Source organism: Passer domesticus, chromosome 5 (genome assembly GCF_036417665.1).
Source record: "Passer domesticus isolate bPasDom1 chromosome 5, bPasDom1.hap1, whole genome shotgun sequence".
Lineage (NCBI taxonomy): Eukaryota > Metazoa > Chordata > Aves > Passeriformes > Passeridae > Passer > Passer domesticus.
Genome location: NC_087478.1, coordinates 24,978,969 through 25,039,916, shown reverse-complemented (window position 1 = coordinate 25,039,916; position 60,948 = coordinate 24,978,969). Strand labels below are relative to the sequence as shown.

Genomic DNA, 60,948 nt, shown 5'->3' with positions numbered 1-60,948 from the left:
ACAGAAAAATCAGGAAACACAATTGTAGAATGCCTCAATTTAAAATTAGGATTTGGGTGTTTGAAACACAGGAAATGCTTATGGAAATGAGCGAGAACAAACAGTGATACATATCAGCATAATCAGTGCAAAGCTACAAATACATTGTACTATTTGATTTGTATTTTAAAGAATATACAGACTTGATTAAGCATGACATCAAAAGTTCAGCTCAAAAAGGCAGTGGGTGGGATGGAACAGAGCAAGTGAGATAACACGCATTTTCAAAACAAACAAACAAAACAAAAACAAAGGCAAGAACGAAACAGGTCTTCTCAGTGACCTCTGAGGGGGCCAAGAGAGCATGAAATCCCAAGCAGCTTATAATAAGCATTTCTTTCTTGGCCTCTGTTTATTCTGTGACTTCTGTTTTGAGGAGACAAGCAACTATCATTTTTCTGTAGCCTATAAACATTGTCTAGGAATTTCTGACATCTGCTAATGCTGAATTTCTCCCATCAGTACTCAGAGTATGTGCAACCAAAGTCCAGCTTAAACTCAACATGGGCAGGTTGCAGGCCTGTGGTGGGCCAGTTCCACAGAAGATGGTCTCACTACAGGACACAAACAGCAGGATTTTAAACGGCTCCTAAACAGGGATGAATACATTTTGCATTCTTCCACCTTCTGCCTAAAGTCATTGAATATCTGTGCCACCCTTTTACACTATCTCAAGAATCTGACTCATCAAGATTATTATAGGGCAAAACTTCCTATTTCTAGAAATTTCTTCAATTTGCATAAGGATGTGAGCATGCCTGAACTTGAGGGTTATAGAATAAAAATAAATACACGTTTAACCAGACTGCTCTTTAACAAAGGCGAAGTAGAATTCTTGTGAAGTAGCACAGAACAGTTTTGAATAATCTCTGGAGACAGTAATATGCTGACCATTTGGAGAAGTTCTGTACCTAATGCAGAGTTTGAAGTTGATATCAGATAAATTCTGGTTTTATATCTCTTGTGCTTATTACAGACAAAGCATAGTACAAAACCTGTGATACAAAGAAGTCTCTCATTGGGCTGCAAAAGCCAACTCACTATCTAAAGACATTATTCTTTAAGTACATGAATCAGTAAGTATAGAAAATGTAAATAATTATTTTGTTACCTAAATTTTATAAAACATGTAGATTACTGTAATTACTTAATTTCAAATGTCTGAAGATTGTTGTTACTTATTTCCTTTCTAGACTACTAAAAAATCTAACTTATTTACTATGACACTTCTTTGATCATCATAGAGTTATATAATTACACAGTTCAGCTGAACAAAAACACCACCGAAACTGTTTACTATTTATAATGAGCAATTTTTAAAGTTCCTCTTCTTTTTCCACACTGGATAGTTAAAGGCTTTATCCATTTCAACAAATAGCTTCATCATACTTTTTTTCTAAAAGAAGAATATGAACTATTTTCAGCCCACTCACAGAAATTCTCGGTGTATAATATCAAACTCTGATTTGTTGCATATGCATTGCAAAATGTCATCTTGTCTTGTTTTTAATGGCCATGGCCAGAGTACATTTATGATCATGGCTGATTTAAGTCACTGATTTCTTCACACTCAAAATCACTGAAGTATACAAAAGCAGAGAAGTTCTATTGAATTTTAATTTTGAAGAGCAGTATCTCAGACTGAGCCTTCTCTTTTCTCTGAAAAGTCAATCAGATTAGTAGTGTGCACTCATAGAGCTCTCAATGAATATAAACTAGGAGGAAGTTGCCTATGTGCTATGCAGAATTGTACAGGCAACTCTCAGTTGTATGTGGGTGTGTAACCCAGGTTGCAGATTAGCAGTGCTATGCTAAAACAAAGCAGAAAAAAAAGGAAAAACACCCACCATTCTTCTTCAGATTTCTGATCTCACTTTTGCTTGAGTTTAACTCCATTCCTTGATAAATGTAATACACATAGGAAGTTCTTATCTAATGTGGACATGCTTTGTATTATCTGTGTGTTAGCTTTATGTGGGTTAGTCTATTCCATTGCCAGTTTCAATAATTAAGAACTGACTGTGCAACTGTGCAACTATGGAAGAGCCCAGCAGCCTGCAGGTTTATTTAACATTTGCTAAAAACCAATTACTTGCCAAAATACCTCCCTAACTCACCACAAAAATCATCAGAGTTTGCTTTAATATTATTTCTTTAAACCCATGAGTGATAAAAACCTGCTGCATTACTGGATTCCTATTAATATGAAATAAAATGTTGAGATTGAAAGTCAAAGCAAAACAGGTGAACAAACACAATGCACTTAAAAGCAGACAGACAGAGTGGACTGCCCTGCCCCCGAAGGCTTACAGACTGACAAAAAGCCATTTCCTAATAAGACTTTTTAGTTGTACCAAAAACCTTAATTTAATTGGCTAACTGTATATTTTATTCATTTAGAGGATAATTAACACCGATTATGCTTTTAAAATACAATGCGCTCTTGGGCAACGCAACAAAAACAGCGGTTTCCTTGTGAAAAATTTGTGAGAGAGAAAGTTGTTTCCTGCTGCCCCCTCCCCATTCTCATTTTTCTTTGCATGATACAAACAGCACCTACTTGACGAGCAAAGGCAGAAGGCAGAGATGCCCAGTGTGCTAGCCAAGTGCCCTGAGATCCATGAACTACAAAGGCAGCTGGAAGGAACTGGCAGCGCCTCTCCATCCTCAGGGAGGGAACCCAGACACTGACAAACCCTGGAAAGCTGCTGCAGGATCTTATCTGCTGGGGAGGAGAAATGGCTGAGACACTTCTCAAGGAGCAGGAGAAATACAATACTCAGTTATGAAACATTTGCTCTTGTAGAAGGATTCAGGAAGAGGCTGCTGAAGGGCCATGAGGCAACAGAGGGCAGGAAAGGAACAGGGGTAGAAAGCCTTTTTTCAGGGAATCTTTTTCTTTTCCCTCTCTCACCAGAAAATTAAAACTATTAACATTACCCGTGAACATTAAAGATCAATGCAGACATAAAATACTATGATATTCCTTGCTATTCTGAAAAGAAAGAACTAATCTACCAGCCCTGTATTCTAGCTTTGGCAATAGCTTAACTCCTGTACTGAAATGAAAGCAAAAGGCTCTTCATACTGTGACACAACAGTGAACTGAATTGGAATGAACCTTCTTGCTCCTTTGAATTTATACCTTAATACATAGTTTTGATATGCTGACTAGGATCAAAATGACACTGATGGCAAAAAGTGCAAGCACTGCTTTAATTCATGTATGCATTCAGTTCTTTAGGAATCTCTCTAAACTACTTGACATCCTGTATCAGTGTGTTCCACTGAGTAATAACACTGCATAAAATACTACTTTATATGTTGGCTTTTAATTTCACTGAACATCCCCTTGTCCTTTTAACACTGGAGAAAAATTAAACTAAATACTTCTGTCACAAGATTTCTTACTGGCAATATTCCTAAAAATCCACTTAATAAAAACTACCTGCCCTTTCTTAGGTAGCAATACAGTATAGTCATATAGCCAAAGGAATTATATTCATATCAAAAGAAAAACATTTATCAAAATATTTGCTTTCAGATTTGTTTACTGTTTATTATTTTATTTACATCAGTTGCTCCTTGCAAAACTTCCAGGGAAATAATTTAATTTTTTTTTTCTTCCCCACTGCATAGTAAACACAGCCTTCTTAGTATTTCAGAAGTATAGCACTATAGAAATGCTAGGGCCTGCTTCTGCTCCAAATGAAGTTAATGGGAAAACACCAACTGACTTTATTAGGAGTTAGGTCAGGCCCCAGATTTGCAGCTTTTGAAATTTCATAGTTGAAAATTTTCTGGCTAATCCTCAGAACTGACTACTACAGCTATATACTATTTACAACTTTATTTATATGTACTTCTTTATTACAATATGTAATATCAATGTTCCTTGTAAAGGTTACTATTTTAAAGAAATTAGACTGAAGTTATTGCCAATCAACCTTTTAATAAACTTAAGTGGGATGACTTTCAGAATTTTTCTCAACATATGATTCAGTTTTTGTTCACTATCTTTGACAATTGCTTAACTACCTTAATTTCAAAGCCTTTTTCAGTGTAATAAAAACGTCCTTTTGGTAGAAGTTTATTGGTCCCATTTCAAAATCGTTCTGAAACATTCCTATACTGATGAGGACTCATTATTTCAGCAATTTTTCTGTTTCAACACAGTATATAAAGCCATGCCTCTCACCAATCAACCTCAGTATAAAAGTGTAAGTGAGGTCAAACAGATTGCTCACCAAATCTTTGATCAAGTTGTCTGATCACATATAGACACAACTGTCTGAATTGTTGCATATGTTATATAATGTTATCACACAAATTTAAACATTTCCATTATTGACTGCTACTTGTGTATGCATACATTAACTTGCTGGTCATAAAACTACAACAAAGGACAAGATATACCAGTACTGAATTCAGACCTCTAGTCTTGTCTCTCCCAAAATTAAGAAAAATCTGTGTTCTTTATGACTGATCAACTCATGATTTTGTGCTTCAGTTATTCACATTTTCCAAAATTAAACTGTGAAGTTAATGTCAAATACTGTGTTGTAACTTTAAATATAACTGACATATTAGAACAGATAGATGGGTAATTATGATAAACTACACAATAGTGCTACTGCAGATAATATCATTTATCAATCCTGTGGTCCCCATCATTCATGCATTTACAGTTTGGGAATACAGTGACTGCAAAGGATAATAATTCATAATGGCTACATTCTCAGTACTTCATGCTAGCTCACTAGACAAAATAAAAAAGGTTAATTGTATAACTGGAAAAATGTAAAATTTTATTCCAAGAAAATTAACAAGCTACACAGGTAAATTTTGGCAAATGCAACTTTATATTGAAATCCACACATCTGTATCTTAAAGAAGGAAAGACTCACAGACTCTAATGTATTTCTAAAATACTAAGAAATCATATTATATGCTTTCACAAGTTAAAACTGAAATAATTTAAAACAACCAATACACCAAAATGTGCAGAAAATATAAACAAGACTGTGCCTTCAGTAGAATAAATGCTTCACAAATTGTGCAAGATATCATACTAAGGCTGCGGTCTCCCCATGACAGCTGTCTTAAAATATAAACATACATCAACTGCCTGTGTTTCTCAGAACAAACTAGAAAGGGCGGCACACCTAGAAAAAAATCATATAATCCCAGTGATGTGCATATTGATTTTGGGAACCATTGGAGTAAAAAGGAAAAAAGAGGACTAAGTGATCTTTCATGCACTCCCAAATGACTGACCAGAGTTATTGATTTAATTTTCCTTGCTTATTTGCTTCAATGCTAAACAAAATGGAAGATACTAGATAACCCTTTAAGGCAACATGTGTTTATTCTGTATAATTATAACTGTTCAATTATGACTGGATATTATCATTAACGTTGCCTAACAGACTGATATCTAGCTTTTTAAAAAATATAAATAAGAGTCTATTAAACTTTATACCAAATCAGCAAAAAACACAGAATACAGTTAAATGTTAGTAATTTCACTGTTAAGGAAAATGGTAATTAGAAAGAGTAATATATTTGGAGAAAAAAAAATTAAAGTCAAAATCTGAACAAAAAAATACCGCTTTGGAATGCTCCCCAAAACTTACTCACAAGGCAAACAGATTTGTAAGTGTGATAATCCAATAATGCATGGCACATCTTTAATCAGTTACAGTACTTGAGTCCCCAGTTTTCAGTCTTTGCAAAATAATAATTGTATGAAATGTTTTAAAGGTCTTCAGATGTCTAAAATTAGTTTTATCAACACATTAACCTCATATCAACTTAATTTATTAAGATGTCCAATGCTAATCTTTTTGATGTTCTTATTTTACGTAGTGATATACACAGCATTTAGCACTGATACTTAGCACCTGCTACTTTCATAATCTAGATTTCAACCACATAAAGGAATTCAGGGCAGTAGTTCAGTCCTTTGTTCTTAATTACAAACCTTCAGCAGTGGTCAGCAGGAACATGTTTAGGTTTAAAACAGGATTAGAGGTGAGCTATTGCAGAGACTGCAGAATGTTGCCCAAATCCTTACAGCTGCTGACGTCCCATTCTTGATTTTCTCCTCAAGACATGGCTACAGGCCACAATTGCTTAGCAGAGAATGGTAGTGTTTCACAAGGCTAAAGATTTACAGATGCTCCCTCATATAACACAGTAAGGTTCCCTTGGTAACCTGGATTTTCTGCAGTAAAGAAGGGTTGTGCTGAAACAGCGCCTCAGCTCCCTGTTGGAGAAAATGCAGACAAAAGGATTGATTCCAGCTTGGGCAAAACTCATCCAGACAGCGGCCGTTAGAAATCCCCCAGGTACTACAGGCCCTCTCGCAAAAACTCTCCAGTAGCAGGCTACCAAATAGGGACCCCACAAGGTCAGAAAGAGGAATGTCATGATGTAGAACATTCTGCTGATTCTCTTCTCCATTTTGAATTCATCTAAAACCAGTAGCCTCCTCCTGCCTGTGGTGTTGGCGTTTTGCCTGATTCCCAGCAAGGTTGGAGGTGTGGGACCCCTTCCGAATCCAGCCAGCCAATTAGCAGCTGCTTGACCACTCGCTCCAGGACCATGAAAAGTCCAGTTCTGGCTCACTGCTGCAACAAACTGGACTGGCTTCATTTTCCTGCGATCGTGAACAAAAAATATCAGCTTGAGGTAGACAAGCTGTGTGGCTAGGAGGATAAGGGCAAGAAGAAGCATAAATCCCAATGAATCATTAGCCCTGAAGGAACGATGCTGGAAAGTGCATTGGTCTTCCTCCCTAATGAATGAGTAGGTGCCCACATCTAAAACTGGGGGGAAAGCCATGGCTACAGAGAGAGTCCACACCATACAGATAACAGCCAAGCAAGTCCAGAAGGTCAGTCTTTTTGTATAAAAACGGTGGTGGGCAATAGCTAAGTATCTCGTGACGCTTATGCAGAATAACATGAAAGCAGTGTGAAAGCAGGACAAAACCCCCAAAAAGGCAATCACTTTGCAAGTAAGAGTCCCATACGTCCACGTAGAGCCATTTTTTACCGAGGTGAAAACAAAAGGGAAACAAATTGCAGATCTGAGGATATCTGAGCAGCAAAGATCCAACAGGAAGTAGTAAGGAGCTCTATGCAAGGTCTTATCTTTGACTAGCAAAATGGAGATCAGAAGGTTACCCACCACACTGACTCCTATTATGAAACCCAGTGAAGTCAGTTTCAGAAAAGCTGTTAAAGGAGAGAGATTTTGCAAAATGTTGTCAGCTGCATGGCTGTAGTTCGCCATAGATGGATGGATGATATGTATATTGCCTCAGTCAAGTCTCATGATCTATATTTAAGAACAAGGAAAAAATAGATCCATACATCTTACTGAAAATGTAATCCACAAACAGAACTGATCTTGTGTCTAGTCATACAGTACATCCTCTTCTTTCTGATTTGTCATGCCATCAAAATATCTGAAAAAAAATCGAGCTATCAGTTCTTAAGTTAACACAAAATGATATCAGAAAGTGCTAGCAAAGATGTTAATTTATGGAGAACCAAATGAAGTTGTAAATTTGAGTACTATTGTTTGTTTTTAAAAAACATGAGGCTTTTTTTTTTGTACTGACTATTTAGCATAATTGACTATTGGCAGATTTGGCTTGTTACAGTTTCATGACTGACCAGTGCCCCTTATATTTGGTAGCACATATAATTTCACAGTTAAAGCCTAAGAGATTTTATGAATCAAAAGATTCCCAGTTTGCAAGCCCAAGAGTTAATCACTGACATATTTTTTAAAGAATCCCCAAAGACTGCTGATATTTTGACATTACCTACATTTATTTTATGGCTACAGTATTTGTCAATGTTTTAAGAGGCAACTGCTGTGTTGATATGGATCACACCCAAAGAAACCCTGCAGAATTTATGTTTTTTAACCCAAGTCACCAAAGCACATTAATCACACAGTGTTAGTTTATGCATTTTGTAACAGAAACAGTATTCACTATCCCCCTCCTTCCTGCTATAAACAATAATTTTATCATTTAGCCTTTTAGATAAACAGGTATCTAGACAGTCGATAGCAGTATGCTTTAGGGTGTCGTCCCCCCCGGCCTCCCCCCCTTCCCCCGTGCTTTAATGCAAATCGTTAAAGCCCCGACATAATTCATAATAAGCAACGGTCACTGTAAATACTGAGCAAAAATAGGCAGCACAGCCGAGATATAATGCCCACCCTTTCGGGAGAGCTAGTTTTGGTTATGCTTAAATAAACATATAAATTGTTGGTTTGTTGTTTTTTTTTTTTTAATTGGTGGCTGTTTTTCTTTTTTTTTTTTTTTTTGGCTAATTAGGGCTCCGTGATTCCCGTTAATCCTCCCAGTGAATCGTACCGGATTTCATGCAATAAAATAAAATAAAGAGCTGTCTTGCTGCTTTTATTTTTTTTTGGTTTTGTTTTGTTTTTCTTTTTTCTCCCTCCAGAGCCAGGGACAGGAGCCACAGCAGGCATGTCAAGGCTCCTTCGTTATTCACACGAAGTGTTTCCTATGCCACCTCGGGTGTACAAAGGATATTCCCACTGAATCCCAGCAAAATCCTTCCATTCTTACCGTCCACAAAAGAGCCTGATTGCTGCTGTGTAAACAGAGGCTGATCAGATCATGGCATCGTTTTAAAACCATGAAATCAGGCTCCCCCTCCCCCCTGCCGCCAGCCCCGCCGCTCCCCCTCCTCCGTGGAGCTGTCCCCGCGGCGGCCGGCCCTGCCTCCGCACACACAGCCCGCACGCTCCACGCACCGCCACCGCTGGCACACTCACGGCGCCGCTGACACACGCACCCACGGCCACAGCCGCTCCCCCACGCCCGGCCATGCAGGGCTGGACTGCGCCGCGCTGGAGGCAGCCCGGCTGCGCTGCCTGCCATCAGCCGCATCTGCCGGAGCCGTGCGAGAGCCCCCCGCGGCGGGGAGCTGGGCAGAGCGGAAGAGGCATTGTCTCTGAGGGCTTCCATCATGCCCCTTCTTTGGAAATGAGCCCCGCAGCCCCGAGCGGGAGAGCCCTCTCGGCACGCACCTGCAGCCGCGGCAGCCCTCGGCGCCCCCAGCCCCTCTCCTCCTACCTGTTGGTGCCGGAGATCCCCACATGCCAGAGCTGCTCCTTCCCGCCGACCGGGGGCTGCTTTACCCTGGCGGTCTTTTCTATTCTCCTCTACCGTCATTCATTCTTCTTTCTCTCAATCCTTTTCCTTTCTCCTTTTTTTTTTTAATTTCCCTTTTTTTTTTTTTTTTTTTTTTTTTTTGCCTCGGTGCCTTGGCTGAGGATCCAGTCAGCGGCTCGGGCGGCGCATGCTCGCCGCGCCTCCCCCCTGCGCGCCGAGCCCCGTCCTCCCCTGTCGCAGCGCCACAATCTCTCCCTGTAACGCAGCGGCTCGGCCGCCTCAATGAGGGCACGGCAGGCTCGGCGGCAGCAGCTGCTGCTGTCTCAGAGAGGGCACGGCAACCTCGGCGGCAGCAGCAGCGTCCTCAGTGGTGCGCAGGCAGCCCCGGCGGCAGCAGCCTCCTCAGTGAGGGGAAGGCAGCGTCCTCAGCGACGGGAAGGCAGCCTCCTTGGCAGCTCGTTCCCATCGCGATGTATAGCCGAGCTGGATTTATTGGCGAGCCTGGGCAAGCCAGTGAGGAAAGGGAGGGGAAGGAATTAGGTCCTGCGCTCCTTGTTTATGCCTCTGGGCTCCCCCTCCCGCCCCATTCGCTTACGACGGGGGTCTGGAAGCGCCCGCCGCGCTGCGCGTCGCAGCCTGTCAGGAGAGGCACCGGGCGGTTTCTTCAGCTGCCGCTGCTCGGTCCTACCGCTCGTGGCTCGTTTTCCTTCCTCCCGATTCCCACCCGGTGAATTCCTTCTTCCTGACCCCCGAGCCAGGGAGGGCTCCTTAACAAGTGCCGTTGTTCGCGGAGGGCGCATTCGCCGCGGGGCCGTGAGGACAGCGCACCTTTCCCCCGGCAGCCCGTGGAGCAGCTTCCCGACGCGCAGCCCGAAGCCGGCGCAGAGCTGTCAGCGCGCTCGCTGCATGGCGGCGGCGATGAACCGGGTGTCAGCCTGCTCCGAGCGCGGCGGGGCCCGCGTTCCCCCTGGGCGCGCAGGGCGGCAGCGGCGGCCGCCGCGGAGGAGCGCCGCCCGAGCCGGCGGCCGGCGGGGATCGATCCCGAGCCGTCCCGATGATGTCATGCGGGCCGGTGGGCCGGGGCGGCGGCGCCGGGAGGCGGCGGGCTGTGGCCGGGGCCGCCGCAGGGGCCTCCCGCCGGCCCCCGCACCCGCCGGCACTGACCCGCGCTGGTGCCACCGCCGCAAAACCAGGGGGAAGCGGGGAGGACTGGGATCCCTCCGCCCTCCCGCCTCTTCGGTTTGCGTGGAAGTTTATCCGGGAGAAGTGGGAACATGAAGGCCGTGCCCCAAGTGTAATTCGCTTTGGCTGCAAGGCAGTTGAGGAACAGCCTCTTTTGGGTCGAGAGATTTGGATCCTGAGGAACTTCTTCGCTTGGAGCTCCCGTTCAAGCCAGAATAAATCCTTCTGTGGGACAGATTTATAGGGTTGATTCATAATGTGTGTCACATCCGTGAGACCGTTAGTAGACTACAGGCATTTTTTAAGGCTGTTGTCAGGTTTGGGTTCTTTTTTTGACACTCACTAAAAGGCATTGGAATTGGTTGCCAAACCACAAAATTAGCTTCAGTAGCAGCCTGACCAAGCCTAGAGGTCTGCAGCCGCTGGAAAAGACACGTATTTAAAACCAACATCACACTACTTCAGCCATGTGATTTGCTTCAGATAAAATTTATTCTTAGGCAGAAAACTAACACAAACTCAGGTGCCACACAATTTTTAATTTTTTTCTGCAAACATAATTATTAGGACATGGTGGTGCTCATCTTTGGGGCGGCGTGGCAGGGGTTAGCTTCACTTTTAAAAATTGAGTGGTTGTTAAAGTTACTACTTCAAGTTGCACCTCTCATGTTGCAATCACCTAAGCTGTGCAGACCCTCTTCATTTCTTTGTTGTTAAATACATGTACCCGCAGTGACATGAACAATGACCTTTGAAGTCATTCTTAAAATGTGAAGGGCAAGGAAATAGCTTTAATGGTCTCTCTAATACAGAGTTCTCCAAATGCCATGCATGGAAATGAAACATTTGCAATACAGGATTAGCAAGATTTATAATATGTGGTACTGAATGACTGTAGTATGGTTATGGTCAGGGCCTATTTTTACACTCTGGTATGTGTAAGAATGATGATTTTTTTGTTAGGAGTAATGCAACACAATCATCATTGTCATAAAATAGTTCCAGTCCCACAGGTTTTAACTTTTTTTTCTGTCTGGGCTTTCTTTTAGAGCTGTTACGAAATTATATTGCTATGTAACATTTTAAAACTTGCTCTCCTTTTAGACCTGCAAAAAACTGCTTAGAAGTAACCTGTGAACTTCAGAATTCATTCAGTGTTCAACCACCAGTTCAGCAAATCAATTTGTCGTCACAGGCGTAACCTGAGAACAAGCGTTCTAATTTTGTTCAGAAAAATGTAGACATCTAGGTTGAAGCGCCACATAACAAAGCTAGTTTCCTATCACAGAAATCACTGAGAAAGATATGCATTAGGGAGCAGATTGTCTCATTTTGAGTCACAAATCTAAAGTCCATCATATGGCTTGAACTCCATTCTGTTTGTTGTAGAGTCAGTCAAGAGAAACCTTTGCTGCAAAGTGAGAAGAGTGGAGTGACACGGTGCTGTTGCATGTTGCTGTTAAACTGTTGCATAGGAAGCAGGTCATGTCCTCCACGTAGGGGGAAAAATATCCAAGAGTCACGGGGCTGAAAATCTGGAAGTTGAAGGCAGATGTCAGAAAAAGATGGCTCCAGAAAGCAAGAACAGTTGGAAGGCAGGGAGAAGAGATATGAAAGGACAGATGATGAGGTCTGTGCCAACTAGTTCTTCAAAACAGCTGGACTAGAGATATGAAAGGTTCAGAAAAAAAAAGTGTGAGGCAGCCCAAGTTGCATAGTGAGTGGATTGGGGGTAGCCAAGAAGAATTTCTTGGGGTTTTGGCACAAGGAAGGACCCTGAATCTTGAATAAATTGTCCACCACACAGTATAAGGGGGTGGGGGAGGTGGGGGTAACACTAAGGGCAACAAAAAGGAAGCTTCAAAACACAGGCACCCATGGTCCCAAACAAGCATTCCAGAAGAAGTGATTACTCTTAGGGAAATAAATATCTTTCCTTGACTTTTTTTCTTTTCATAATTATATACTGCTGTGCTCCATGAAGGAAGGGTAGAAAGAAGAGAGTGTAAGTGAAGTACAAGCACAATCAAAAGAAGGTTCATGTACCTTGTTAGAGTTAGCAGCAGACTGACTAGAACTTTCACTAGAAAAAGAGAGAGGCGAGATGATTTCACTGATTTTCTGATTTAGATCAAAGATGAGAACCATCTTCAGTTTTGGACAACTCTGCTCTAAAGTTCTTGAGAGTTATGGCACAGAGCTCTTTCATTTTCTCCTGTTTGAGTTATTTAAGTATCATGGCCATGAAAATAACTGGTGAAATACTCAGCTTTGTTGGTGGTGACTGAGGATTCTGAATTCCAAGTCTTTAGGTTTTTCTCCAAATTAGGTACTCTTCAAGAATGACCAAGGAACACTGTTTAGTGAATTGGATCCACTAAGTCCATTCCCAGATCAAGATCATCTTTTTGGAGAATCCTACTTTGATATTCTCAGTCTTTGATATCATCTGCAGGTCTGGGCAGCTCTTTCCCATGAGGTGATGCTTGGGTGCACGTGGCCAAGGAGCCAGGAACTTGAGTGCAGACATGGGGCACAGTTAAATACTATTGCAGAGGAATTTGTTGGTATGTAAGCAGCATTTGGGGTAGCTGCCATCCATTTCTTTTGAGGATATGTGCCTTGAAATTCCCAGTTGTGAACCAGGTGAGGATGCTGGGTAATTCCCATGGTTTTGAACCTTTTCCTCTAAATGGGAGAGGGTTTTAAGAAGTCTGACACTGAGAAATCTCACTAATGGAGTCTGAGGTAGAGATTGGGTTAGAAGAAAGGCTAATGATTACAGTTGAAAAGATGGGTTGACATATTGTCCTCACTAAGGTCAGTAATGTCTCTCAATTATTTCAGTGGAATGAGGATTTCAGCATGGGGCCAGAAGCTGTCAATAGTTAAAACCTTTCAGTAATTAATGTGTTTACAGACTGTCTTGAAATTTATATATACGCAATTTCAACCCATCCTGCATAATGTGAATTTAAGCTCTGTAGGATTTTCCAATATTTCTACAACACAGGAGAAATAATCTACAAGGTGTGCCTACCCCTGTGCAGAGGCCAGCACAAGATTTATGTATTGCTTGAGAAACTGTGATAGATGCTACTAAAGTGCATCCTTTTCAAAGGGCTCAAGGAATTTTTTCAAGGGAACTTTCTTGCCCGTGCAGTAGATTTGTGCAAGTTTGGAACAGTATTTAAGTAGGACTTGTATAATACAGAGACCTGTGTAGGACCCCTGCACAATAGAGAATGTCACCTGCAATATATTTGGTTCTTATCCTTAGTAAAGTGTTTTCAGAGTAAAGACATTTGTTGGCAGTGTCTGGTTCCTGGGTTGGCTCTCAACACAAACATAAATTTCACCCCACACTGAAAATCTCTTCAGTGGTCTCTGCCTCAGTGATGCATGTTTTTGCCTACAACACAATTGCATTCATGTGACTATAACAATTCTTATGGATAATAAATATATTTTTAATGTTATCATTTAGCCAGACCCTCTGATGTTTTATAGATATTTCTCAAAAACTTTTAATTCAGTATTTTAAAAAAATATTTCATAGTTGGCTTTGAAAATTAATTTTCATTCTTAAAAGTAGATCTATGCTGCACTTTTACACAGGAATAAATGAAGGTTTAAATACAAAAAAACGTATCTGCCAAACATCTGGAAAATGCTTTGTCCTGCAAAGAAAAACCTATATGCTTCTAAAAATCCCTTTAGATACTTACCTGTATCCTTAGACTTCTGAATACCTTTTGCCAGTTTGTTCACTAGGACTGAATTTGAAAGACTGGACACATCTTCTGCATTTAGGTTTTGTAGATAAACTGCTACATCAGTGTAGCAATGTTAAGTTCAGTTATTGTGCAATTTAGGTAGTGTGGACATGGAATTACTTGACTTGCACATCAGGTAGTTAAAAATGTAAATTAACAGTGGCTGTGGGTAATTAGCAATGTTAAATTGCACTCGTGCCTGCAAAAAGATAAGGTACATTTTTAAGATGCTGGACTTCAGAAATGGTGGTTTTACATCTATGATTAGAGGGAAAAAGAGAAAAGAGAGTGTTAGTGAGTCAAAGGAAGGTTCATATGTTATTTCTGTTGTTTGTGCACCATATATGTATTGTACTGTGCTGAAGAATTACTGAATTGCTGAAGAATTACTGAATTACTGAAGAATTACTGTGCTTGTTTTCATGGCCAAGGATGAGTGGTAACAAGTGACTTAAAAAAGATAAAGCCAGTCACATCCACAGTGATGCAGATCGATGATGAAGCTCCATAGAAGGGGAAAAAAAGGAATTTCACAGTATCTAAAGTAGTTTCAAGATGATACATTTGTTGCAATAGTATTTTTGAACTGTTAAGAATACTCGAGAGTATTTTTCTAATACTTTCATTTTGGATCTCTCCATGCAAATATATAAATAATGTAATATTCAAAATGTAATCTTTATGCAATTTGCTTAGTTCAAGTTTTAGGTTGTTTGGTTAGATTTTTTTCATAGTGGAGGGTAGGCACTGTCTTATGTGTCTGTATAACAAGTCTTTTAATGTGAATTATTCTGAACTTGCAGTTTTGTTAGTGGGAAGCATTGAAATTCTTATTCCATCAACAGTTTTTAATTAATATGGGCAGCACTGTAAAGATGCCTCAGGAGCTGTGCCTACAGCAGGACTCTCAGCTGCAGACCTCAGGAAGACTATTTTTACCTGCACACCTAGGTAGGGGAAAGAACCTCTTGCCAGAACATCAAGAGAATGTGAACCAAACTTAGTAAAGTTCCTGCTAAATCCAGTCTCTCCACTCTCTTTCTATGCCACAAAACCTGTTGGTGTTTTGGTAAATGAATGTGGAACAAGAGGGAGAATACTTTCTTCTTTCTCTATACAAAAAATAAAATACTATTCCTTAAAAATCTTGTAGATGGGATTTGTTGAAGCATATGCACAGACACACGGAATGGTCTTACAGAAATAGTGATTCATTTATTTAATGTATTTTCATCTGCTGTTTAATTAATCCAATTAATTGTAGATCTTTGAGTATTATCTACAATAAAATATGTCTTTCAACCACTGTAAATACATTCCATTCACTATTTGTTTTTCTCTGCATGACATACGGTAATGCGAATACATCACAGTGGTAAAATTCAACAACCAAAATATTTGAAAGCAGCTGAACACATTAGGAATTCATTACTAAATCACCATGGGTGAAAAACATAATTTTTGCATGAGGCTTATCTAACAAATGATATGAAAACAATCTGGTAAAAAACAGGTAGAAAGCATTCCCGAATTTAGAAGTTGAATTGGGAGCACTGACCCAGGGCCACGCTAATGATGTTTTGTTTCTGATGCAGGGCTAAGCAACCTTGGCCTCTTCAGTGACTGTTCCCCTGTCTTACCTTATGGCACTGTATCAATGACTTTTGGGTAGAAGGGGAGCATGCCATACAAGAAAAGGTTTCCTGTCAATGCAAGCCAGCAGCTCAGGACCACTAACATGGCAAGCTTTGTTAATTTACTACAGTGTTACAGTGATTTTAGAAATGTTGTCTGTTAGCTCTAGAAAGCTTGTAGATTTTGTTTTTTAAACAAAGTGTTTGGTTTGTGTTTTTTGTGCACCTCACCCCTTCTCAGGTATTATGTTTTATAGTCCTTTTGTCTATGCAATTTTAACATTTGATTTTCAGTAAAATGCTTTCCCACAGCTATACAATACTTCTGGTTTACCTTGCTAAATGGAAATTCAGGTCTTGAAATCAGCTAACCCTGCTGAAGCACAGAGCAGCTCTGCAGTGTCATGGTCATTAACAGTGCCAATCACAGCATTCAGGAACACATTTTTCCTATCACCATTATAGGCACCAGTGGAACACTGTGGAGCAAAATGAATGGGGTTAGTGACATTACAGAGCAGAATGCTTGCCTTGAGAGACAAACTTGAAAATGCTTGAGAGACAGGGGAAAGATGCCTTCTTCCAGCTGAGCTGTGTCCATATTTGTGCATCCAATATCAAGCACAGAGAGACTCATGTGAGATGCACATAACTTTGCCTGTTATGTAAACCTAGTCTATCCCAAGCTCTGTCATAGTTTTCCAGCATATATGGATATGTGCTGAATATTCTTTGGCTGGGGGGACTGCTGGGTTAGCAGGTTTTTCTCCCATCCCTTTTAGTGCTGTTGGTTCACTAGAGATTATTAGCATGTAGTTGGGGCCTAATGAAAGGAGTGATTATGGTTCATTATTTTTCATATACCTTCTGTCATAAAGCTATATAATGGCTAAGTGAATTTACACATATTTCTTTCCTTCCTTCTCTTTTAAACCTGAAGGCTGATTCTAGTGAATCATGAGCAGAGAGGTCTCAGAAGCAGGTGAGGTTCCTATAAATTTTGTGAATGTAGGTGTTGGCTGCTTGTCCTAGAGTTTACCTTTTTCCCTTGGCTGGCCTCCAGTTTCAGACTGGCCACACCTCCCTAGGGATCCTGGTCTGTAACTGAGGCTTCAGTATACAGTGATTCATCTGCTAGTCAAAACTGGCCGTGGCTTGGAATTCTAGTCCCTTTCCTGTTTGGTGTCATGGTGACCAGGCTTGGCTATGCTCAGCTGTGCAGCTGAACAGGACCCTGGATATGTCACTGTGGTTTCTGTGTCTGGGGCAGAATGGCAGGTAGCAAAGGCCATGCTGGTTTTGTGACAGGCTGCACATCCCATTGAGCAGTGCAGTACCAAACCGATCCACAGCCACACTGCTGAGCTCCTCGTGCCTCTGCTGCACTTACTGCACCATTTCTTCCTGTGCTCATGGAATTATTTGCATGACTATTATCAGTGCATAGGGATATATGTCAAATCAATCATTTTTGTAGAGCTGAGATACACAAATACTTCCATTTTCTACTATCTTTAAGGTAGGTTAGAGGTGAACCATGGACAGTATGTTGTAGGATTAGAGAGACTATTTGACAATAGAATTTTCTATTTCTAGCAATATACTGAGGGGGGATTTAAAAATAATAGGATAAAATAGGATAACTGTCACTGACATCTTTCAAAGCTGTCTTTTAGGCTGTGCTTAGGAACAAAAATTAACAGTGTCAAGGCAAGTAATATTTATTTTTTGCTGATATGACCAGTTCACATCTAGGCATAGCCTTCCTAAAAATCAGTTGTTCAAGTTTTAAGATAACACATACAGTGTACACATTTTATATATTTAAGTATAGATATGATGTATATGTATATATGTGTGTATTATATAGTATTGTGTAATGACTCTGGATTGCTGTAAAGCTCTGTAAATAAAATATAAATTGTTTTAAAGGGTATAATGCACAAGATTGAGACAATGGAGAGTCAAATCTGTAAGGTCTGAGTTGGAGGGTGAATATTGATTTTGCAAGCAGTTACCATGAATATATATTGTACTACCAAGCTTTAGGTCTTATGATGTAGAAAGTGAAAATAGTTTTGGATATTCTTGTCAGATCACCTGTTAACTGTTCACTGCAAATAATTTGATGTCTAGAACCATGGTCCCATTTTGTCAGTTTGTTGGATATTAAGCACGAAATATTCCCATTTATATGTAGAATAAGGAGAAATAATTTTAAGTTTTTACACTTGTGAGGATGCAAGGAACAGCCTCTCAGTAAAGGTAGGTGATCTTTTTAAGAAACACAACAGTTTGAATTCTGCAGATACTATCAGAACAGCACTGTGAAGGCATGGTAGGAGGAACTGCATGAATGCATCTTGGTCGTAACTCTAAAACTGTAAATATTCATTTCCTACTGCATTGCCTGTTTCATGGAGGTATGAAAGAAGGAGTGTTTTCTTTAAAATGCCACCTGCAAAACTAATCAAGCTTAACTGTAGCAAATGGCAGTATCTTTTGCTAAATTGGACTAGTATTTGCATGTGGTCAGGCAGTATTTGAGTGTGATATTTAAAGAAAAGAGTGAGACATTGAGCAGAATCAGGATGTTGCCCTGTACTACACAAGACAGTCTGCTGGCAGGAGAAATGCATGGGATCTGGTCCCAGCTACACAGAGGGTTTAGTGCTGGTTTTTCTTTGTTTTCTCATTATTACATAATATCAGGCTATGGAGCTGAGACCAGGACCTAAATCTTGCCGTAAGGGGCAAGTATCCTAAGCAGCAAACAAGGAAGTCAGTCTTTTTTTGCCCACATCCCACTCTCCCTCTCTCATTGCTGTTGCATTTTAATAGCTGGAGAATCCAGGATAAACAGGAGACCATGCTTTCCAGGACTCTACTGTCTAGTACTTCAGAGAACTTTTTTTGAAGCTGGGAGACTGGGCTTGAATTCCAGCTCTTCTGTTTTGTGCAATGTCATTAAGTACTAGGTGTAAAAAAAGCTGGATTTCCTGCAGCATTGGGGCATTCACTACTGCTGCTGTACCTTACCTGAACACAGCACTCAGGTCAGACTCTGGTAGGGACATTGCTGGGAGCAAGACATCTAGGTTATGCTCTGTGTCACATCTGGACCACTGGGATTCTGCACTGCACGCTCTAGTCAGTTCTGTATGTGTAAGGAAAGTTTTCATCCTAAAGTCTAAAGGGCAAATATCAAATGTCAATTGAAAAGTTAGCACTGAAAAGTATTTCTGTTGCTGTAGTGAAGGATTTCTTTGTCCTTTTTTGAAGGATTCTGCTGAAGTCATATTTTAGATAATTAAACTACCTCTTAAGCTCTTACAATTCCTGACTGCATAATTTTATTAAGTCTCCCTGTACTTATTTGTTCTCCATTATTAAAACAAAATATGGAAATAAGAGATCCAAATAATATTAATCTGTTTTTCCTAATCTGAGATATGTATGTAGACAAAAAAGTGCTCTTTTAATGAGTCAACACACCAGTTCCTCTCAGTACAGTACCAGCAGTAACCAAGTAAATCACATCTGTTGCGTAATTCTGTGCTGCATTTTAAATTTGGTATTAATGCAATGCTTCAAAAGCTAACAGAACATTTAGTTGATATACTGTATCTCTCTATTATAATATATATATTAAATATATATAAAATATCTCTTCATAGGTATGCATGCATAACAAAGCTATGGCAATTTCAAGAGTTTATGTAAAACTTATGAATTCTCTTTGAATTTACGGGTCCTCAAGATGTACCTGTTTCAACATGCATGCTCTGTATTGATAAAAAGAATATTCTTTCTTTTTTCCTAGCCTTTTTAGTGCACTGAATTTTCAAAGGACACTGCCACAAGGCCAACCATGGAACATAATGAAATGCTGGCAAGCTGAAATCAGATGGAAGACCTTCAGACTTAAAGATCTGACAATTGCTCTTTATGTCTGAATGATTTATATTCCCATATAGGTTAGTTACCAAAACATGGATCACATCTTGGGAAGAGAAGCAAAAGTTAAAAAAGGGAAAGTAACTTAATGGCCATTCTGGAGTAAGACATAAGAAATCAGAAGAAAAACTTGTAGCAGGAATGTAAGAAGTTATTTTCTGCTGTCACAGCCAGACAGAGACAGTTGAAAACATAAAATTAGTGGAATAACAAGGCTACATTCAAATTAATTTTTGGCCAATTTAGGCAAACCTAGTTAGACAATAAATGGAGATAGGATAACCTTTGGTGGATACAGTGAGAAGTTGGAGAGAACGAAAGTAAAAGCCTTAATTGTGAAACTTCCAGAGTTCTGGTATATTTGGCATTCTTGAAATACAATTATGAACAGACTTAAACCAAAACTATTTTAAGGTGAGGTAGGTTTTCCACCCTTAAACTCTTTAACCTTTACTTAAAAGTCTGTAAATTTGGGGTATGGCTATTTAAGTATAGTTCTTAATAAACAGATACACTTTCAAACAGAAAGCAAAATTATTTTCTTTAATGTAAAAATCCTACATGTTAATTCATGCCTGAGGGCTTCTGAAATTGAAAAATACAAGAAAAGTAAGAGGATGAATAATTACTTGTAGTAAGAATAAGTTGAGACTTTAACATTGAACTTCCAAGTGCTAAAAATGAAGGATGAGATTCAAGTCTAGTAGGCTTTGGCATTATGGTTTAAGGCTTAGGTATGCTGTGATGTGAAAAAAAGTGCATTATATAGCAGTTTTGAAAAAGGATTTCTTAAGCCTCTCTACCAAGGGATGGTGAGAGATTTGTTCTGGTCTGTTCTGTGTTAGCATCCTAGAAGGAACTTTTGGAACCAGTGTAGTTTATGGGTTTCTATTACTTTGGTAGTAAGTTTAAAGAAACATATATACTTATAATACTCTTTACAAATGTCCCAGTTTCATAAAAGTCACATCTTTCTCTGCCTTTGAAATAAGACCAGAAATAGTTCCTGTAAGCAGGTGGCAGGGATTAACTGTTTAAAAAATGAAAACCACATTTTTTCACTCATAAGGTTTATTTACTAAGAATGTATTTCTTGTGAGACCAGGTTGTAGCTTTTGAAGTCCAGGACAAAAGGAAAGTGGGGATGCAACACCAGATAATGAAAAACCAAAACCCGGTGCTTTAAGAGGACATAGAATTCTTACTGACCAAATTGCTCAGCTACTACTGCCTGAAAGAGTACATCTAAGGTATGTCTGTCTGTGGCTCTGCCCTGTTTTTAGGACATTTATTTCCCAAAGCCTGTATTTTACACTTAATTGGGCAACTTTCATTGTCCTGAGTTACAACAGTTGACATTATGATATATTAACACAGCAGACTGGCAATTATTATGTACAGTCAATTTCAGATTATTTTGGTAGTACATAAAGTGATCACATGCTTTACATTCACTACTGGAAGGTCAGTGTCCCTTTGAAAGTAGAAGAGATTTTAATTCTTAATACCATTAAATCTATTGGGAGTTAAGCAGAGAAACCTCTGGCAAAACTCATGAAATTTCAGATTTCTAGTCCTTTACATTTCTATCTATAGCTATAATAATTTCCTTGCTGGCCCTTCTGAAATTGAGAGCATGTAATCCTTTTTACTGGGATTTCAGTGTTACTTTCGGACAGGAAAAGAAAATCTATGAAGTTCTTATTTAATACATAGAACCTCATGTAGACTAGGTAAAGGAGCTCCTAAGGAACAGTTTGCCACAAACACACATTGCTTTTATTACTGAAATAGTGAGAACAACAAGGCAGCAAGGTAAGCAGATGTACATCAGACATGTATAGCACACATACATTAAAAGTCTGCAAAGAAGCACTTTATATTAGTATGGTGTCCCTGAGCACGGGTTGACTTATGGATTTTCCTTTGCCTTTCTTGATAAATCCTGGGAAGGGGCAAAACAGTAGAGTCTAAGTTGAATACGCAAGTTCTAAAGTGTATTTGTGGAATAAGAGTGGGGAGACTATTTTTTTTCCTAATATTTATTAAGATGTAGGTCAAATAATTTACTGGTAGCAGACTGAGAGAAAAAAAAAAAGACAGAATCTATTTTAAGAACCAATTAGATTTTCACATAAATGGAAATCAAGAATAATTCTGCTGCATTACACAGAAGTATAAGGGCTGGTGCAAGGTCAGAATGAAGCCTCTTGTGTTTTCTGTTTAAAATGAATTTAAATCAGGATGACTGCACTGATTTCAGCAACTTCAGGCTGTTTTTAAACCAGATGAAAATTTGGCATTCAGTTATCACAATAAATAATTCAGCTAATATTTTTCTAAGGAAAGAGATGTAGATGGAGACTAATGTGGCTGCAGTTCCCAATGAGCACCATCTGGTGCAAGGTGCACTACTGGTCAAATGCAGGGTCCCCTCCATCCTATCAACGTGTCTACTGCATCCAAACTTGTATTTTGCATTTGACCTTGTCCTAAACTCCCACTCATGCCAATGGGAGCTCCATGTGCAACCAGGTCTTTTATTCTTGCTGTCAAATTTTAATATTTTCAAAATGTTGACTTGGGCAGGAGTTAACATAATTCACATTTGGGGCTTTACACTGAAGCAGTTGAATTCCATTGGAGTACAGTACTAGCCCCATAAACCCATTTCTAAAAATCCCACTCCGAAAAGAGGATTAGTGTACATGTGTTGCATTTTCTCCCTTTTTTCCATAACCTTTTAATGCCTCAGGGATTGAGTTTCACTAGACACAGTGGGAGAATCCTGGTACATCTGGTTTCCCTGTGGTCTTACATGATGACTGAACAGCCTCACAGCTTTTGCAGTCAGGTTCCCTATGGGCTCACACTGTGATTAGATTTGTTCACCACAAATATATCCTTGTTTGCAATGAAGATACGAATGAATCGAGCTTCTGTTTATGCATCCAATTTACAACTAGGATTTCATAGAATCACACAGTAAATTAGGTTGGAAAGGACCTCTGGAGGTCACCTTGTACATTTCTTGGCTCAGACTCTTCCCAAAGATGATTTCTGTTTTCTCTTTTTTTGGATGGACAATTTAGAATATCCTTTCATCTGACAGTGTCCTCTGCTTTTCTACTTCTCCTAGATGTATTCACCCCAGCCCACATGGATGCTGTATTTTAAAGGCTTATATACTGGGGTTTTTAAAATCAGGTGTACCAACAATACTAAATTTTGAAATGTGAAATCTGGCATGGAAGGTTAAAGATAGATCAGCCACACAGCTATTCCTGAATGTTTAAACAAATAGCTCATCACCTATTTGGCTTTCTTCACAGCAGGAGATGAATCTATGGAGCGAGAGGGTAGCAGTGGCCTGGGCATGCTTTTGGCACCCAGGGAGACACAGCTGCCTGTCGCTTCCTAGGCAGGATTTGAGGTTAGCCAGCATCCTGTGCATCAGGACAGCCTGCTGCCATAGCCTTGGCATGGGGGATGGCTGTGGCAAAGTTATGTGGAATTCAGAAGGCAGTATGGTCACCTCTTTAGAAGAGCTTGATTTCAATTTAAGGCAATAATCTTTTTTGGGCTGACTTCATTGAGATTTGCACTAGAACCATAATTATTACAAATAATATGCACTTGTTCTCTGAAAAGCACTTTTTGTAGATTTTTAATATAAAAATATTTTTGTGATTTATCGGGTTTTTTCCTGCAATACTCTATTGTATTCTGCAAATATGATAGGATGAAAGACATGGCTGTGTGACATTTAGTGCTGAATAGTGGTTTCTTATTGGCTACTGCTCCTTATATACAATCAACATTCTTAGTTTTATTTTTTTATTATTACTTTTTATGAAAAAGGACTTCCTTTTTCTTCATTAGATATATAATATTTTATAGATTATATACTGTCTACAAATACTGGATAGACTTTTGGAATTTGATTACAAACGGCATTTCTGAAAAGATCACAGTTTTGAAAAGCTTAACTGTTCCTTGCTTTTCATGCAGATGCTGAAATAAATACATGCTCTGTTGAGGAAAAATGAGACAATTTGGCTTCTGCTGATCTTCCAGGTCATTTGATAAGATAAAAAAATTTAAAACTGCTACCATGGGACTTATGAACAATCATGTTACGTTAAAGACTGAGAAATAAGTGCAGGTATTGAGCATGTAATTTCCATAACCATATCAGTTCAGAAATACATTGGCAGAAAATGTCCTTGAAAAGTTCTAGAATTAAAGACATTTCACAGGTAACTCATGAAATGGAAAGTGAACAGATTTTGATAAAGTGACTGTTGTCTTCACTTTAATTCTGCTGAGATTAAAATCGGTCATGTTTTAGGATGGTTGGTTTTCTGTGAGAGGGTAGGGAATGCCATGGAGTTATTTTATTTATTATTAGCACTGTCACAGTGTGTACAGTCAGCTGCACAAACAGAAGAATGGAAAAACAGAAGAAAAAGACAGACCATTCTCTTCTAAGTTTTTCAGAACTGTGTTCCTCTGCAGTGTTTTAGCTCTGTTCAGGAAAAGAAGGTAATTTTCATGCTTTTATACCTGCCAAGTGGAGCATAGCATTATGAAGATGTATGTAAAATTTTAGTGCCTTGAGTGAATGGCAGCTGAGAAATCTGCCAGTACTGTTGGTTCCAGTTGAAATGTCCAAGACAATGACTAGTGAGGAGGAACATGGCCAATACAGGAAGACAGAAGCAGAACACAAACTTTAACCCCAGCAGCAACCTCTTGTTTTCGGCATCAGTGTGCTTGTGGACACAGTCCTCTCTTCCCTGCCTCTAATGTTTGCACCTCTAATAGAGGGCACTCTGCTTTTAGGCCTTCACTTATGCTGTGTAATACACCTTCAGCAAATTTGCTGATGACACCAAGCTGTGTCATGCAGGTGACCCACCAGAAGAAAAGGGTGCCTTCCAGAGGGACCCTGACAGGCTCAAGTGGTGATCCCATGTGAACCTCATCTCATGAAGTTCAACAAGCCCAAGTGCAAGGTCCTATACCTGGGTTAGGGCAATCCCAGACACACCTACAGGCTGAGTGGAGAGGTGATTGAGAGCAGCCCTGCAGAGAAAGACTTGGGGGTAATGGTTGATGAAAAATTCTACATGATTCAGCAGAGTGCACTTGCAGCCCATAAAACCAGCTGTCCTGGGCTGTATCAAGAGGAGTGTGCCCAGCAGGTCAAAGGAGGTGACTCTCCTGTTCTACTCTGCTCTTGTGAGACCCCACCTGGACTACTGGGTACAGTCCTGGTGCTCCCAAATAGAAGAAGGGCATGGAACTCTAGGACCAAGTCCAGAGGAGGGCCATGAAGCTGACTGGAGCACTTCCCCTAAAAGACAGGCTGAGAAAGTTGGGGCTGTTCAGCCTGGAGAAGAGAAAGTTGCATGGATACCTCACAGCAGCCTTCCAGTATCTTAAGGGGGCCTACAGGGAAGCCAGAGATGGACACTTCATCAGGAACTGTAGTGGCAGGACAGTGAGTAATGGGTACAAACTGAAAAAGAGGAAACTTAGGTTAGATATTAGGAAGAAACTTAACTATGATGGTGGTGAGACACAAAGAGGTTGCCCAGGGAGGGTGTGGATGTTCCAACCCTGGCAGTGTTCAAGGCCAGATTGGATAAGGCTTTGAGCAACCTGGTTTGGTGGGAGGTGTCCCTGCCCATATGGCAGGGAAGGTCGGGACTAGATGGTCTTTGAAGGGCCATTCAAACCCCTTAAGACTCTGACTCTATGACTATAGGGGTCTCTTTGCTTAGCACACTAAAGGGATATTTTGTTTTATTCTTCTCATGGAAATCTCTGTTTTGATCTCATCAGATGAATGATCCAGAAACAAAAGGCTCTGCTGACTGCTAGTATGCCTGTACCTTAATGTGACAGAGCTTCCCACACATTTTCAAGATCCATTACAGAGAAACTGAGCTGAGGAAACACTACAAGGTTTGGAAATATTTTGAATGCCTATATAATTTTATTGTTCTTTAAATTTCAGTTCAAAGAAAGATGTACTTTTATGTTATTTACCATGTCATACCTGGTATGTAAATTCAGGTTCCTTGCTGGAAAACTTGTTTTCCAAATGTAATATTTGGTGTTACTATATATTAATGTGAACTGAAAAATCTTTGTAATTTAAAAACTGTTTACATTCTTTAAGAATTGAACATTTAGCAATGTAGTCAGTGTCTAATGTATTAAAAACTTGTCATTTGAAAGTTCTGAATATTGATTTTGTCAGGAATTAAATAGTTTGGGTCCTGTGTATCAGTAGTCCCATTAGATTTTGCCCAGTATGTTTTGCTGCATTTGGTTCTGAATTAGTAGTCTCACTTTTTTCGTCTGGTGAACAACACATACTTCCTGTTGACTTCAGATGATTTACTCTTTGTTCAAGTGTAAATTGGGAGGACACCAGCCTCAAGCTCTCCTTTCCACTAGTCCTAACAATCTCATCATTACACCAGTTTGATCTGCCAAACCTTTCATCAGATGTAGAAATGAATGGAAAGATTACTTCTCTAGCATAATAATTAGTGCATTTACCATTTAGTGTAAATCAGTTCATCAATTTAACAATGTTTATCTTGTTATAAACAGTGAACTCCCCTTCTCACATAGCTTATGTAAAGGGCATTATGCAAAGAGGAACCAGGGCTTCAGACTGTGTTTAACTGTGTCTGGTCAGTACACAAGAGTCTGGGCTAGTCCAGGGACAGCTCCCATGGAAAGGCATAGTGGCTGAGAAGCACAACACAGTGAGTATCCTGGAGACATCAACTATTTCCTGTGATTCCATTGTAAGACAGTGATTCTCCTTCTACTTTGTTCCAAGGATATAATTGGGATGCAAGCATTAATACCTGCAAACATATAAAGGTCCTCAAATGCAAGATATAGAACTGCCAGGCCTTACAACAGTATTAAAGCAGCATCACCAGCAGCAGGATTTATCTGAGTAGGAGAAAGAGGTTTACCAGCACACACCTAGAGAAGCAAGTGCATTAGGAGCTGTGTGAAACCTTTGTATTCCAGTCCCAGGTACTGCTGTACACAGCAGAATGGTAAAGCCTAGCTGGTGTGCAGCACGTGAAGGTATGTCAGGAGAAGTGAAGTCCTTCTGTCCATTCACAAAGAGACTGTACACGGACTGTTAAATGTTTCAGGATGGCAGTGTTTTAGCTACACTATTGTTAAAGCATATGGAAATCATAGCAGTCAAAAGCTACTCTTTCTTGTCCTGCAGGTTTTTTTTAATCAGAGCGTAGGTTGTGTTTGTTAAGAGGTGAACATTGGCAGGCTGCTTCTACTTTCTGCTCTGAAAACAGCTGCTAATAGTACTAGCTTAATGCACAAAGTGAACTGATTGGTGCAGTAGCTGAAATCCTGAAAGAGCTAGAACCCCATTTTTACAAAATGCTTCGATAAAACTAGCTCTTAAAAAACTTCAAATAACTAAAGCAATAGAACACAATATTTCATTTAAAAAAAACCCAAAAAAAACCCAAAAAACAAAACAACCAACCAAAAAACCCCAACCAACCAACCAAACAACAACAACAACAAAAAAAAACAACCCAAAAAACAACAACAAACAAACAAAAAACCCAAAAAAAAACCCAAAAAACAAACCATCCCAAACCAACAGAAAATGGTCTTTTAGATCCTTGTGTCTCCAGCAAGAAAACTGACATAAATAGCTTTTCTGGTATAAAGGACAACTACGTAAGATATGTTGAAAATTCATAGTCAAAAGGAAAAATAAATACTTCAAGTTTTCCCTGTACCAGACAAACAGGATTCATTGCAACTACAAGCTGACTGCGTGAAAGTAAGGGGACTAGCTCCCTGAAGTGCTTTAAAGTAACAGTTACTGAAATGGGATAAACAAGCAGTAGGACCATGAGAAGTACAATCACCATACAAATGTTAATTGAAATCATACCTTATAATAGATTAGTTCATAAAGTTATCTAACATAAGCAAAAGTAGTTATGAAAATAATAGTCAACAGAAGGAACTCCAACAGTTTCAGTCACTTGTGTCATCTCAATTTTCCTTTTCCTAAGAATTACTCCATCAAGCTGTTGACAAATCATACATCAAAGTTTATTAAGACAGGAAAAACAGGGGTATCTGATTTTGCACTCAAGTAATTGACAAATGCAAGTCTTTAACAATAAAGCTTCTATCAGAACCCAGCAAACAAAGCCATTATGCTGTGCAAACACCTTTCAATGAAGTACATACAGCTTTGGGCAAATAATATAATGTCTCATGTCCCTGTTGCCTGAAGATAACTAACTGTGTTACAATTTTGTTCTCCTGCAGTGAAACTGTTGCCCAATTCTGTGAAACTATTGCTAGGGATCTTTTCTAAGGTATAGATAAAGGAGTCTGTGAAAATCTGCTTGTGTTAAAATGTATTCTATTGAAAGACTTAATATTTTACTGAAAAAATGGCAACATTTTTTATGTTTGGGAACTATAAAGTGAATAGTAGCAATTTTGTGGGGGGTTTTATTGGGCATTTTTGTTTTGTTTGTTTTTTGCCTTTTTTTTTTTTTGTCTAGCTAAACTGGAACTTCAAAGATCACACTTCAATCTGAGCTTGCACCCACCCAGCTAAATTATCACTAACCGGATAATCTACTGCTGCTAGGCAGCCTTCAAAGGTGATACTTCTGTCTGAAGGGGAAATTAACAGCCTCTTAGGGCTGTAAATTTCATTTCTATAGTAATTGTGCATTCTGTCCCTTTCTTCCAAAAACGGCATGCTGAAATCAGGATCTGGAGAACATGAGCTGCCCACCCAATTACTTACATAAGACCTGCCCATAGCCATCACTTTGTGCTCTACTGAACAGAGGCACAGAGGAAATGGAAGAATAGTATCAAAACACATAACTCTGAGAGATAAAAGCCAAGTTTTCTAGCAAAGAGTGGCAGTGTCCACAGCACAAGATCAGAAGGAAATTCTTTGAGCTGCGGAGAGCTCATCTTCCTGTGCTCCTTATTCTGCTGCTGTCACAGATTGTGCTCCTTGGCTCAAGCTGGAACACCCTAACAAGTCAGAGAGACTTGTGGCAGACATTCTCGGCTGAGCCATTTCACCTTTGGTACGTAAAGAAACAGGTCCTAGACACACTACTGTCTTTCAACCATATACCACATAATCTGACTGAACATGAATAGAATAAGACTATTTACATCTCCCATTTTGCACCAGGATTTTTTACTTTGGTTTTGGTCCTAATCTTCTTGTGGAAGTCATATGCATCAGTTAGAGAAGCCTAAATGTTTAGCTAGCAACATAGGTTTGTCACGAGGAACACACAAGAACAATGGACTAATTGACTAAACCCAGGATTTTAGCAAGTTATTTCTACATTGCAAAAGAAACATGTGCACAATGGTCTTGTTATAGTTCTAATAACCTTCTAATGCAGAAATACACAGAATTCCTCATCAAAATAGTGAAGTCTTCAGTTTTGGAGAAAAAAGTGTAAACACGAATTGAACTAAGACTTAAATCTGGTGTGCCTAGAAAAAAGCTGAGTACAAAAAATAAACAAGAGACCAAGAGACAAAGCCCATATTCCTAATCTGATTTACATAGCTTTTCTGTGAAATACATGTTAGGTAAAAATGGTGATCTCATTCTTAGGTGTATCTACTTGGTAGTAAGAACACAGGCTACAGGAGTGGCATATTTTAAAATAAAAATACTCTAAAAATATTCTAAAAGAAAAAAAAAACCTTTCATGTTTCCTTAGTTCTCTTAAGTCTTATCCATGTGACAGCAGAAGTGAGCTGTTAGGTGTTAACTGTCATTACAGAGAATGTGAGCGTGAGCACACAAGTTAGAGCAGTCTGCTCGCTGGCTATCTAGTTAGGACTAATTTCAAAACTCTTGTCATCTTGACTGGAATATTAATAGCTGCTTCCTCCTGATTAAACATTGAAACCAAAATTATGGAACTTGTTGATGGCCTCCCTCACATGCTAAATTTATAAACTTTTACTGTGAGCCACTCTGTAGTTTTACTTCCTCATTCAACAAGTTTTTTACCCTTCTCTAAGGCAATAGTTAATCACTATTTTCTTTTTGTAATAAGGACAGATTATACAAATCCCTTTTACTAGTACAGTCTTGTACCGTCTTGACTCTGTTGTACTGAACAGTAAGAGGGGTTAGCAGAAATATCTACTACATATTTTTTTGAAAGTTATCCAGAACCAAAGCTCAGTCTTACACCCAACCCTAAGCTGTGTTCAGACATTCACTTCATCTGAGCATGTTCTTGAAGTCACTGCTGCCCATTCCTTCTCCTTGCGTACAAGCCAAGGCAGGCGCAGAATCCGACAACACTGACAGCGAGACCCAGGAGGAAGGCAATGGTATCTCCTGCGTCCAGGGCTTCAACTACTGGCAGCACCAGCAGCAGCGACACGAGGACCAGGAAAAGTTTTGAGGTGTTCTCGGTTGAAGGCATGCTGGCAAGCAGCTGACCCCAAGGGGAAGTTAAATGAAGAAACTGGTGGACAGCAGGTACTTCACTGCTATCTACAAGGAAAACAAAAGGAACGTTACATGATTTTCCTCCCTCCTGGAAGACAAATCCCTGGATTTGTCTTGCCAAAAGCCAGCTGATTGATGCATTACAGGTATCTGTGTGGAGCTCATGAAATTTAGGTTTATCTTCCCAATTACAAAAGTAAATGACTTATAATCATGAGACAGCCACAATGGATTTGCTTTCTTGTTATGTAACTCTGTGGAAACCAATCTTTTGAAGACTTACCGTGAGGTAATGTCAGAACAGGCTCTCCTGCCTGCAGCTACCAGAGCCTGCTTACCTGGTGCCTTGCTGCTACGCGGGCCTGTTTCGCCAGGTGTTTAGGGCCTGGCGGCTGCTGCACATCACTCACGCACACTTCCTAACACTGGGCATCCTCGGGATCCCGAGCATGGACAGACTGCGGTACACTGGGGAGGGCGTGAATGTAACCTCCCGGGCAGTGCCACCGTGCTCACCCTCACTGCGGGACAAACGCCTGTCGTGGTTCCTACAACTTGGAAAGGCGCTCCCAAGGAGCGCGCCGGGACCAGCCCGGACCGCCCTCTCCGCAATACTTCTTCCCGCGGGGATGGCTCGTTCGCGGGGTGCACACGAGAAAACCCCGCGCCGGGACACCCGAATAAGCGGCTGCCCCGCTCGCACCCCGGCGGGGCCGGCGCCGCACCCCGCCGGCCCCGGGGCGCCCGCGCTTCCCGTCCCGCCGCCGCGGGGCTGCGGGGCGGCCGCTCCTTGGTGCGGCCCCCGGCAGGCCCTGCCCGCACGGTGCCCCTCAGTCACCTCCTGCGCCGGCTCCGGGCTGGGGCGTCCCCGCTCCGCGCCGCCCGCGGGGCGCTCAGCAGCCGAAGGCGCCGGCCCGCGCCGCCCCGCCGAGCTCCCGCTGCCCGGCCGCGGCCATGACAGGAAGGGGCGGTGGCGCGGCCGGGGGCGGGCGTGACCCGGCCGGGCCATCTCCGCTCGGCTCCGTTCCGCTCCCGCTGCGGCGCCCGCCCGCTTCGCCCCGCCGCGCCCACCGTGGTGCCCGGGGGCGGCTCGGGGGCGCAGCCGCTGCCGGCAGCCCGGGCGGCCGCGGGCCCCGCCGGTGGCCCCGGGAGCGGTGCTCGCCAGGCCGGCCTGGGCCTGGAGGGATGCGGAGGGGCCGGGCGCTTCCCGGGAGCCCCGGCCGGGGATGCCGGCTGCTCCCCAGGGCGGCTCCCAGCCGGAGCCCCGGAGTGCCCGAGGTCCGATAAAGGGGACCGTGAGGATGTCAGCAGAGGGAGCAGCGGCCACTGCGGCTCCACTGAAGTGAGAATACAGAAACACACCGATTTGGGCTGGTCGTCTGATCTTTTTTTCTACAAATGAGTAGAAGAAGTCACCATGAGTTTGCATAATTTCAGATTTAGGTCCTTGTGATAACAGTACTAGTATGTGCCATCATAACCAATTCCTACTGTGAGAAATGCAGTTAAAGCAGTTTTATACGGTGGAGAGCAGCCTGTGGCCTTGTAAAACAAACAAACAAAAATCTAAGGGAAGTGTTAACAGGTAATTAAGTGAGAGCACTCCCCAAGATCGTAGCTCATCCCAGTTTTTCTCTTTTTTATGCTTTGAATAAGGCTGTTTGTAAAAATTGCATATTAGGCTGTTTTGTTGCACTAGGTAGTTCCTAAGCAGAGCCCAGTCTTACTTACTGCCCAGTCAGTGGCAAAGGTGTGTGCCTAAGTTTAGATAAAAGAGCAGTGGGCAATTATTATAAGTTCATAGTATGTCTCTTTGGAGTGCTCAGAGAAATAACTCAAAGAAACTGTTCTAATTTAATGTCAGAATCAGTATAGAATTTGTAATTCCTTATGACAAGCCTTGACTCATGACTGAGAACCCATGTCCTCACAATGTTCCCGATGACTTCTGTAAAAAAGGCAACTTTTATAAACGCTTCTCTTTAGCAAAACAGTTTCTGATGAACTTCTTTAAAGAGAAATGGAGATCCAGATAGGGCATTCAACATACATGCAGCTTTGCCTCTGCCTTATAAAGTTTCACTGTAATTGCTTTTGAGCAGCCATTTCTCATGGCTATAGGAACTTCACACATCTGTGGTGGGATATTACTATTGTGCCAATGATAATTCTTTTATTAATGCCCTTCTTTTCCCCATGAGTCAGGATCCATCAGCTATCAATTGTCATAAACGATAGATTTCCAGGGACAGAAACATCTTTTTGCTCCTTTATTCCAAGTACCATGGAGCATCATCTTTATAAGTAGCAATGCCTAGACTCTGATAATGCAAATAGTAATGAATATCAGTATAACTCATAACCATCCTTTTTATTAATTAAATGCCTATTTCACAGTTTTTCAGATCTTAAATACTTGATTCTTCATGTTCAGTTCTGAAGGCATTTTCTCAATAAGCTGATGCCAGATAAACTCACGAGAGAAAAATTTGGAAATTTCTGAGAATATTATAACATGGAGAAGAGTAACACTGAGATACCTGGCCCATTCCCTAATTAGTCACAGATAAATCATACCCCCTAAAGAACCTGAAGAATGCAATTTGAAGTGCAGGATGTGCCATCTCCATCACTACTGTCACCTCAGAAGAGTGGGACTTGGGAGTCCTGGCCCTCTTAGTTCCTTGCTTAGTCTATTTACTGCATCCTGCACTGTTGACAAGTAAGTGTTACACTGTTGTGCAATGTCAAAAAATGTTGGATTCATCCCTCTAAATTTTGGTGCTGTATTTGTTGTCACCACCACTTACCAACTAAATTTTTCAGTAGTTGTCATGTAGTCCTTCCAAATAGATGCAAAGAGACTGAACAATGACTTTCAAGTCTATCTTTTGTAACTAGAAATGTCAGTACCAAAACCTGGCATTTTTGGAGCTAACTATTTTGAAGGTGAAGAGTGTAAAATCCAAGAGAAAGACTGGGCTTAGCACACTCCTCTTAGTATCTCAAGAACTGTACACATTCACAGGCAGTTGAAATTACACAAAATACAGTATGCATGTAGAAAATATTGATTGTAAGATATATAATTTATTAGTAATATGGAAGTTCAACTGAGAACTATCCATTTGGGGATACCTCTTTGTCTTATTAGCTCTTTCAATGCCATTGCATTTTGTAGCTTTGGCTTCAGAAATAGTGGTTCTTTGGAAAGAAGCCAACAAAATCCAAACAGTCAAGGAGGCTGTATTGGTTTTTGTGCTGTCAGAATTGCAGAGAAATGTGTATTCAGCTTCAAGCTCTGCCATCAACTTCCTGCATCACCTCAGGCAAATCTTCCTTTTGACCTATCACTGCTTTGATTGCTTAGCTCAAGCTATTATGTAACTAATATTCAGAGGAAAGTCAGAGAATTCCCAGAGCTGACAAGCTAAAGCTTTGTGAATTTTGAGCACAAGGCTAAGGAGGTAGGTATATTGTGAGACTGGAAATTGAAAATAAAGTGTACTTTTTGGAGCGGAAAAAGTTATAATCAGCTACACCCTGAAGGGGGTATTTGTGGGAGTTTTGGGTTGTTTTTTTCTTCCTCCTTCTTGCTTCTTCTAGTTTTTTGAGAGCTGTTTGTTTATAGCATGACCACACTGATCTGATGTCATACTTTCACCCCAACCAGCAACCTAACCCCACACGGCCACTGGGTCCCTGCCCCACCAGCAGGCTTGGGAGAGAGAATCAGAATGGTAAAAGCTAGAAAACTCATGGGTTGAGCTAAAGACAATTTAAGAGGGAAAGCAAATGCTGCACTCACAGACCAAGCAAAACAAGGAGTTAATTTGCTGCTTCCCGTGGGCAGGCAGGTGTTCAGCCATCCCCAGGAGAGGAGGAGCCTTTCACACATAGCAGTGAATGGGTGCGTTGGGTTTGCATGGCCAAGCTTTGGTAGCAGAGGAGCTACAGGGATGGCTTCTGTGAGGAGCTGCTGGAGGGAGTGATAGAGTGGCTTGGGGGGGCATCTGACACCCAGCCAAGCTCAACCCACTACACTTGGGAAGACAAATGCCATCACTCCAACATGTCACCTCCTTCCTCCTTCTTCCCCCCACTTTACATACTGAGCATGATGTCATATGGTCTGGAATGTCCCTTGGTCAGTTGGGGTCACCTGTTCTGGCTGTGTCACCTCCCAACCTCCCATGGACCCTGAGCCCCCTTGCCAGTGTGGCAGTATGAAAAGCAGAGGAGGCCTTGGCTCTGTGTAAGCCCTGCTCAGAAACAACAAAAATATCCCTGCATTATCAGCACTGTCTAAAGCACAAATCCAAAACACAGCCCCATACGAGCCACTGTGAAGAAAATTAACTCTACCGTGGCTGAAATGAGCATGTCTGAGAAGCTTTCTGAATAATTCTTGACATCAGTTGCACTGCTGTAATGAAAAAGGCTAACCTTGGTTCTAGATAAGATGCTGACTACGGGGCAGTGATTATCACTTCTTCATGCATGTTCACCCTTGGGCTACTTTTCTCTGATGATACTTAATCTGACATTTTAGCTGACTATCACTATGTCCTCATCTTTTCACTTCAGTCATAGATCTACATCCAGTTTTTGTCCTACAAAAAACATTTCTTTGTTTGGACTTCACCGTGTCTTTCTCCTTCTTTGAACAAATATGCTCTACTGCAACTACCTTATTTTCTTCTGCAGAAAAAGTCTCAAAGTTTAAATACAGAATTAATTACTTCTATCATTAGCCTTTTCCATATTTGCTTCTTGGTCTGCTGTCACACAGATGTTGATTTCATTGTTTCTCTTACTTCCTCTCTTATTATCCCTTCCCCTCCTATCCTGTGTGTCTACTTCATCCTGCCTTTTTTCCTTTCTATTTCTCAAATTCCTTAAGTTTCCTCTCAAATAAAGGTAGGTAGTCACAAATCATCCCTGTCATAAAAACATCCATTGGATTCCCTTCCTGTACCTATCACTTAATCTGTTTTATTCCTGTCATCTCTAACCTCTCCAAACATGCTCTTCAAAACTCCTCTAATCCTACATCTCCTTCGGTATGACTCAATCCTTCCTCCATCAGGTGGATATCACATGGATATCTCCACTTAATAACTTAGACGTAAAGGCCTGTGTTTCATCATTGGCTCTGACTGATGGAACTCCTTTAGAAACTCTCATTCCTCTTCCCAAATCCAGCAAACACTTAAAAACCCCAGTGCACTTCCAAAAAAATGGTCCTTTCCCATTTCTTCTTCACTTTTGATTTTTGAATCTTTAGTACTGGCTCCTCTTTCTTCTGCTGCTGGGGATGTGCTAGGCTTCCATCTGTGTTTTTTTTAGTTTTTGACTGTCTAGATATTGTGCCCTGGATGCACCTATTGACAAATAGTTTTGAATATCATCCATGACTCATGTTTTCGTCTTTCCTCTCTTTTTATTCCCACTCAATTGTGTTGAAGTCTTACTGCTTGTAGCACAGGCCTACTAACAGTTATCTCTGTCTGTATGACTTAGTCATCTGCCTCTCATTTTGACCCCTGCAGCTTTGTTTATTCAAAGTGCTGCTGCAAAGGGGTGTCTCTCTGGCTTGTCATTTTTACTGTGTTTCTTCTCTTTTTAATCCTCTGGTGTTGCATTTCCTCTTTTGCTTAACCAAAGACAATTTTCTTCTCAGTCCTAGAAGATCTTTGCAGTATAAGCTTCCTTCACACTGGCTTAACCTATTATCATTGTCAGGAGGTTAACTTCTCCTTTTCTTTTGTCACCGTGGCAGACTCCTTCTGATCCCTTCAAGAAGCAAAAGTTGCTTCTTTCTGAGAGCACAGAAAAGCTTACAGAAAGAATGGCGCTGTTTTTGATAGAAAATTCTTTCCTTTGGGGTCACGTACTTCCTGCTGTCCTTTATACAGACATTAAAAAAAAGGATTAAATAGCCCAGTGATTCCTTTTCCCTCAGTTCTTTAGCCTGGCAGGGGATCTCCTCTGCCTGCTGGAATCTCTTTGAGCTCTCTTGCCAGCACTTGAGAGATGTCTCTGTGCAGCGCTGGCTGGAGCAGAGAGACATGCAGACAGCTGCCAGCCCTGCAACAAAAAAAGCTCTGGAGTTGGTGCTGGCAGGAGGCAGGAACAGCCAGACTGCAGGAGTGAGTGCAGAGGATGCCAGCCAGTGTTAAACACCCATTGATTGACTTCCCCACTGAACTCCACAAGGGAATGTGAGAGCTACTCATCAACAGTGGCAAATCTGGGGATTCCCTGTGATTATTATGAACATTGCCATGCTTTTTTGTGGATTATATGAAGCAGGTTTCTTGGGCTTGGGTAGAAGCATAACAAAAGTAGAGGTAGACATCAGCTAGGATGATGCATCCAAACTACGTCCAGCCTTGAGAAAGTCTGAATTTAGTCTTCCTAATTTCAGTGTTTGCACTTTTGTAAGCTATTGAGATGTTCTCACATTCTTCAAGAGTGCTTCCACAAGTACTTTGAATACTTTATATTGTTTGACTGTTTCTTTTCGAGAAAAATATATTTTACAATATTAGCCAGGAAAATGTATACTGCAGAAACAGTTCAGCTTCAGAGGGCCTGGTGATGACAACTTTGTTAGTATTGTGTGGTAAAAGAAGATACTGTTTAATATAAGAGAGGTTGAATAAGAGTTAAAGGGGGAGTAGCAGCTGTCATCTACATCACATTGTTTTCTATAGTGCATCTTTTTTTTTTTTCCCAAGCTATGTTGTCAGATGTTTTCTTGACTTCTGTACATATGGTTGTTACAAGTAGGAGGAGGTTCTTAAAAATTAAAATTGATTTTAACATCATAAGCTTGTGTAATTGTACATTTCAAATCTAGATCTAATCAACATTTGGATACCTGTTTAGAGGAAAATATATACAGTGGGTTCCCCCCCCCAGTCTTTAGGTGTTATTAGAAATAAAGTTTACCTTCTTATGGAGTTTGAGCCACCTAAATCAAAGCATGTTAGCTATAAATGAAAAAGCTGACATTATACAAATTTTCCCTCATATTTGCATGCCTAAAATATGTTTTATTCAAGATTGGTGCCCCAAGAAATGTTTGCTGAAATTAGAAGGTAGTTTGGGAAAAGAAGAAATTACAGTTAGGCTGAAGGTAGTGTATCTTTTTCAAATGAAGAGACAAAATTCAGGAGGAGCTGTGCTACATGCCAGAATTCCTTACCTAGGGAGGTAGGAATTCCTTACCTAGGGAAGGAGAATCACAGAACTGCTGACTGTGAGAAGCATCTCTGGAGATCACTTAGTCCAACCACCTGGTTTTGAATAGCTCCAGGGGTGGATGCTCTGCACCCTCTCTGGGCAACCTGTTGGTGTTTCATCTGCTGTCATGGTGAAGAAGGTTTTTCATATGTTTAAATGGAGTTTTCTTTATTTCAGTTTGAATCCATAGAGTCTCTTATCCTGTCACTGGACATCACTGAAAAGACACTGGCTCTCTCTTCTTTTAGCCCCCGTCAGGTATGTATACTCACTGCTGCATATATGTATATGCATGGCTAACAACCTGCCTGCCTTCTCCAAGCTAGTGCATCCCTCCAGTTTCAGTTTCTCCTCACATGCCAGATGCTTCAGGCCCTTAGTCACCTTCCTGGCCCTCTTGTAGACTCATTCCACTCATATCCATGTCACCCTGTACTGGAGAGCAAAGGGCTGGACCCAGCAGTCTAGCTGTGTCTCAAAGTGCTGAGTGGAAGGATCACCTCCCTTTAACTGCTGGCAATGCTTTTCCTTACACATCTGAGGATGTTGTTGGCAAAAACAGTGTCCCTACAATGTTGCTATGTCCTATAAATTCTACACTGGTCTGGGAGTGGAGAGGTTTGAGGGTTCGTACACCCCTTGACAACTCTTAAAGTTACCACACATTAAATACTCAGTGGTTCCGGGTCACTAGGTGCAACATGCTTTTGTGTAGTTCTTGCAATGGGTCTTTAAAAATGCAACTCGCTATTTCTGGTCATCAGCTCAGCACTTTTTCTAAACAGTCTTTTAAGACTGACTCAAATCTTTCAGAAGACTTTTGTCATGGTCCACTGTCAAGAATCTGGCCAGGGACCAGGCAGCTCAACTGTTATGCATGAAGAGTGAACAGTCCTGATACACAGATTTTTTATGGAATTATATCCAAGGCAAGAAGTAATTAAATTTATACACAGAATTAAAAATTAACAAAGCCAGAAGAAGGAAAATGGGAAGGAATAAAAATATCTGAGACACATAGTATGAAACTATAACTACTCTTTAAAGAGAATAGTCATAGGTGCAGATCACTATATTGAGAACTAATTAAAATATAGATGTTCACCTTGGATGTTTTGATTTAAGGTTTCTTGAATTCCCTATCTAAAGTATTGTCTTATTGTCTGATATTGGAGTTTTCCCATTGCCTTCAGTATGCCAAGGAATCCACCTGTATCTAAAAACAAGTAATTGTTCTTTCCAATATTACCAAAATTTTATAAATTTTCTGATGCATGTGCACCAGTCCAGTGGTAGTGGTGAGCCCATGGGAAAACCTATAAATAATTTCGTCAAAAGCAATTTATCCTAGAAGCTACATAAAATTGTTTGGTAAATGCTGAAGTTTTGCTGTTGCAAGCTAAGTTGTATTTTCTTTGTGGAATGTATTTCCTATATCTTTATCATAGAAGGTCCTATAAATACTTTGTAGAATGCAAAGTAAGTCTGGGTTATTTCAATGCCAGTTGAAAGGGAAGTGGCATCATTCATGAGGGGCACATTGAATGAGCCAACTCTCTGCTTTCAATAGCCTGCTCCTTTTTCATTGGTAAAGCACTTTGAGTTTCATTGTTGTACTAAATACACAGCTGTTCTTACAAAAAACATTGTGATTCAGAAAAATAGAACTGTGCAATGCCTTTGTGTTTCACATGTTACACAAACTTTTAAGGGAAAATTTATTTAGCTTCTATTACCAGTCTTCAAATGCCATAAGAAATATCACTGGGAAATACAGTTCTAAATACATGTAATTAAAACGGATAAATCTCACTTCAGTGACCATGGTGATAAAAATCTAAGACACATGAAATATGGAAGCTATGTAGATGTGTATGTTTGTAATAATATACATATAAATAATACAATAATAATGATAGACAGATTAGTATTAGAACACTCAATCCAAACTCACTAGCCAAAACAATTGAATCTTTTTTTCATAGATTTAGTACAGTTTGGGTGTTGCTTAAATATTAGCTTTCCTGTATGGATTTTGTGGTGTGATGAAGAACAGAGGGGGAAATTATCCCCAGTTTACATCTGAGATAATCAAGACATGGAAAAATGAAATAAATTTCTATAATTCTTGCAGAAGTTCAACAGCAAAGTCAGGAAAGGATTCTGTGGCTTCTTTTTTTTCCACTTCTGTTTCCATTGTAGCTGGTTGCAACTTCCACAGATTTATGTGGAAACAAAATACTTCTCTGAACATGCACCATCTCTGTCAGGATGTATGAAATTTCCTGCCAAAACCACAGTGCCCATGAATGTCTGAGGAAATATCTTTTGCAATGACAGAGTTCAATCTTTTCTGTGCTGACTGGCCTTATATTCCAGTGGAGATTCGAAAATAACAAAGATGTGGTGGAAACTGTAAAGATATATGTAATATAGATATATACTTCTGTCACTATTTTAGAATTTATTTGTAGCATTCTTAATTGCAAACCATTTGATTTTTCTAATGCTCAAATTCAAATGGGATCAAGGCTACTTCACTTAGAGGGATATTTGCTGTTTTGTGTAACTAGAGCAGTACTAGGGAAAATTACACATTTTATGCATTAAGGATATGTTACTTCTTTTCAGAAGTGTTTAAAAATATGATCTGCAAAGATTTAATCTGTGGCTGCAAACTCATCAGTATCAGCAGGACAAGGCTCAAACTTTGTCCCTTCTTAGATAAAATATGCAATACCATGAAAATATGTATGAAATGCATACAGAAAATTGTGTATATATGTATATAAACATATGTATGTGTATATGTCTGTTTGTGCATACACAAATATATTCTTTTGAAGTATTTAGGATGTTTAACTTCCCCCTTGGTCTGAGCAGTGTGAGAGTCTGCGCATTTTGGCTGACATCCCATGAAACACTTCATCAGCCACATGTCACCCGATGCAAGTACACGGAACACAGAGAGTCAAAGAAATGAGTCAGCTGTTTAAATTTACTCACGTGTTTGATTGCTCACAGTGTCAGGAGCAGTACATTTAGGACCTTGCCAGATCAAGCCCTGAATGTGTATCCCAGCAAATAGGGAAGACACTAAATCCCTTCAACTAGTATCCTGGTTTTTGATAACACTTTTATAGGTGTTCAGGTTGGATTTTCAGTGTATAGGAGCTGATCTTTATGCCTGAGTGTTATGTCCCATTGCATACCTGGAGACAGAGGCCTTTCAGACAAACTTTGTGATTACATGCAAATATGTAGAGAAGGCATCTGCAATAAAGACCATTTGAAAATAGGTTCTATTATGTAATGCTTCCTGAGGATGTAGAGAATAAACTCCTAAAAAAAAAGGGATACCAGGAGATTACTGAATTTGAAACCAATTTTGTCTGAGCATCTACATTCTAATGCTTTTGACTAAATGATAAACCCATTGCCTATTTGTTGTTACTGCAGAATATCTTAAAAATATTTAATAGGTGATTTTAATTGCTTATATTCATAGTCTCTGAAGTCTTCTTTTTTCAGTATCTGTCATCTTCTGGAAGTGTCAAGCACTGAGGGATTCAATATTTATTCCGACTTTTTTATGATTTGCAGTCCAATTTGAGATAAATCACACTTTCTCTTCCTAGGTTGTAGTAATGTAGCCTCTTATTTATCCACAATTGCAGGAAATTAGAAAGCCTATATCCATTAGGCCGTGTGTTTTGGAACACAATAGCTGTATGCAGATTGGCTTAGAGATTGCTTTCATTAAGAATGTTGTCCTTTTGTTTCATGCTTATTTTATTATTTTCAATGCATCAGAAAAGTTTTATGCAGATAGTGAGGAGGCCATAAAGAAGAAGATTGTATGGGTCAAAGACAGAGGTGATAGGAGCATGGACTGGTATTTTAACATGAGGTATAGAGTGAAAAGGTTTGATTTTGATTTAAAAAGAAAGCTATGTCAAGGCCAATTGACATGTAAGTGCTGGTGGAATGTATGGATGGATAGAAAATTGTGCTGGAGCAGCGGATAGTGGTTGTATTCATACTATGGGAAAGAAAACAGAAGATCAGTTTTGGTGAGTGTTCAGATGTGAAGCTGTATGGGTGACATCTAAATTTATTGCTGTAAAGCAATAATTTCTGATCAATTCTGTAACTTTAATTGCAACCAGAACAGGCACCTTGTGCTTTGATGGTGAGGCTCTCTGGGGAAGTCTTAAAACCAGGATTATGTTGAAGAACACAAAAGAGAGGCTAATAGTTATCTTTTTGTTTATTTCTTTGTTTGCTTTCTTCAGGAGAAAGCTGATGGTAATAATTTAACTTTAGCAGAGTAATTGTCAGCTGAGTATGGCTGAAAGAAGAATACTGGTTCAGGCAGGATTTGAATTAGTACACACATGAAAGACTGTATAACACTCCAGCAACCACTGAAAAAATCCTCATTCTTAGTTTCACTGCTCTGACAGTTTTCTACAGTGAAAGGTCAATGACTGTTACTGAAAGTTTGCTACGTTTTAGTCCTTCAGATTGCACAGGAACATTTTTTTTCTCTGTGCTTGGTCTAAAAACGTCAAGAGCAAGTCACTGTGACAGTAATACATTTGTAGAATATTATAGTGTGCAAAAATGTCTCTTTGGAAGATGAGGAAAGTTACCCGGACTATTTAATAATCCTATAGTGTTTGGCTTTATTTATAATGTCTCTGTGGAGTGTCAATTTTCATGCTGTCTACATGAAGGATGAATGATAAGCTCTTGATGTCAGTTTGTGGTAGGAAAAGTATTACTACTTGTTAGCATTGTAAACCCCAGTGAGTGACTAGTTGAGAGATTAGTGCTTTGTCTGTATCTGGAGTTAATGTGTTGAAGAAATTAAATACAAATTCTTTTCCCCCATTTAACTGATACTAGAAATGTAACTTATTCCTGTAATTGGAATGTATTTACTACTATTTTTCTTTCTAACAGTTTTTTAGGTATCTGCTCTGAGTTTAGGATAATTCTGAAGTAGAATATACCTTCTTGATTTCACTTCCTCCAACTGACATTTCCAAACTGATAAGATGCAGCAAGTCATACTTCCCAGAAGCAGCAGTATTACAGAAGAGCATATTATCTAGCCTTTGAATGCAATAGGCCTTATGATGAGATGAGTAATGAGAGGATAAATGTTGTATAATCCGCCTTGTGATCATATAAGGAAATTTGGCATAACACCTTTTTTTTTGCTATACGCTTACTCTTTCTATGAGTTACTGAACTGAAGTCAGTGTTGTTTTCAGTGTTTCAATTGTGACATCAGATGATGAGTAACTGAATCTGAATTAAAGTATTGGTGGCTTTATCAATTTAGCAGTCAACATTTATTGATGAAAAAGCAGTAGACAATTCACATTATCGTACCCTGAAAGCCCGGTCGTCATAACCCTGGCAATTATAGGTCAAATTCATTAAGAGGACTTATTTCCTGAGTGTATCTCTGTGTGATACCACTGTCATCAATCTCTTAACCAGCAAGTGTCTATAGTCTTGCCACCAGACATGTGCAGAACCATCTGTGAGTTGACACTGCTACATGGTTAACAAGCTTCCTGTTAATTGTTCAAGAGACATAACTGGCAGCTCCAAGAAAGGGATCTTTGGTGGCTGCAGGGATCTGCACTATGGAAATGCAGCCCCAGACTCTGGCTGAGCTCAAGATCAGCTGGATGTAGCATTCACCACAGCCTGGCAATCAGGTGCATACACAGTAGTGTACTGTGGGAAGCAGCGCAAAAGATTCAGCTTCAAAACTTTACTTGGGTCCAATTCAAAGTAGGAACTCAAACTTGCTATTTTGACATAAGGCAGAAGTGTTCTGGCTACCAAGCTGCTCTGCCTCTTAGGAAGGCAGTGTCCTTAAATACAGAAAGATGTACAATTTAGTGTTTCAGTCAAAAATGAGTGGGCTATTCTATTTTCCTGTGGAATCAAGTTTTGCATAGCTTCTGAGAATCTTGTAGAGAAGGTCTCTGGCCTCTCCTCACCCCCTGAAGCACAGGGACAGGGATATGTCAGCATGGAATTATGCACCAGTGTGACCTGGCACTAGTAGCAGGGGGCTTAGATGTGTGGTTAGTTGCAGGCGTGACCGAGAATGTCTCAGAGCTGTGCACTGTTGAGGAAACATGTGGTATCCTCTGCTTGTGGCTGTGCAGTGCTGGGGATCCTGCCAGGGGTCAGGCTTAGTCCATGTTTGGTTCAGTAGGCAGTGTGGACCTTCAAGGGCTCTGCTGTGATGCTCACAGACATTCTGCCTGGGAAGTTCAGTCTTTGAAAGCAGTATTGTCCAGCGTCATTTTTTCCTCTTCCGCTGATGATTAGTATTAAAAATAGCAGTAATATGTCATGCCATTATAAATAAATTAAGATACTGCCAAACAAATACTATGCTGACCATGTTTATTTAATCTTTGAGTTGCTCTTGGATGAACAAGTCTGTGGTCTTCTGCATAACTACTTTTGAAGGTGGCAGGTCCAGATACCCATTTAGGCCATGACCAGTTTGATGTGATTAGTCCGTACCTGTGGCCTTTTCTGGCACATTTCACAGTACTTCCTTTTCCCCAGTCTCCTAAACGCTTTTTTCCATCTCTCATATTTGTTGAGAAAAAAATATTGCATAAGACTTGGGTCAATCTCCTGAAAAACATATGCTGGTGACTAGTTTCTTATCTCAGAGATGAACAGTGTTCTTTTCAGGGGGTGGTGGCAGCTCCTACAGTACTGATAGGTCTTTTTTAAACCCAAATTTGTCTTTTTCTCATCCTGCAGTTCTTCAGTAACTCTGACATTGTTTTCTTACTGTGCAGGGGTTTTGTTTTTGTTTAGCAAAGTGTCAGGGGCTGTCAGCAGATGATTCATTGATATAATTTTGTGATTATATTATCTGTGAAAGGAATTATAAAGAACCATGAAGATTGATATGAGTGCATAGTGAATGGAAATGCAGAAGCACCAGAAAGAACAACAGAAAACTGGCATGTATTGATGACACCAGTACCAGCAGGTCTTCAGGATCCGTGTACAGCTTCTCAGGATACCCAAACAAGGGATCAGAAAACAAGAGACATTGAGTAAGTCCTTAGACTTCATGGAAAAGGAATTTGAATTGCATTCCCTTCCTAAGGAGTTCAGAAAAGCACATTCAAAAGCAGCATGTCATCACTGACCTAAGAAGACCCTAGAACACAAAATGAGGGCTGAGTATCTGACATCCCTATTCTTCTATCACCCAAGACAGAAAGACCAACCACCTCAGTACTGGTTTATTGTTTTAACATGTTTTATCCTGTATTTAGAATTAACATGGACTCAATATCCTATAGGCAGTTATATATATATATATATATATATATATATATATATATAGTTTTAAAATGCCTAGAATGTCCTTCAAGCTATAGGCCCGTTGTCAGACACTGCTGTCAGATATAGCATGTCTGGCAAAAGCACATTCATCACCAAAAAAATTCTCACTGAACTGCACTTGTAGGTATCCTGGGGAAATGAAGTAGGAATACCTATTTTTTGCCAATCAGTATAAAGGCTTGAAAAATCTGAACTGGCTAAATATCCTGACTGTAAGTTCAGCCCTTCATTTTGACAATTTTATGGTAATTTTACTCCCTGTGGATAAGTTTGTGGTGTATTTATTGTCATTGTACATCCAGGATGATGAATCTTTTAGGTAACTTGTGTAAATTCTCAAACGTTTTATTGATATCACTATGTCATATACATTATGTATTTTTTTTTGTAATTGCACTTTCAGCTTACCACTACGGACATCTAGAAAAGGAAAATTAGTGGTTCTTGCAAGAAACTCTTGTGAATCTTTTCTGTTGGAGCAGGCACAGTGGTAGTCTTAGATTACTATGAAACATCCCAGCCTTCTGTAATATTTACTTCATTTATTCCAAAACACGGAATGAAAATTATATGTTGCTTTTGTTTAGCAGTTAAAAGTGTTTTTGCATCTTCCCTCGGATGAAAATGCCCTTTATACAGGGTCCATCATAAGAAAAACATTTTATTTTCTACTGAAGTCTTAGGTGCCCATCTCCAATCCAACATCTTCCCAAGATGCTTAACACTTTGCAGCAACCTTTGACACTTCTAAGGCCGTTAGATAGACTTTCAGAGTTGCAAATGGCAGGCTGGAACTGTGCACTTTAAAGATCCCTCTCTGCTCTCATAATTTCACTGCATCACTATTTCTTTGATATTATAAACCGTAGGTAGTGGTGATACAAAATCAGGTGTGGCCTGATTTTATCACTGCTAGTAGTGAAAAGGTTATGCACTTGAGCAAAAAATAACTCAGTATGGTTATAATAGGAGATGAGTGCTTGGGTGCTTTCTGTGTTTCAGAGCACTTTTCCAGCACTGTACCCAAGCCTGGCAAATGCAGCTTTGCTACATTATGTGTTATAACCTTCCATCATGTCTACCTGAAATAACACCCGAGTCAGTGATTAATGTGCAGACTCTCCTTTCCTGGTCAGGCATGAATAAATGAAGCTCCCATGACCACTGAAGAGAATGAATAGTTGGTCATGCATGTTAAGATCCCTGGACTGTATAAATCTCTGTTAGGACAGAGAAAAAAAGCTTACCAACCCTGTCCCAGCTGTCCTGCAGAAGAAGGCAGCATCTGGCCAGTGATGTGTTCTGTCACAGCTGGTCAAGCAAACGGCTGTACTAAACACCAGCTGTGAAGTATCATAACTGCTAAAAGCTTGCCATGTTTCCTATACCATGTCCGCTCTCTGGCTACACTTTGGTCCCTTAGTACAGTGGGCTGTGAACAAAACAAAACAACCAAAATCTTTGAATAGCACATCAAAGCTCCCTCACAAAGGATCCAGGCCCTAAAAGACACAATCTCTGCCCCAGAACTAGCTATAGATCTCACTTTATTTTAAAAATTCTTTTTGTTAGGACTTTGACATCTCAGATGATTGACCCTGAGCTGGACCTGGTAATAGGTGGGATCTACGCTCTGTTCAGTGTGCATGTGGTTTTAGGTCAGCTCTGAGAGAGACGAAGAGAACCTTTTCCTAGGAATGTGGGAATGAGGATCCAAAGCTTGGCAAAGAATAGCAAGGGCTGTGCACCCAGATGAACCCGGGGGTCCTGCACCTGTGTCACAAGTTCTAAGTCCTAGTTCTCATACAGCCCCACTGCATCATGCTGCTCATGTTTTGAGCATGCTCACCTTTGCTCTTGCTGCTGAGGAAGGCCTGTCAGAAATTATGCAGAATGGTTACAAATGTAACCTTAGAGATAAAAATGAAATTGTTGAGACAGGATTGTTAGCAGCTGAAGCATTCAAGAGGAAAACACAACAAGAAAAGGTGTAAAATCTTAAAGGAAAAAAAACGAGAAGTTTGGTCAAGAATCCTAGGAATTAGAGTCATTGAGTTATGTCATCATTGTTATCATCCCAATGGAGCTGGTGGGGCACAGCAGCTCTGCAACACCTGGGAGCCCTTCCAGTCAGCTGCAGAGAATGAGCCCTCCCCAGCTGCAAAGACTTTGGGTTGGTAAGCATACTAATGCCTAATAGCTACTCATGATATAGAATTACTTGCAAAGATAGTGCCAAACTGGAGGTGTCCAGATAAACTGCCCCTCAAAACAGATTGTGACAGCCAGGAATGTGAAACTGGAGGTTAAGTAAATGACTGTGTAAAAATGATGACATACTGCTGTAAATTTTCTAGGCACCAGGCTATGGAGAAGCAGGAAGACTTAAACCAGTGTGTGGTTTAGTCTGGAGGAGACACCAGCAGTTTGCCACCATGGCCAGTAGTGGAGGTAGCAAGGAGTCACACCAAAAGTCCCCTTATGTTAGAGAGTGTGTTTAGCAGGGTGGCCTCCTGGCATGCTGGAACTGTGCACTTTAAAGATTCCTCTCTGCTCCCATAATTTCACTGCATCACTTTCCTCTAAGAGCATATTTCTTGTTAATATTAATAATGCATAGTAAAATACTATTTATTGGTTTCACAGCAGAAAAAGAGAGAAAAGTGCTTCTAAGAGACCCTGACCTGTTTCAGGCAAAATGATGGTAACTGCAGGAGGTCTCTAAAGCATACAGAAAGAAGGAGGTAGTTAAACAGTTTGCAAAGTCCTAAGAAAGGGAAATTCATATTCATGGAGAATGTACCTCATGTCTTCTTCACTCACCATACTGATCACCCATCAAGGCTGACAGAATTTGTCTGTATTTTCTACAGATGTTTTCTCTGAGGCATTCTACACTTAAATCTTTTCTTGTTCTCACATTCTTCCTAACCCCAAAATTCTTTCCTGTGCTCTTTTACTTACCTCTTGTAGAATTTAATAGCTTACATCTAGAGGCTTTCCTGTAGCAGATGTGCACAGCTGTCTTTTAATTGGTTAATCTTGGTGTTTGTGATAATTAAGCAGTTCCTGAGTGGACAAAAATGTAATTTTCATGTCCTAATATGTTTCTAAATTCAGTAGTTACTAATAATTGATGCTGCTAGGTATTTAAGATGCTTGCATTGATATCCCTGGTTTTTGATTATTACATAAACTTCAGCAAGTTATTTTTGTCAATTTACAAGCACAAATCTGTTTTTATCTTCCTTGATCTGAAATCTTGTTATTGCCACTTTTTTCAACTCTCCAGTCATTTCAGATGAAGAAGGAGTTAAGACACCTTTTAGCTTTTTGTGGTGAATGCAAAGGTATTTCTTTACATTGCTCCTAGTTTCCTCTTCAAGCTTGTATATTTAAAAAAAAAAATCTTAATTCCATAGGCTTGCTCTTTTTAATTCAGATATTCAATTTCATTCATTTATATTGCCTTCAATTTTCACATTTCTGAGATTTGCTGTTCTTATGCGTTGCCAACACAACGGATACATAAAATTTTTTGGCATTTCAGAAATTCTTCTGGCAGAAGTAGTTCTGCCAAGGTTTTAACACAGAAGAGAACTCTTGAAAGCAGTAATTTGCAGTTTGTTCATCACGAATTCGAATAAGAAAATAGGAAACTTTTAACTGTGATTTCTTTCCCTATGATTTTAAGCCATGTGACCCCTGTGTCCATAATTCATGATCTTTGAAAATAACTGTTTTTCTTGCCCACAAGATCTAACATCTTCCCAGACTTTGACCATACTTTTCCATTTTCTTTCTGCATACTGGTAGATTTCTACTTCCTTTGTGTTCAGTATTGAGTGCAGAATTAGAAAAAGACCTTGACTACAATACGATAATAATATCACTGTATTATGAAAGTGAAAATAATTTACTTGCTTTTCAGGGATAATGGAGATCTCATTTGACTTTTAAAGTATTAAAGCTTACCTACAATGTAGGTACAGAGGTAACAGATCTAGATATTAGTTTTCCAAATAATGTGAACTTCTAGGTACCCTAAGTCTCTGCTAAGGCTTGTAGTTAATTGCTTCTTGTCAACAATAGGATGTTTTTGTGTATATCCACAGAGGTGCATTTCAGACTAATAATGACATTCCTAAACTCAGAGTTGGACTAGATGATATAATTTAGTGCCAGGAAGGAACTGATCTTTTTAAAATAAATTCAATAAAAGAATTTTCTTTTTAAGAAAAAAATGATAGATTTAAGGTAGGGAGGAGTCAATTATAGCATGTGATAAATCCTTATGCTTACTAAATATGAAATCAAAGGTTCATCTTGATTGTTACCCAAGACTAGTTGTTTATCTGATCAAAAAGAATAATAAACTAGTATGTTTTTGTTGTGTCACCTTAAAACTAGGGGATGCCTTTGTTTTAGTGGGAACTCATCAAGATGGGTTTATTAACACACTAGTTTACTAGTTATTCTCTCAGTTATAAGAACATGTTTTTGTGTTCTTCGAATTAGTTGGAAAATACTGTGGGCAAAAGAACGAATTATTAGTGAATAGCAGTCCCTTAAAACACAGTGAAACATTTCCAAGAGACTACAGGGGCTGGACAGATGTACAGATTTACCAGCAGAGAGAAACAAGCTGTAGCATCCCTCCCAGCATCACCCAGGGGTTCTGAGTTTTCTATCCCATGATGGAATTTACAGCCCCTCAATTCACACTGCCTCTAGTCTGAACTTGATTTCAGATTCAAGTAGGTAGTTAAATACATGTACTTGTAGTCTGTAAAATGTTTAAACCTCTTTAGATGAGTTTTATGACATATAAAGGCAACTGAAATATAGGGTGCATTTAGATGTATTCCACCAATATCAAAATAAAAATCTTCACATCAGCTCCAGTCATTAAATTGTCTTGCTTTTCAGACTGTTGAATAACTCCTGGAAAGGATATTGGCATGACAGTCATGAAACTCAAATCATATTCTTTGTCACTGATTTTTTTTTTCCATCCTTATGGCAAGTTTTTGTGCCTCAGCTTCTTCTCCCATTTCTCGCTGAGGCAGTTGATGATCTCTTTGGGACAGGAATTGCTCTTGACTACATGGTAATAGAGCACTCTAAGGACAGACTTGACACAGAGGATCAGGTGAACTATTCATGTCCAAAAGAGATGCAATATGAATTTGTTCATGGTCACTGCTGTTGAGGATACACATACTCTGCATGCATCCACAATAATTTTCTTTACACTTCTTCCTTGGTAAAGACATGCATACAGTTTTGACAACTTACTTAGCTCCAAGCTTATCCTAAGCTCACTTGCAAAAAGTTGTTTGGCTGTTTTTGCTTGGAATATCATATCTGTATTTGTCTGTATATCTATGCGTGTATAGATATTGTAATGATATATGTGTATTTAAAGAAATAGATATATACTTAAAGATAGCTTGTACTTATGAAACAGTACTCTAAGACATTGTTTGATGGATTTATTTTCTTCCTTGGTATGGAAATGTTATATACCAAAAAAATGACAATTTATGTATTTGTAGCTCATTCTGTTATAAAAGCAAGAATGACCAAATAACATTAAATTTAACATATTCTGCATGTTTAGCTGAAATGTGATCCTCTTCAGTTTAGAGACAAGGACTTGCAGAGTTCAGATTTCCTAACATCTGTGCTTCTACAAAACATTTCAGAGATCTAGTGCTCTGCCTTTCTTTTCTCTGTGCCTCACTGTACCAAAATAGTATTGTGTCCAATTGCAGGCTTACTTCACAGTGGTCCACATCACAGCAGCAGATGTCAATGTTTAATACTGACTGTAGCTTTAATTGATGACAATGCTCAGTGTAGAAGTACATTTTAGGGCACTGAAGATGGACCAGGGATTCATATTCTTCAGGGGACTGATTAATTTTAAACGTATTTCTTTCCTTGTGCCTATATTTAGTATAAGAACAAATCATTTTCATATAATTTTCTGTTCTGGTTACAATATTAAGGATGTCAAGGGAATGGATAAATGGATAAATGTTCTGCTATTTTCTCTTTATTATTATAATTTTTCTCACAAGATTGAGAAAAAAGGGAGAATATAATGAGAATAAAAATGCACAGTATTGAAGCATTAAAATTTGGTGATAATTCATTCTTGAGACAGACTACAGCAAGTACAGAATGCAGTGTAAGATATATTAATATTTCTGACAAAATCTGTAGAAGGAGTAGAAAATGGTATAAAGGTAATTTGCTCTTATTGCAGTCATCCTAAGGTGCAGTCTCATGCCTTCTTGGAAATGTCCATTGTGGCAACATTATTTGTGGCAACATTTATTTGAAAGTATTCATCAGTTCAGATATATTTCTAAGGTATGGAAGCAACACTGGGGTTTGTGAATAGGTCATTAATTCTACTTTAAGAATATGAGTGTCAGGGTTTTTTGTAGGACTATTTAAAAGAGATTTTCAAAGGAAAAGGTCAATTTCTAAATATTGACATTGATATAGGAATTTTTTATGGTATTATCTAGTAAGACTAAAACCAATCAGGTTTTGACTTTTTCTTTTGAGTTTAGTTCTGAAATACTGTATTATTTAAATCAGTGAGAATAGTTATGGTTCAATTTAGAACTCTGCTCTTCAAATTAATTCCACTGTAACTTCCAAGATGTGGAATAATAGAGAATATTTTTCCCTGGTAATTCTGGCATGAGATTTGTGGGCTTGAAATATGTAGCTTGAGATTATATGTCCAAACAAAATTTAGCAATAGTAAACACCTAAATAACAAAACTATTAGACCACAGAGCATTATCTCTTTCCCTTAATTGCTTCAGTTGAATTTAATATACTTTACTGAGAAATTGTACCAAGAACTTTACTGTTTGGTGATTAACCAATAAATAGTTTGTAATACACTTTAGCTTTGGACAATATTTTCCCTGCATGAGAAACCTCAATCACTCTGCCAGAAAGGTTTAGTCACTAGAAATGCTGTAATTGCCCATTTGAATGAAAAATTACTATATGCTAGGCCATAGTTTCCATGATGTTGGTGATTCAAAGGGTTTTTTTTGTTATTGTTAATTGGCCAAGACTTACACATTCCCTGGACTAAGAATGAAGGGGTAGCTGAGCTTTCTGTGGGGCAGGGTATCAAGGAGCTGGAACAAAGCTATCTTTAGTGCACATCAAACAGCCAAAGCCTACCTCAGAGTTGCAGAGAAATGGAGATTATATTATCTCCCAAATGGTTGTCATGAGACTAACTTGAAAGAAATCTAAATCTAGTAATCTGTCACCCTGAAGGAGCCATGTAGTAAGGTATTTAAATAAGCTAAGATTAGAGCAGCTTCATTTGCAATTTAAATTTCCTACAGACTATTTTTTGAAAGCACACACAAGGGTCCTAGGTTGTGAATTGTCGTTCAGTGGGGGGTTATATTTGAATTGTACTAAGGTAGTATTTTGCAAACTATCTTTTGCCTATGCCTGGCTTTCCCCTGCATTTGTAAGGGAAAGTTCAAAGGTGTGTACACAACCACCACCACATGCCATGCTCCAGTTTCTGCTGAGGCAGTCCTGGCACTGCTCTGGGATGGCAAGGCTGCCGTCAGCACTCTTGGCTGATTTCCACCATCAGTTCTCACTCTGAAGTGGGTCTGGAGAGAGCAACCAGACTAGAGCACATTTATATATTACACCTGTGTTAAACAAATGAAACCCAAGTCATGTGAAAAGGCTGGCACTAAGCTAGATCTTCTTTGTTTCATTTCCTAGGAAGGGTCCTGTCCTTAGCTTGCAGGTCTCCTGCATACTGCTGATGCCTTTTTTTGGTATTAAATTAATTGAGAGTCAGACACAGTTAAAGGATAAGGGGCTTTTATCTTGGTATTTTAATAGGGATCCTTATTGGTGCACCATTTTGTCAAGGTGGGATGAGCCACAATGCACATGTGAGATATAGTGCATATATAATTTATTGACCTTACAAATTAGCATATCTAATAAAGATGTTCTAATGGGAGGTCTGGATGAATGGTGTAGTATTCCTTCATTTGAGGAATTTCTTCCTGGATGGGCCAAATTTTTCGTTTATGGGATATGTTCTAGAGAGGACCTTGGTTTCCCAAAGCAGTGTAGGGTTTTCCAGCCTCTTGCTATGAGGCCTTTGGGATGTTTGGTCTCTCGGCCTAACAAAATACTGGGGTTACACTAAGTTATTAGACTTAAGGAATTACAAGTATGCATGTTAAGAATATTGAGGATATATAAAAGTTATATAAAAGGTATATAAAAGAAAAGGCAAAAAGTCATCTTGGCATCACTGCAGAGGAAGCCAAGTGGTTTAATTCAGGAGTTTGGATTCCAAGACATTAAAACAACCAGGGCAGGACTCTGGCCTAAAGAACTTAAAAATGTTGGGGTGTGCAGTTTGGATCCCATAAGGAACTTGTAGGTGCTTTGATGGCTGGAGGTTGTTTTGGCACAGTGATCATTAAATTATAATTTTTGATTCTTGTAGAAGTTAGGAGGGCAGACTTGGGCTTGTTTAGGAGACCAGTTGTGAGAGTACCTTGGGAGGCAGTCTTGAAGGGCAAAGGAGTCCAGGAAGGCTGGGAATTCTTCCAGAATAAAATCTTCAAGACACAGGAGCAGACTGTCCCCATGTGCTGAAGATGGCTGGCAGGCAAGAAGTCACCATCCCTGAAGGTATTTAAGAGACATGCAGATGAGGTATTTAAGGATGAGGTTTAGAGGAGGACTTGGCAGGCTAATGATTGGCCTCAATGATCTTAGATGTCTTTCCCAACCTTAAAAATTCTATGATTCTATGACATGACAGACAGCAATTACAAGAGAAGTAACCAAAATTTAGAATCACAAATTCCATTATAATCACTGCTTTGTTAGGATGATTTGAAGGTTTAATGTTAGTGGAAGGCCCAAACTGAATGATCAGATTTTTCTTTTCTGGTTAGATCTTGGTTCCTCTCTGCTGGATATGTAGCAAACTTTTATCTCCATTCTTTAACTAATGAGAAGTACCCCAAGGCCTTGCTGCTCTAGCTGGCAGTATTACATAGATATTGTGTTTTTCCTTGGTATCTGTAGTTCTAGAAATGAGGATTGTCTTTGTTCATAATCTCACAAAAGTACCACAGATTCAGTACTTTCCCACTGCAATTATGAATCTGCATGGTATGAGAAGCATCAAGTACAAAACACGATTGAAGGGAATGATTTCAACCACCATTATTTGAAAAGTTGGGAATTTTTAATGCAAGAAAAAAGATATGTGGGTGCTACCAGCTTAAGATGGCTATTTCCCATTTCACCCCACTATGTTGAGATGTTTGAATGGTTCAATACTGCATTAATGCAAAAACACACTTCATTCCTGCCATGCAGGCTGTCTCTGAGCTATTCTGATTCTGGCAACACCGTCGAGTTTTTAAGTATGCTGTGACAGTCCCTGTATCCCCCGTGCTTCTGTACCATAAAGTGATAATTATAACTAGGTAGTATGCATACTATATACCTACAAGCCCTTAAAATATCTTTAGACAATTAATTGGCAACGTTTGGTCACTGTTTTTCATGTAGTCCACATATTATTGGTTCTTTACAACCATCTCATCTACAGCCCCAAAGAGTCAGACTTGTTCAGTAACCAAAAGCAGAATGCAGGTGGTACAGCAAAGCCTGAAGTATGTTAGAGATTACATCAAGGATAACTCAGGATGAACAGTTGGCTTGGGAGCCAGAGGAAATCATCTCAAAGAACGACCAAGTAAGGCGAGGGCATGCAGCAGGGCACAATATTTATCCCCCAGATATGGCAACATTCTGTTTACTTTGGTGACTAGAAACCCATGCTGAACTAGAATGAATTTCTTTTTCCAAAAGAAAATATGTTTGTGTTAAGAATAAATGATCAGTGCTTTTTAATAGCACACCAATTCTGATGCCAGCATGAAGACAAAGATTGAATTTATTTAGCTTCTCTCAGGTAAACGTGTCATACGCTGCAACAGCCTAGACTTAAGGTCTCAAATGACAGCGTCTTCTACAGAGTGAGCAACAATGTCAAAACTTTCCAGTCAGCTCTTCACAGAAAGGAAGGAACTAATTGTTGAAAGAAAATGTTAGTCATTAGAGCTTCAAATTTGTGGCCTTAGTTTCTTGCTAGAGATTAGATGCTCTTAAAACAATATTTTTAATTTTAAAGCTTCTCTAAAAGCCTAATAACAAGAAAGTACTATAACGAAAATCCATTTAATGCTGATTATATTGTCAATAATAATGGAAATATCTCTGTTGGTCTTCATGAAAGTGGGCTAAAGTGTCTCTGCAGAGAAATTGCCAGCTAAGTGCATTTATTTTTCTGGAGACCTGTCAAAACCTAACATGGCAGTATGTTCCTTCTACATGAGATGAAACAGCTACACTGCCAGTAAGAATATGTCAACATGGTAAATTTTTGCCTCTCTGGAAGTGGGCAGCTTGATTGCAGCCAGATTGTGACACCACGGAACATTGCTGTCGACTCTACTGCGTCAGATCAGAAAGGAAACACAAAGGTATGTCAGTCTGAATAATCTTTCCCCCTCTGAAAGACAAATTGCATGTCAAAGGTATCACTACACACTAAATAGCTGTGTGGTGGTGAGATGCTTTTATCTCTGTTCTAATTTAGTTCTGGTAAAACAAATGCACAAAATCAATAATTTGGATTTGCGCTTCCTATATATTTCCTTGTTAGAAGATTTGCAGGTGGGTCTCTCTTGCATAAGCCACTGCAGAGACATCTCCCAAAGCTAATCATCGAGTCATAAGATCTTAAGAGTTTGGAAGGATTATCTAGTCCTAATTTCCACTGTCATGGGCAGGGGCATCTTCCACTAGACCAGGTTGCTCAAGGCCTTATGCAGCCTGTCTTTCTGCTCTGGCTATCTGCAAGGGCAGCATTGCTTCTTTTTCATGTTGATTAGCAGGTCTGCAGGGGTGCTCTGAGCATGTTTTCGTTGCTGCTCTTCTTATTTGTAAGCTACCTTAAATAGTTTTTTCCTAAGAAGAAAGGCATATTGTAGGATATTAGAAATGGCAATTTTCATGCTATTTTTCAAAGAATATGGTACAAATGATAATAATAATAATGTAATATTTTGTACTTCTGTAGAAGTCTGCATTTGCTATTCTCAACAATAAAACCATTTTCTAATGAATGGCTTTGGACAAATGGATCAGCACAAATCTAGGCCTGATTCTTCTCTGTCTTGTGTTGGCTCTGCCCTTGTAAATATGTTAGTTTTACTAAAGAAAACTGAAGAAACTGACTTCCCTGGATCTCTGCTTGTGTTCATCACATCATAGCAGGAAGGGCTGGAGGGTGCAGTATGGGCAGTACAGGCTGGTGACAGAAAGTGTCAGAGCCTAAGTCCCTGTGTCAAGGAAAGGGATGTGTAAAACTTTTCCTGGTCTTCCAGGCAGTAGTGGTCTTTACATCAGTGCCTTGCTGAGCAGGAATGTAGGCATATGCAAAGAGCAAAGCTGTGCAGGCACATTTTTCTTCAGTCTTAATAAATACTATATGTTGGAGATAAGGCTGAGTAAGAGCAATCTGAAGAGGATCATGAGGACAGTATGTAAGAGGCTCCCACATAACACCCTGCTCTTGTTCTCCAGATACCATCTCTGGGAACATTTACTATGGTTGTGGTTGTGTACTATCTTATGGTGGGGACAGAAATAGGGTGCAGAAGTATTAAGAGAGTTTCTTGCTTTAAAAAAATGCAAAGACAAGATTGTTTCCCTCCTGACCCGTTGTGGTTTAAGATATCATGCTGCCCTTTAAATTCTTGAATGATGCAGTAAGATAGATAAATATTTTATTTCCTACTGAAATGTTTTTTATGAGAGAGAAAAATTTTTCACTTAGTTTAGACAGGACAGTGAATATTTGAGAAATTCTGGCACAGTTGTTTGCACCTGTATGCAACACTGGCTTTGCTAAGGAGTTCTGTACAAAATAGTTTGGATTCACATACTATGTGATACAAGAACTGCTGCATGTCAAAGAGGCTGAAGCTTGGCTCAGGTATGGCACAGCAGCAAGACACAGCAAGAAAATTTCGCTGGACATACTTGGCATATTTGGCATGGACATACTTGTAGGCAACCACATGTTGAATGTCCAGCCAAAAAAGTCACCAGTTGCAGATGTTCTAGGAAAAGCCAACACATCTACACTTGTTATGCAGGTGACACACACACACTCTATCTGCAGATCATGAGTGACAATCTGCTCCCAGAAATATGTTTGGTGGCAGAAGTTGAGGCTGGTCATGGCCAGGAGCCACCTCATTCTTTAACAGGAGTCATTATACCCACTGAAGGGATCCCAGATCCTCAATACCAATTTTCTCAATGGAACAGCTTGATTTCCTCCCACTGTGCTTGTAATAGCTTAAGACTGAGTATAAGAAATAGATTTCATTTCAACAATCACAATATTACAGTGATCTTCTTTCAGTCTCATTCATTGCTGCTGTTAAATTCAGAACACATAAAGAGGCAATAATAGGGCTATTTTTTCAGAGTAATTTACAGCTGCTGAAGGTGTGTGCCTCAGCTGTGCAGTTCTGACATAGATACCACTACCAGTGTGCTCTGTAGAAGCTGAAAAAGTTTTAAAATTTGTTTCCTCATACTACCATGAGTCTTTGGGAACTGTGTCTATTTCAAACCAGTTGGATATATCTCTTGAACTTACTAGAATTTTCTGCTTTTCCTTTGTTGTTCTTCATTCTCTGAAGTTTGTATACATATGCTTTGGAATGTTCACATTACCATATGTTTTAGTATTTGTTTGAGAGCTTCCCCATTGTACTTCTCATGTTTCTTGTTGTCAGGTAAATCAAATAGCAACTGCCTTGTTCTTTCTTCTTGCTTAAGTTAAGCTTTGCTTATTAAGCTCAATCTGTCCTGAATACTAGCAAGCTGTTGCTTCTCTGTGTAATATCATCAGCACACTTAAATAAGTTACTATACAAGTTATATCAGGTTTTCTGAATTTTCTAGTGGCTAGTCATCATCTGGCAATAAAACCAGAAAAAGAAATCACAACCTTCCTAGTCTGTATTCATTTTTTGTATTTATTGTTTTCCCTACAGGATCATAACTGTTGATATATGGTTTGTATACTCTTATGTATCATCTGAAAGAAATCCCCAGTATTCAAAAGACACAGGAATTTTGTTTCAAGGCTGTAGATGTCTTTGTCGGGGCTTCTTGGTATAGGATCTCCGTTAAAAACTATACTCTTCACAGTTCAGCTCAGTACTCTTTTGTCCAATAGTTAATTTCGAAGTTGGTGACCTTCATTTTTGTATCTTCTTCCTTAGTATTTTCTCTCTAAGGCAGATACATCTTTTGCTTTTGGTAAACCCAAATCTCTACAGCTGTAAAGAGGTCATACTTCAACTGACAACATTTCTTTTGTTGCCTGGGAAGCATTTGCTGATTTTCCCCACCTCCTCACTCTGAAAGAATTTATTTCAATGGCCTAATTGCCTGCTTATCACCTTATATTAGGTGATAATTTAAGCAGGCCTTATCACCTGCTTATATTAAATTATTATAATTTAATGGTTTGGGTTTTTTTAATGCTTAATTCAAGGCATTATTTTTACCATTGTCATATTTAGTAAGGTAAAACAGGAAAAGAATCATGCAGTTAAGTATGAAAATAGTGTCTGCAATTTCCTCACAAGTATATTCCTATACTTTGTGTCATATTTTGAATATTTCTGTGGAACTTAATCTGCTCTTGTGCAAGTGTTGATTGATTACTACTAGAACAGGACTTTTGGCAAGAAGTAAGGTTAACGTTGGCAAGTTGCTTGGTAATTACTAGAGTGTGAAAACCACCACAAATGCATGCGTTATGTGAAGAGCTCAGTCTCAAACCACATATATGTATTTCTCTTGGAACTGATTATAGAAGTCAGTTACACTATTTAATGGGAAAAATAAAATTAGAATTGGTAATATTTAATGCTGAAATATCTAAAAGTGTTGAAATTCATTTCAAAATAATGTAACCACTATGTGTAGGAGGTCTTAATCTGCTACATTTGTTGCTAAGATGCCTCCTATTGCTTTCCTTTTTCCTTAATGGTTCTAATAGAGTATTTTTTGGGAGAGCTTCCTTTTGGATTTTTTTGTCTTTGGTGATTTAATTATAATTCTGGTCCAAACATTTCCATGAAATGAACCATTTACAATTTGGTGAGGGTTTTTAATTAAGAAAGATTAAATGAATTTACAAGTAAAAGTGGGAGAATTTTAATCATTAAATAGAAGGAGTAATTTCTTGATGAAATATAAAGGAAAATGCAATGAAAATAAATGAAAATAAGATTAAACTATTTAAGTATAGGACAGTGTCTACTGTTATATTGGTATCTGCAAAAAACAGGATAGAACACTGGTATCCAGGACAAGTTCTAATCTTCGATTGCCATTTTACTGAGAATGACATCTGGAGAAGAAAATTCACTGTTTGATATTGATTCTTTCTCCAAATCCATTGTAGCTGCATCTCACTTGACAACTCAGTTTTGTCCAGTGAGGCATAACTTCCTATGTAAGGACTGTGCCATATTCTGGATTCCTCCATCCTCCTCTGACCTGTGCCTTCTGTTTCCTCCTCACCTCACCAGTGCCAAAATGATGCATCAGTTTGACTCTATCATTAGTTACTCAAAAGTGAGGAAATGAGCTTCTCTAGAAGTTATTCAACATGTTCTAGACCTTTTCTTGAGATATGAGAAAACATCTTCTTATAAATGTCTTTTTCTGTCCACTGGTCATTGGGTAAGTAGCTTATACTGTGATATCCAAATTTTTAAGTACCTAAAATTATAGCAAATGAATCTTACCCATCATGTCTTGAATCAGCAGTACTAGTCTTGGAAGAGATGCACTGCTCCAGATGAAGAATTACATGTTCCTTGTAAACAGGCTTTTGGGGATCCAGACTCAGAATCTGAGTCTGTGATTAATGCACATTAACAGGAGTCATGCAGCAGTAGAATCACAGGCTTCCTTTAAAATAGTCAAAAATAGTCAAATGCCCATGAAAAATGCTTTTTTATAAGCTTTACCTGGAGTTTGTAGATATTCAGAATTTAACCATTAAAAAAGCTGTAAGAAATGTTTTCCTCAAAAAATCTCAACATACTAGTTTGAGACAAAGACACAGTTTTTCAGGGTATGGAGCAAAAAATTATGAATGCACCTTTTTTTTTTTTTTTTTTTTTTTTTTTTTTTTTTTTTTTTTACTGTGGTATTTGACTGCATTGTGGGCTGCTCAGATATTCTTGTCTGAATATCTTAAGATCTGGAGATTTTCAAGGAAATCTAGGCCAGCATATGGATTTTAGAGAACTTAGAAAATTTGATTATAAACAATAAGGTCGTCTTGACATTTAATGTGATGGTGCTGTAAACCAGTGAAAACATATATATTCATTCATGAAAAGTATACATAGATCTTGTATTTTGAAAATTCAGTGGGTGCTTCTGTGCCTGCATGTGAGGACTTTGCTTTGTATTTCCACCTTTATTTAGATTACTCAAGAGGTAATGATCTCTTCAGAAATCCCTGTGTTCTCTTAAGAAAATGATGGCTATGGTTTGACTTTCTTTAAAAAGACACAGAGTAATTGTCAAAAGGAGCATCAGCTGGCAAAGTTGCTGTAAAAAAGACTGGGTGACAGTGGCTGTTTTAGGATCATTCAGTTCATCAAATAAATGGAATAACTGAAGTATTTCCATTAGGATTTAAGCATCAAAGATCATTAAAACTATGGAACCCTGGTTTATGTGGAGAGAGGTGATTTTGTTAATCATGGATTCCTATCAAAATGAGTTGGGAAACAGTTAAATATTGAATGACATGGA

The 60,948-nt window shown here is 39.4% G+C and overlaps 2 protein-coding genes across 3 annotated transcripts; both read right to left on the bottom strand.

The window, feature by feature from the left end:
- Positions 1-4,821: 4,821 nt before the first annotated feature.
- On the bottom strand, positions 4,822-10,295 carry GPR85 (G protein-coupled receptor 85). Of its 2 annotated transcripts, none has more exons than XM_064422368.1 (2): positions 9,167-10,295; positions 4,822-7,513 (listed from the first exon to the last, which is right to left on the bottom strand). In XM_064422368.1, the coding sequence occupies exon 2, from the start codon at positions 7,336-7,338 to the stop codon at positions 6,226-6,228; it is 1,113 nt and encodes a 370-aa protein (XP_064278438.1). In that variant the 5' UTR covers positions 7,339-7,513; positions 9,167-10,295; the 3' UTR covers positions 4,822-6,225. The 2 variants fall into 2 exon arrangements, with proteins under 2 accessions (XP_064278438.1, XP_064278439.1); XM_064422369.1 differs by lacking the exon at positions 9,167-10,295 and adding an exon at positions 8,657-8,763.
- A 17,576-nt stretch (positions 10,296-27,871) lies between these two features.
- SMIM30 (small integral membrane protein 30) lies at positions 27,872-31,461 on the bottom strand. The gene is made up of 2 exons (XM_064422367.1): positions 31,145-31,461; positions 27,872-30,351 (listed from the first exon to the last, which is right to left on the bottom strand). The coding sequence occupies exon 2, from the start codon at positions 30,278-30,280 to the stop codon at positions 30,095-30,097; it is 186 nt and encodes a 61-aa protein (XP_064278437.1). The 5' UTR covers positions 30,281-30,351; positions 31,145-31,461; the 3' UTR covers positions 27,872-30,094.
- Positions 31,462-60,948: the final 29,487 nt, after the last annotated feature.

Excerpts from the sequence above, each read along its gene's own strand:
- SMIM30 (XM_064422367.1), bottom strand. The coding sequence starts at position 30,280 with ATGCCTTCAACCGAGAACACCTCAAAACTTTTCCTGGTCCTCGTGTCG.
- GPR85 (XM_064422368.1), bottom strand. The coding sequence starts at position 7,338 with ATGGCGAACTACAGCCATGCAGCTGACAACATTTTGCAAAATCTCTCT.